This window comes from Nesoenas mayeri (genome assembly GCF_963082525.1).
Source record: "Nesoenas mayeri genome assembly, chromosome: 14".
Lineage (NCBI taxonomy): Eukaryota > Metazoa > Chordata > Aves > Columbiformes > Columbidae > Nesoenas > Nesoenas mayeri.
In genome coordinates this window covers 1,904,704-1,973,891 of record NC_137556.1, presented here as the reverse complement: position 1 = coordinate 1,973,891, position 69,188 = coordinate 1,904,704, and the positions used below count along the sequence as shown (strand labels likewise).

General features: G+C 57.9%; 2 protein-coding genes across 2 annotated transcripts in view; both read left to right on the top strand.

The window, feature by feature from the left end:
• Positions 1-13,737: 13,737 nt before the first annotated feature.
• PPARGC1B (PPARG coactivator 1 beta) lies at positions 13,738-60,831 on the top strand (the record flags this gene model as incomplete). Its single annotated transcript, XM_080353200.1, has 12 exons — positions 13,738-13,821; positions 48,574-48,747; positions 50,482-50,694; positions 52,546-52,662; positions 53,418-54,594; positions 55,176-55,212; positions 55,625-55,689; positions 56,106-56,868; positions 57,358-57,433; positions 58,366-58,487; positions 58,750-58,904; positions 60,728-60,831. The coding sequence occupies 12 exons, from the start codon at positions 13,738-13,740 to the stop codon at positions 60,829-60,831; spliced, it is 3,087 nt and encodes a 1,028-aa protein (XP_080209326.1).
• A 6,591-nt stretch (positions 60,832-67,422) lies between these two features.
• Positions 67,423-69,188, top strand: part of LOC308045793 (E3 ubiquitin/ISG15 ligase TRIM25-like) — a gene marked incomplete at both ends in the record, with an annotated part of 5,546 nt that continues 3,780 nt past the window's right edge. The window contains 2 exons of the mRNA XM_080353302.1: positions 67,423-68,052; positions 68,689-68,784. Of these exons, the coding sequence (XP_080209428.1) occupies positions 67,423-68,052; positions 68,689-68,784 (726 nt within the window). The remainder of the gene's footprint in view (positions 68,053-68,688; positions 68,785-69,188) is intronic.

Sequence of the window (69,188 nt, the reverse complement as noted above, 5' to 3'; positions counted from 1 at the left end):
CAAGCCTGGGTAGGACAGCAATGCTGTTGGCGCTGCTGACTTGGTGATACTTGCCCAGGCAGAGAGAGTTCGGCCTGTGGCTCAGTCCCGCTGTCAGAGAGCATCCCTGTAGCCAGACCCTGCATCCCGGGCTGTGTCCAGGTCCTGCGTGGGGCATGGAGCTGGAGCATCCCCAGGCACTGCGCTGGGGCCAGGCAGGCGGATGGCACACAGCGTGGGACGGGACTGTCCCACCGGGAGCTGCTCTTTCTCCCATGTAATCTTATAGCCTGCAACCCCTGCCAACTGCCAAAGGTGCCAAAGGGCACAGCTCTGGCCCATGCCACCAGCCAGGGGGAGGCTGCATGCCGCTGGGAAGCCAGCCTGGCCCTGACGTGACATGAGTCAGCTGGAGTGGCCGGGCAGCACTCCCCACCATGAACAGCTCAGCCTGCTTGTCAGCCCCACACCTCATGCCCCTGCCCGCCATGCCCTGGGGGTCCCTGGGCTCAGAGCCCCCAAGCTGGCAGTCCTCAGGAGATGCACCTTCTCCCCTGGGGCTCCCTTGGCCACGTGCCACGTGGGGCTTCATCCACCTGGCAGCAAAAGGCAATTCCTGCAGGTTCGTCCTGTCCCCAAGGTCACTCTGCTGGCTGGAGAGCACCCTGGGGCTTTCCAGAGGAATTAAGGAGGGAGCATGGTGGAGAGGGGGTGCAGAGCACCCTCCTGCCTTCCAGCTGGCTCCTGTGACAGCCATTCTCTCTGCCCAGCCTGACAAAGGGGGCGCACACCCATGGCCACAGCTCTCCTCCTGCGGCCCTGTGCCTGCATTCTCGGGGGAGCTGCACCCAGTGGTCATGGCAGCACTTGGGACTGCAAAGGCTTTCCAAACACATCCTTGCAAAGGCATCCCAAATAAAAACCTTGGACAGACCTCAGGCTGCTGGTCACCCCCAGGCTGCAAGGCAGCGCTGCCTTGAGCCCCACAGGGGCTCTGGACTCCAGCTCTGCTCCCCGCAGTGTGGGTGACCAGATGGGCACTGCCATTGTCCCCTGCCACGGCCGGAGCTTACAGTACCTCCAGCATCCACCAGCCATCTGCTCACGTTCCCCTTGTGAGCAAGCATGGCCCAAACAAGCTTTGCCAAGTGACAAGCAACATCAATGGCAGCAAAGACTTGGACCTGACCTTGCAGAGGGGACGGACTGTAGCTCTGCTGCGAAGTGTGGACACACAACTGGCCCTACTCCTGAGCCAGAACGCTGCAGCCACAGCCCCCTCTCCCTGCAGCTCCGGGCCTGGGTATCCCTTGTTATACAAAGAGGGCTAAAGGTGATGTTGGGTCCCAGACAGCCTGGCCTTGTGGTCTGCAAGCACCACGGCTCGGTGTTCTCAGCCGGCTCCTGGCTCAGCTGGCTGCTCTCCGCAGGCACAGCCCCACCAGGGCACGTGCTCTGGTGCTGGGGAGACCCCCAAGGCATCTTTTCATTAGAGCAAAGTCAGTCAGTGCAGGTGTGAGGTGGGGATGGAGAAGCTCAGGTGAGCATGGAAGGGAAGTGTCACCGGCTGCAGGCAGGGAGCGGGCAGAGGAGTCTGCCGTGCCACCGGGGGATAGCACATTCCTCTTCTGCCACAGGCCCCTTCAAAGGGGCCACCAATTCAGCATCCAACCATTTCAAAGCCATCTCCTCGCACCAGTCACTGGAGGCAGAAAGGCTGCCTAATTCCCACCTCACCTCCCTGCTGCCCAGAGCCATCCCATCTGCTAGAGAAAACCAGGTGCTGGGAGCAGCCGGGCGAGTGGCTCTCTAACCCTGCAGCATTCCCGAGCCCTCCTTCGTTAGTATTCCTCCTCTCCCAGCCCGCACCGCCTGTTCCCAACACCCTCGGTGTTAATTGAATTACTTCCCCCAGAACTGCCGCGGCTTCAGGGACTCGAACATCTGCAGGCGCCACGGGCAGCCTGTGCCGCGCTGGCTCAGCCCGTCCCCGCGCTCCCCACGCTCCTCGTGCTCCCTGCGGGATGAGCCAGCGGCGGGGAGGAAAACAGATCTGGCAGTGGCAAGTCCATGTTGGTGTGAAGGTGCAAATGGTACCATTGCAAAGACTCACAGAACGAAGGGAACGGAGTCAGAGCATAAATCAGAAGCCCGCAGTAAGGTCTGCAAGCGTTCAGAAGGTTGTGCAGGGCTGGGAAATGTCCTGCTGCTGCTAAACCTGCCGTTGGGCAGCAGTCCACAGAGCCGCCAATCCAAGGCTGTTGCTGCATCTCTACCTGATGAAGGTGATTTGTGAGTCTAAAATTTGCCTCCTTTGGGCTGCACACAACTATAGCTGCAAGCTGCAGACACGAACCCCCTTTGTGTGCCCAGCCCGCATCCTGGCTGGGATTTACCTAAAAGAGCCCCAGGGAGGAACGGCTGGGTGGGGATGTGGGGGGAGAGGGAGGAAGGCTGCCTGGTGTTTGTTTTTACTAATGAAGCCCCGTAATCAAATCATTTCAATTTTAATTGTAAAGCTAGCAGGCAGATTTCTGTCTCCAGATGGGACGTGATAGGAATAGTTGAAGGCTGGGCATGTTCTGCCGCGCACCTTAATACCTGGAGTAAGACTGACGGGAGCAGCCCCAGGGAGGCTCCTACCCTGCCCTGGGACAGCCGGGTCCCCGTGGGGTACAAGGACCATATGAGCCCCCTGGCACCATCACAAAAAGAAAAGAAGGAATGAAGACAGGTCAGCCCTAAAGCTTCTCCTTCTTTGACTCAGGAAAGCTAAACCTGGGGAAGATGTGCTGCCACTAAACCCGGGTCTGAGGTGAGGCAGGAGCTGTTTCCACTGCTTTCATCTCCTGGCTCTGTCAGGATGCATGAAATCTATTTGTGGCTTCCACTTACCATCTCATTTTTTGGGTGCTTGGACTTCGGGAAAAAAGAAAAGACACTGGATAATTTTCTATTTATTTGGAAGAGCTGAGATGTTAGCCCTCCAGCTGCAGAGAGCTCTGCTCCTGTGTCTGAGGGGCTTGATGAACTCGGGAGCAAATGATGGGGGAAAGGAGAAAACTCACTCTAGCCAAAGAGCACGTGCATTCTGCCCAGCTTCTTGTTTAGGCTGGGGGGGGAGCTGGGTGCAGTGAAATTGGGATTGCCCTCCTAATCTAAACCAGCTAATTCAGGTTAAACACGTCTGTATGCTTCTTGTGATGGAGAAATGCAGCCAGGAGGGGCTGGATTGTGCTGGGACTGATCAAAACCCCAGGCTGGGGGACAGGCAGTCAGGTCCCTGCTTGCAGCTGCAGGTGCCAGGGGAACGAAAAGCACTCCTCTCCTCCTCATCCCAGAGGTTTATTTCTCCCAGAGCAGGACAAGGTCGGAGGGCCAGGGTGGTGGTGCAGTGTGATCCGGATAGGTCACGCCAAGTGCAAAATACCTATTGCTCCTGTTAGTGTTATTGCCATAGCCATAATGGGGCAGAGCCCAGCTCTTATCAGGGACGGCTGCTTCTGCTTTCACTTCCCAGAGCTGCTGCCCGCCCCGTGCCCGTGCTCCTGCTCCAGTGCCGACAGCATTTCTGGAATCCCATGGAAGGGATCCAGGCTGGGGGACGCCGGGCACTGAGCAGCCACCAGCATCCCTGCAGCTGGGCCTTTCTGCTCTTATCTGCTCTCCCTTTCTATGCTTGAGTGGTCAGAGACAAGAGCATCAAATCAGAAATAAAGTTGTTAACTCGCTAAGCAAATAACAGAGGAAAATCTTCACTTTATTTTTTGGAAATCAGAGCCCTGGCTCCTCAGGGCTTCAGGCAGCATCTTCCCTTCTCCAGCCCTCCTGTGGCCAGGTCTGTTCCAGCCCCATGCACATCCTAAGGGCGAGGAGAGCAGGGAGATGGGCATTCACCCCGAGGGGCTCAGCTTGGCCCACAGCAGCCATGGCACTTGCCATCAATATGGCTCATATTGATAAGACCCCCGAGCCGGGCTGGGGGAGCCCCGTGCCTGGTGCACTCCCTGGCTGATGGTCTTCAGCTACACAGCGCTGTGCCTTGGGTGTGCTGGGCACATCCAGCGGGGATGACTCGTCCCTCTCCTGCTGTCGTGACACCCATCTCTGCCACCAGTGTGTCACTCTGCCCAGGGCCAAGAGCATCCCTGGCACCTCCTGCCTCCCACGCAGTGGCAGCACACGCATCCCCATCCCAGCCGATCTGTGTCGATCCATGCTCTCCTTCCTCTTTTTTCTTTTTTTTTCCACCGGTTACAAACGGGAATTCAATTGAGGCCACTAAACTCATTCGCGCTCGCAGCCGTAATGGGATTCCAGGCAGCGTTTCACCACCAGCTCTTTGCAGCAGCTGCCTGTCTCCGGCTGGAAAACCACAGCATGCTGCTGCCTGCTCCCTGCCTGCTCCTGCCTGCTCCCTGCCTGCTCCCTGCCTGCTCCTGCCGGGCCCTTGTGCCGGTAGCCACCGCAGGAAAACAGGGCTGGGTTAACCCAACCAGACCAAAACACATGCGAGCTTCTTCCTCATGTGAACGTGTGAGGGTCTGAAAGGCACCGCTTGACTCCTGCTTGAGGTCCCGTGGCTATGCCTGGCCCAAAGCCCCATTGTTCTGGGTTTCCATGATGTCCTGGTGGGCTCAAACACCCAAGTGAGGAGCAGCCCCAAACTACTGTCCCCCCAGGGCTGGCTGCTTATTTTTAGCAGGCGGGAGGAGGGATGCTGGTTGCAGGTGAAATTGCTGGATGACCCAGTCCCCTAGCACTCGGGGAAAAAGCTCCCAGAAGTGCCTATGGGCAGCAAAGGAGGGCGGGTGTGAGCGTGCTGGGAGGGAACAGCTGCTGGGAATTTAAATGATGGCCCGTGAATGCTGGTTTTGTTTGGTCCCAGCCACGCTGCACTCTGCTCCGGCCAGGCAGCATTCAAACACAGCCGCTCACAGGACTTGCGCCTGCAAATAAAGCCAGTCTGGAAAACCCCGGGAGAAACGGAGCTTGAGAGGACAACTGGCACGGCACCCTGCCCAGCCCTGCCAAAAACCAGCAGAGCCCCGGGGCAGGGGTGCAGGAGCCTCTGGTGAAACGCTATTCCCATCTGCCAGATGGAGAGCGCTGGACGGAGCAGCGATGCTCAGGAAGCGAGCGAGGCGTGTTTTGTGCCCGCTGCCTGTTCACCCCGCAACGTGACACCAACATGGGGATGGGGAGCAGAGGCAAACTTCTCCAGGAACAACCTTGGGGTGAAGCTCTTGGCTTGGCCATCAGCCTGGGATGTGAAACGCTGCCCCCGAGCAAATGGAGAAGCTGCTGGTCACCATGGTTTATAGTCTTGGCCACACAACGAATCGATGCACACTGCCAGATTCTTATGAGGAGCAGTGGAGGGATCTGGGGCTGTTCAGCCTGGAGAAAAGGAAACTGAGGGGAGACCTTATCGCTGTCTGCAACTGCCTGAAAGGAGGTTGGAGCATGGAGGGTGTTGGTCTCTTTTCCCAAGTAGCAAGTGATAAGACGAGGAAATGGCCTCAAGTTGCACCAGGGAGGGTTTAGATTGGATATCAGGAAAAAATTATTCATGGAAAGGGTTGCCAGGCATTGGAACAGGCTGCCCAGGGCAGTGCTGGAGTCACCATCCCTGGAGGGGTTTAAAAGGCGTTTAGACGAGGTTTTTAGGGACAGGGTTTAGTGCTACTCAGGTTATGCTTTGACTTGATGATCCTGAGGGTCTCTTTCAACTGAAATGATTCTCTGCTTCGCACCCTGAAAGTCTAGTTCTGTATGGATGAACAGCATTTCTTATTACTGTTGCTAATGTGGTATCAGCACTTTGCAACACAGATATTTTAATACACACTGTTCTTTTAATGAAGGGGCTTAACAAACCAATTTACTTCATGACATTAGTATATGTCATATTTGCTCATTCGTTCATGCAATACATGAAATTAAAGTTCCTAAACATTTAGAAAATAACAAGTACATGGAAGAAGCGTGCCTGTGTATTATTTTTTTTTAATAAAAGAATAAAACAGCAGGCTCTGCTTTTCCTGGCAGAGTCTGTCTGTGGGCACACGGTGCCCAGTGTTTCCTCCTCTGCCCGTGGGACAACATGGTCTGGACGGGGGGCACAGCCGGGCCCGTCTCTGCTCCTGGGGGTGCTGACAGTTGTGACAACCCCTGCATTTTTATCATCCCGACAATGTCACTGTTTAGATCAGCTTTTATTAAAAAGAAATAATGCCTTTAAAATGAAGCTGACACCGGGTGCAACAAACTGTGACAAAGGCCAGGATGGTTAATGTGATTTTTCCAGAAAAAAGCTGTAGCGGTTCTCCCATGTCAAGGGCTCTGTTGAGGAGTGTGGGAAGGACAAAGGTGCCCTCTCAGCCACTTCATAGCTCTGTATCCATCCCTCTGTCGGCCACTGTCCCTCACAGCTGCCTCCAGCACAACACCTGCCTGAGCCCGGCTGGGTGATGAACAGGGCTCGTCATCAGGGTAGTTAAATGGGACATGGGCTGTAGCCAGAGTGGTGTATGCGGTCCCTGGGGATTCGGTAATGTCGTACATCCATTGCCTCACCGCGCTGCGCAGCCACAGTGGCCCATGCCAGGCACATCTGTATCACATGTGGAGGCTGTGCAGGGTCAGGCTCACCCCCTGGGCAGATTCAGCCTGCTCGGGCTCCCGGGAGGGTGCACCCCATCCACCCCAGCACAGACGCCCTTTGCTGCACAGAACACTGGTGCAACAATACAGCTGCCTCCGCTTATGGCCATAGGGACTGCGCTGCGGCTGCTGCCCTGCTGTGACAACCCCCATTGCAAAACCCCTGTACCAAACAAGGCTGGAGGGCTCGCTTGGAGCTTGTCCAAGAAGCGCTCAAGGCCGAAGCTTTCCCCCGCTTCCTGCTCACAGCCACCAGAGGGAAAAACAATGAGCAAAGTCTCAGGCAAACATTTGGGGAATGAAAAAATCTCACTCTCTGAGTGTGGTATGGTTTAACAGTTTGATGGGGGATGCCACACACTCATTGTACAGATCAGGAAACAGAGACACTGCCCTGCAGAGCTTGCAGTTATCTGCTCCACCAGGGAAGGGAGAAGGCACTGCCGCACATTGCTTTGTTCCTTTTATTCTGGTCCTTTTCCTACCTTTCTAGGACGGCAAATTTTCCAAACTCTGTTTTATCCCATCCCTGCAGCTTCCTTTCTAGTGTTACCAGCATCGCTAATAATAATAGCTCTGAATTCTCCTCACCTGGAGCTTGTTCAGTGGCAATGGGCGCTGTGCAGCCTCGTCGCATCTTTCTGTGTCTCCATTCAGTTTGCAGCTGTGCATGTGCCCTTAAATACATAAAATGTGTGGGCAATCACACAACACTCCCTCTTCCCCCAGTTGTGCAATTCGGCATGCAATATCCCACCCCCTGGCTCTTTGCTCATGGGAACATCACGCTGGTCCCTGCGGCAGGCGGAGTAGCCAGGTGGCTGTATTCCTTACCTCTCCGAGGAGCCGGGAGCATGGAGAGAGCTGGAAATAGCCCTGGCTGACACAGATACCTGTGCAAAACAGCAGGGGCCTGCACTTGCCTTGGTAATTGCACACTGCATGGCGATGAGTCACCCGCAGCCCCGCTCCGGCAGGCAGCACGCGGCCTCCCTGCCTTCTGCTGCGCCGTGCCGGCAGCCTTCGCCACGCTCAACTTGGTACCGTGTGCCTGGGAAAGTGCCGCACCCCCACCCTGGGAAGGGGGGCCCAAAGCACAGGGAGTGAGCAGCAAAGATAGCAGGGAAGGGATGGGAATCAGAGCATCTTGCAGCTCTTTAAGCTCTCGAGATGCTTTCAAGTGCCAGGAAGACTGTGCGAGCCGTGATTTTGCTGTATTCTTTCTGTTGCTCGCCATCTCTGCATGGGGAGCTCCTGTGCGCAGAATAACTGCTTGCAGTAAGCAGGCACTGATGCACCGCCTGGTCTGGGGGGGGACAGCCCCTGGCTGATATCGCCTGCCTGAGACCACCCTGGGACCAGCCCTCTGCACTTCCCAGAGCCTCTGAGATGGGCCCCCCTTATCTCGGCCACTGGTACAACTGTAACCGAAGCAGCCAGAGCAGGAAGCCATGTGCTTGTTCACCACAAGCTCCTCGGCCATGGCAAGAAGCCTCCACTAGCACAGCTCTCCATCCTCACCCTCCTCCCCATGGCAGGGGGCTTGAGAGACGTCTCTCTGCAGCAATTGCACTGTCAGGAGGAGATTAATAAATAATTGGCCAGCAAACTTCCACCAGGGAGCTTTGTTTCTTCTCCTCCGGTGGTACCGCCTATTCAGAGAGTGAAAACCAGGGGAGAGCGGCTATCTCCGGGGCAGGGGGGCTAGAGGAGGTGACATTTCCCCCACCAGGCTGGCAGCTCCCTGAACTCCTCTGCAGCTGACTTCACATATCAAAGGGATGCAGGAAGGAGGAGGAGAAATGGGTGAAATCAATGAGAACCTATTTGGCGGGATAAAAGAGTGTGGTTTTATTTATAGTGCTGGCTGGAGCTGAAGTATCTCCTGCCCAGGAATATGGTGCCGAGGTGCTGAGGAAGAGCAGATCAGGACAGGGAGATGCATTAGTGCCTGCTGCCCCAGCACTCTGGCCCACAGCCCCACTGAGCCCATGGCCCCATCTCCACTGCTCCCCAAAGGGCTGTGCACAGCTCTGCGTGCTGGGCTGGCAAAGGGAGCAGGAGGAGATGCCTGCAGAGGGGTTTCTGCTCTAATACCAGCGCAGGAGTTAACTGTGAGCAAGGCAACTCATGTTTGTTCTCCCCCAGGCCCAGCCAACAGCTCTTTGCCCGTTCACCGCAGCAGCTGCGGGGTCTTTGCAGAGCGCTCGTTCCTCTCGCATGGACGCTGGTTGCCGTGTTGTGCTCAGAGGAGAGCTGGTGAGGAGGGCAGGGGTGCTGCGGGATGGGAGCCTGGGGACAGACCAGGTCAGCCTGGCTGGCGATCACCCTGGGCTGGGAGCCACGAGGTGGGGAGATGCCCACGGACACCCCTGCCAGCAATGGCCACTTGAAGAACAGCAAGTTCTCGCTCGTCAGTGCTGGGGACCCGAAGTGGCTCCTTTTTCTGCTCATCTCCTTGGCCAGCTCTGCTGGTGCTGGGAGATCGGGACCTGCTCGGGTTATCATGACACATCTCCAGGAGGAGGCAATTAAACAGAAACAGGAAGAGAAAACAGGGATGCCAGGACCAGACTCTGAGCAGATCCCAGGGAGAGGGAGCAGGAGTCCCTGCGTGAGGCCAGTGTCACCAAAGGAGGACGAGGTCAGTCTGGGTCTTGGTCAGCCTTCCCCCTGCCCCTCACTCCTCCTGGGAGCAGAGCAGAGGAGCGGCTGGCAGCAGGATGATGGGGATGGAGGAGACACCTGAGTTCCTGGTGCTGTGCCACTGGGCAGGGGACGGAGGCCACGAACTGCCACCGGGAGTTTCTTCCCCCACATCAAGTGAGGTGTGGGGTGAGCTGAGCAGCAGGGGCAGAAGGGGCTGGCTGACCCCACTGCAGCGGAGCAGCCTGGGGAGGAGGACAGGCTGCTTCAGCTGCTGAGTGTGATGCTTCCACAGACAAATGAGTCACTGAAAACGCCATAAGGAGTCAATGGGCATCATGGTCTCCTGGCTCAGCCCACACAGCTGGTGGGCAGCATGAGCCATCGCGCAGGAGCCTCCTCTACCCTCCGCTGCACAGCCCGGCCTCTGCTGCTTGCGCTGGGAAAGTCCTGTTTGTTTTAATAGCTCATCCACAACCTCCTCCACTTCTTTACCACATTTCTCTCTTCATAGGTTTCCTCTGCGATAACTGCACGGGTTTAGCTCCACAGCAGGCGCAAGGCTGCAGTTTTGGAGAGAATCAGGCTGCAGAAACAGGCAGGATGGGGCCTTATCCAACATCACCCTGCTCGTGTGCATCCCCCCAGCCTGTGGCAGAGAGCACATCACACTGAGAGTGAGCAGACGGTTGCCACCCAAGCTCATGGGGACCAAGGGCCATATCAGGGGTGCATTTCCAGAGGTTCACGCCTTGCTGACCATTAAACATCGTGGATCCCTCATGCCATGAACCAAGGAGGAAAAGGTGGGAGCTCCCAGGTGAACACGGCTGATTGGGAGTGGACAGAGAAAGCGTGGAGGAAAAGCAATGCTGGGTCCCTGCACATGGTGACTTCAGGTGAAGGACAAGGCTGAGCTGGGTGCTGAGCTCGTGGAAGGGAGCCAAGCAGAGAAACTCAGTGAAACCCAGGGACATGGCACTGCTAATCACTGCTGCCCTGCGGGGAGCGGGGCCTCACAAATGGAGATTGCTTTAGAGGAGGGCACCAGGAGAGCCTCGGAGGCACCTTCCCCTTTGGCTGCCCTCAACTTACCCAAGCGCCAGCTCAGAGCCCCCTTCCCCTGGGTCCCCAGCCGGAGTGGCTGCCACACAAATTCCCTCTGGGACCACATTTAATTTTGGTGCCCAGGAGAGAGTGCCACAGCACGGGGGGCTGCTGAGGACCCACCAGAAGCTGGGGATGTCGCAACGCGGAGGAGCCTCATTTGCCGCTGTTTCTCGCCGCCCGCGCTTCCCGGTCCTTACAACATTTTCCCATCCACAAATAGGGGCAGCTGCAACATGAAACCTAAGGCGGGAGTTTGCAGAGCGCGGGGTGTCTCCTGCCCAGCTGCCGCTCATTGGCTCTAGCCCCTGTCCCACATATGTCCTTTGGTAGGCTAAGGGTACCTTCAAACCCTGTCGCCTTCTGACTGCTGGCCTAATGACATTACTTGTTCCCTGCTGTTTGGAAAGGGCATTTGCAGATTTTCCTGTTACATTTTACCTTGGTAATAGTATCTGGGTTTAGCACCGCGTTGCTGTGGCCAGCTGCAGTGCCGCAGGGTGCTCTGGCTCAGCTGGGGCCACAGACCAGGGGTGGGCCTGGGGGGCTCGTTTCTGCCCAGCTGCAGCTCATACCTCTTTGAGTACATAAATACAAGGTACGCTGTACCAGCTCTCCTGCTTGCAAAACTCAAGTTCTGGCTGAAGAGGAAAACTGTGAGCACTTCAAGAAACTGCATGGTCGCTCTGTGCGCAGACAGAAAAGGGTTCACACACACGAGGAATATAACATCCTGTTCACACTGCTGCACTGGAGTACTATGGATCAAATGCCCTCTTTACTCGCTGTGGATATTTCTGAGGCTGCCATGTGAGAAGGTGGAGACAATACCAGGTGAAACATCTTGTCCTCCTTCGCCTCTCTCCTGGTGCTTTTGAAGCCCTTTCTAGGAGTGTTATTTGAAACAACCCCCCCCCCAGCAGCTCCAGGGCGCAGGGAAGTGGTGTGAACTCTGTTCTGTAGGTGCAAAAACCAAAAGGCATAGAAAAATGCTTGCACTATGCAGAAGTCCAGAGCAGTCAGCAGCAAAAGTTGAAGCATGTTAACAGTGACTTGTAGCCACGTGAGCAACTGTACTTCATCCTCTGGGATCCCACTGAAAGCCCGAAGTAGCGACAAGTCCAGCACTCTGAGATGCGCCCGTTCTGCTCCATCTCTGCTGCCGTCTGACTCCCTCTCAGCACAAGGGCAGCCTGACCCCGATGTCCCATCCAGTTTTGCCTGCTTGGCTGAAAGAAGCCCTAACCTGTCTCTGTCCAGAGGAGAAATGGAGCAGCACAGGCTGGGCTCTGCTTTCCTCATTCTCCTCGCTGCTGCCAAGATCCTGGCCGAGCCCACCATGTGGATCACTGCACCCCATGGCCCGCGAGCTGTGCCGCTCGAGGACTGTAAAGGGCTTGTCTTCTTGGGTTAGAAAGCAAGGAGAAAGGAACTCTGCGTGCACACACCAGATGGGAAAAGGTGTTTCTGAAACATGTGGCTATGCACAGCCTGATTTTAGAATGTTTCACAAGTACTTCCCATGAATGGTTACTTCCTATCTGAGCACAACTGGTTTAAAGGAAATCACGAGATACTCAAACAAGAACCTCGCCTTTCGTGCAACAAATTCCTCCCAAAGGACTGCTTTGATAGTGAAGCCCTCCAGTCCTCCTGCTTCCTCTGACAGGGCAAACATCCCCCCTGTTCTCAGCGCACCTCCTGTCTCCATAGATATCAGAGCATGCATCTTCTGCAAAGTGGAGACTAGGGGGAGAATGCATTCCAGATCACTGGCCAGCAGGATCAACTGGGCGTTCAAGTCTTGGTCTGCAGGAAATTGCACGTGCCCCAGAGCAAGGAAGTTTCCTTGGCCGGGGCCGTGCCGGGCCTGCCGGGAGCCGCATCCCCGCAGCGCCTTTCTGGGCCCAGAGCTCCCACCCACGGGAACAGAAGTTTCATCGCTGGCAGATCAGCTTGAAAAGCACCTTGGGTAACTGTTTCAGCACTTCATAAACGTAATTAGTAATAAAGTGCTGCAGCAATGAGGAAGAGTTGGCAGCAGCTTTGTCCCAGCCCAGCTCTCACCAGCCATATGATATTACACACGCTGGGTGCTGACATGTTTTGATGCAAGGCTTGGGATCATCAGGGAAAATCCAGTGTTGCTACATTGCATGGTGTTCATAGCATGTACTGAACCAAAGCGGGGCTGGAGGGTATCGAAGAGTGGCTAGAAACAGCTCTCCCTTTGAAACAATAGCAAGGCAAGAACACAGATAGGCAACAAGCCTTTCCTACCAGAGGAAAGAGCACCTTCTGTTCACCCATTGGAGCCCAACACCTACATCGCTCCATGTTGCTTTGCTTCATCAGCCATTTACACTGATGAACCTGAGGGCATTTGAGAATCTGGAGCCATTAAGCTGCAGGTGTTACCACTTGGTTGGTTGTGTATCAGCTAATTCAGGCTGCAGTGCCAAACCATGCTCTTTTCCATGTAATTGCTACAGGTAAGTAAATAGAACATTCATGAGATTTTTGGTCCTGTCATTAATTATTTCTGAAATGGCTTTTAGCATACACCTCAAAACCTGAGACAGAAAAATGATGTGCATGACATCAAGATGCTCGTAGCAACAGTGGGATGAGCACTGAGATGAAAACGAGAGAAACCTGCAGGTCTTTTCCTTCTTGTTGCTCTTTGCTCTCAGTCACCTGGCCCCACTCCAGTGCAGACCCACCGAGCCTGGAAGGGACCACACTGCGCTCAGGGTTTGTGTATCTCAGGATGGGGTGATCTGGGGACTGTTGAGCAGTGCCCGCTGGTGCTGGGTACCCCCACTTGTAAGGGCTGGGCTCTTAAGGTGTACACAGCAGTGCTTAAAGTGGGTGCATGTCCTGCAGGAAGGTGCTTGTGCCCCATGTGTGGCTGCAAGCCCCATGGTGCACTCTGCAAGCATGGAAGTGTCCTCGGTTAAGCCTGGATGTGACCCTCTGCTCAACACGAGCACTCAGGGTTTATGTATCTCAACACGGGGTGATCTGGGGACTGTTGAGCAGTGCACTGTGATGCCGGCAGCACCCCGGGATGCCCCCACTTCTAAGGGCGGGCACTTCTAAGCTGCGCACAGCAGCGCTTCAAGTGGGTGCGTGTCCCGCGCGTGGCCGCAAGCCCCACGGGGCACTCCCCCCGCGGCCGCCCCCTCCCGCCCCCGTCCCTCCTCCGCCGCCCTCCCCGGCTCCGCAGCCGGCGGGCGGGGGCTGCGGGCGGCTCCGCCCCGCCGGCCGCCCGGCTCCCCGCCGCCGCCGCGCCTGCTGCATGCTCGGTGCCGCCTCAGCCCCAGCCGGAGGTGGAAGATGGCGGAGCCGGGGCCGGATTGCAGCTCTCTGCTCGATGAGGATCTTTCCTCCTTCGTCTTCAGTTACCTCGCTGACAGCCAGGTAGGGCAGGCGGTGCAGGGGCTCTGCTGTCCGGCTCCGCAGCGCGGTGCAACTTGCCGGGGGGAAGGCGGCAGACTCCCCGCTTCCCGGGCACATGGAGGGGAAAAGCCGGTTCCCGCATCCCCCCTCTGGGGGAAGTGCGGGGGCCGGCTCTTACCCCAGGTGCCCGGAGGATCTGCGGGGGTCCCGTTTGCTCCACGGATGCGCAGAGAGGGAAATAAGGGGAGGGGGGAGGCGCAGAACGCGGCCGCCCCCGCAGCTCTCTCCGTGCCCGTGGCCTCGGGGCGGCCCTGGCGCGGCAGCAGCCCCGCAGCCCCGCCGGCGCTTTCAGCACCATTCGCACGTGGACTCCCGCGTCCCCCCCCGCGCGGGGAATTTGGGAGGGAGGGGGACAAGTTGATGGGTCGATCGGTTTTGGCACCCCCCCACACACACCCCTTTGCAACAGTCCCCCCGCTGCAGAGGTGGGGAGGGGGACGCCGCGGTGCGGGGGGGCGCTCCGCAGGGGGCTGCGCGGTGGGGGCTGATAAGAGCCGGGCTGTGGGATGAGTCATGCCGAGCGTCAGTTACACGCATACGGGCTGGGATCTTGGGGGATGGCGGTTTGGGAACGGGGCGGGTGACAGGGAGAGGGGTCTCGGTGCTGCGAGTCAGTGGCTCCAAAACGTGGATGGGCTCGCTTTTGGACTGAGCTGGATATTAAAATCAGATTAAGGCTCCTTGGCAGCTCCCGCACGATCACGAGAGCGAGCCGTGCTGGCTATAGGGCTTGCATGCTTTTCCATTTTGGGGGGTGGAAGACTGGCGCTATACAATAAGCCGGGCAGTAGCAAGAGCCGTGACTGATCTGGAGCACAACCGCGCATTTTGCAGTTGGATTGATGAGACTGGTGCAAGTGGAAGAGTTTTCTGTAGTTATATATCATCCCTCCAGCCCTTCACTTTCATAACAACAGATTACAAAATAGCTTTGATTGTGAAGCTAGCACATTCATCCCAACCCTTGCTCTCTCACCTGATTGCAAACAGCGGGACCGTGTGTGTGAGGAATGGGACGGGGACTAATCCTGCTGTTTGGGTTCAAAACAAATAAGATCTCAAGGCTTGGTAAATCAGATTTGCTCCTGGTACATGTGCCAGACAGAACCAGGCAGGTCTTGCCACCAGCTGGATTGATGTGGTCCGGCGCCTCTCCTCGCATGCACCAGCTCCAGAGCCGCCCGCTTGGCACGGGACCCGGGCAGCTCGCTGGGGACAGAGCTGGGGGGAGGTGGCATCTTTGGTTGTTAACGAAGAGCTGCTGACAGGTTGATTACAGCAGAAGGGTCAGGAAGGGTGAGAAGTAGGCCGAGAAGATTTTGTAAGCGGTTTGTGTTTTCTGATTTGGATGGATTTATTAATGCTGAGGGAACCGTCGGCTAGAGAAGAGGCAGCTGGTTGTATGGGATGGCATCCCTGGGAAGTGGCAGAAAGGCTGCGGCTCTCACCAGACCTGCTGCTCCTTGGTCAGGTGAAAGTTCCTGGCTCCTCTTCCTGCAATAACCTGCCCGTTCTCCACATGCTTAACATGAAATGAAGAGCTCATGTGATTGCAGCACATATCGCAAGGCTTGTTTCGGTTTGCTTTTTCTGTCAGCATTTGACATGCCAATTTAGGAATCTTGTTTCAAAAAGGGACTACTTAGGGGAAAAGAAAAATCCTGAGAATTGTCATCCTTCTGTGGTGCAAAACCACCATGTTGTGAATATCCCCTGCAAAATTTGGGACTGCAAAATGGCCTATGATTAAATGAGACCATTTTTATGGCATCTCTTAAAGTATGGTTTGCTGTGCCTGAGCTGTCTTTCTGTCTCATTCTCCCCTATGTGCACTATACTGGAGGGAGCAGTATAGGTATGGGCACACAGTGCTAGTTTGACGTCCGCAGGGCGCATAACGTGAAGAGCAGCAAAGGGATCTTTGCAGCCCGCTGCGGGTTCCCTCGGCAGTGCTGTGCAGCCTGTGTCTGCTCTCCCGCCCCGCGCCTGCTTCTGATAATTGCATTTCCTCTCTGTCCCGCGCGCACAGTGGGGTTAAAGGCTGAGGAAAAAAAGAAAAGAAAAAGGAGAAAAAAATAAAGGAAAAAAAATCCCCCCCTCCCCAGCTATGATTTGCATGGATTTGCTTAAGAAAAGCCTGAAGTTGTAAGCATGTGTTGTGCTTGTACCTTAACCTCTGATGAAAGTGCAGGGAGGGCTCCAGCCGGGGCTGCTGTCACATGCCTGCTCTGTAACTCGGAGCGGGAGGCGGTCCCGGGCTGGCCGCTGACGTCTCTCCCCATTACTACTGTACGAGCCTCTGCTTACAACCGGGTTACTGACTCCTCAATGAAGCCCGAACGCTGCTTCCGCGAAGTCCCCAGCGCTCCAGCACGAGATCAGATTATCCTGTGAGGCTACAATGTCAGGAGGCCACGAGATCATGAATATTAGCTGTTTCCTTCGTGGAAATCTTGAGGAACTCTGACTCCCCTCCTCGCTTCCCCACGCTCCTCCCCAGTCCTTGCTTTTGCAGTAGGTTTTGCAGTTGGGTGCGTGCGGGTGCCAGGGGATTCCTTCCTCTGCAGGGGATGAATCCGCAGAAGGGCTCTCCGAGAGATGCACGGTGAAGGCTTGACGTGGTATTTGTGTCAGATGGGCTCTCGGGGAGATGCACAGTGAAGGTTTGACATGGTATTTGTATCAGACCCTTAATTATATGGGCTTCTGCTGAGGATGCCTGCTAACCTCTATTTAAATATCGAGGCCAGCGATGGTTCACGTGGTACCTGCATTGCTACAGAAAGAAAATCAGGGTTTTTCACTTGATGTCTGCCGTTCTCCTGACAACTCCTTTTCCCTTTTTAAAAACAAAAAAGCGATTTGGCTTTGCTGAGATTCAAAACATGTCATTTCTGGGCCCGCTTAATCTGTTTTGTGCCACTTTTTGTCACTCGGAGCCATAAAGCTGTTTGGAGCTGGTTCGTCTGCTGGTACCAGGTGCTGGAAAGTGCCAGCCCGGCGGCTCTGCCGAGAGCACCGCGGAGCGGCTGGCACCGCTCAGCATCCTCGCAAGAGGCAGAGACAGTTTGATCTTGCAGCTTCCATTTGTTTAAGAACTCCAAATAAAGTGCAGCAGGGGAAAAAAAACCCAAACCAACAAGCTGCTTTTCAGAGAGATGCTTAAAGATCACACAAACTGAAATACAATATTCTCTCTTTAACTTCTCAGCTTCCTGCTAACAGCTTAATCCATTGATGAGCGCGGGAGGCACAGTGAAGCCCCGGGTAGAAAAGCAGCCCATCAGATGGATTGTTACTGCTGGTAGTGACGTAGGGATGCATCCCGAATTTCTGACAGTCCTCACTGAGCAGACTGATATTCTTCTTTTTACGCAGCTTTTCTCGAAGATTTTTGGGTGGTCTGGATGACTGAGGCAGCCCAGAGGCCTGTGCACAGTGTGTCTGCAGCCTGGCTGAATTGCGGCAGCTTGGGTTGAAGGGCCACTGCGTTGCGGGGGCTGGAGACCCCCTCGCTGTCTGCGGGTGGCACTGGGAGGCTGTGGCATGGTGGCATTTAGCAGAGGCCGTGCCGGTACGTTTGCAAGGCGGGTGGTGGCGGTTGCTGAGGATGCCGGCAGCTGCAGCGGTGGCTGCCGGAGATGGCGAGTGTGGCGCGCTGCTGAGCCTGCCGCTCCGAGCCGGGAGAGCAGCTGCAGGGAAAGGAGGGCTAGCCTGAAATCCGCCCCCTCGGGGAGCCCCTCCACACTCCTGCCTGCCGGCACCCCCGGCTTTGGAGCAGATCCCCGGGTGCTCTCCACCCTGGCAGGGCTCCAGCGCTGCCCGTGCCGTGGGCTTTCCTCCCTGCACACCCCTGCTCCAGTCTCGTGCCATAATGGAAAGGCACCTCTCCAACAGGTGAATAATTAAGGTCTCAACCTAGTGCCTCCAGCGAAGGGAGCTTTGTGAAGGAGATAGATCTCTCTCCACATTAACCTTTCCAATGTCAAAAGCCTGTTTGTACTTAGAAACTCCACTTGCTCTGGCATTTCAGTGTTGTCGATTGTCCAACGAACGATGCCCTGGGGATGCTCTTCTTGCCCCAAACCCCTTCTTGGCTTTGAGGAATGGGTCCTGCAGTGCCTGGCACGGGGCTGGGGATGCAGCGGCTGGTTCGTGGCAGGTGGTTTGCTGTGCTGCCAGCGTGCTGAGCCCGCCAGGCTCAGACATTTCCCGTGGTGGGGTTGGGGTGCAGCTCGTGGCAGAGCACGAGAGCCCTGTGTCCGTGTTGCCAGCAGGCAGAGTGCCAGCAAAGGCATGCTTGGCCAGCGTGTGCCAGCACCCACAGGGGACGTCACCCATCCAGCCGGTGCGGAGGCTGCGAGGGGACAGCCCGTGCCTTCGCTGCCCAGTGCCTGCAGGGCAAACGCCACCAAAGCCACCGCTTCTGCCTGCCGATGGCCTTGGGGATGGTGTTCCCGGTGTGAGGGGCACCATCCCTGCAGGGCACGCTCAGCACAAGTGCCATGTGGGGCTCTCTGGCACAGAGGGGGCCCTGGCTCTGCTGGGATAGCGCTGTCCCCAGAGACGAGGCTGCTCTGGGACCGCGCATGTTGTACTCCTTTGCCATCACCAAGGAGCCGGGGCGAGAAGAGCCAGGGACACGAGGTGCCGGCAGGGCCTCGGTCGGCAGACGCCTTTGCTGGAGGAATCGGCTTTGGGCTCCCGTGGCAGAGCCCTGCTCCATGGCAACCCTGCGCGGGCTTAGATTTCTCGTGACTGCTTGGCAGCCTGAAGCGATTTAGCAGCGGGGGAACTTTGTACATGCCGGAGCCACCGCTGCCAGCGCGGCTGTGCCGGGATGACCGTCATGGTCCCGGCCACGTGGCATTCCTCGTCCTTGGCGGGGCATGGGCTGGGGCAGCCCCTGCCCGCACCCCAAGAGCAGGCAGTGGGCTCCCCTGCCCACGTGCTGTGCTGGGGAGGGTAAGTTCTCACCACCTGCCCGCTGCCTGGCCAGCCACCCTCTGTGAGCACCTGGAAGGGGATGTTTTAAGCGGCCTCTGCTTGTAGGAATGAGCCAGAGACTAAAGGTTGAGGTTAATGGGGCGGGTGGTCAGGTGAGGTACTGACCTACTTCCAGGGGCAGCCGCACCATAGGCACAGGGTGATCGTCCAGCCAATGTGTTTCCCTTCCCTTATCACTTGGCTGTTCTGCTTTTCAGCACTTTTCCTGAGCTCTGGCTATTTATTTATTTATTTATTTATTTACTGCTTTTTTTTTCATAATGGGAGCTTCCAAGAAACGCTGAAGGACTTTGCACAGATCTGGCTGCGCTTGGGGTCTGATCAGCCCTCTCCTTACCGTGCTCCGTCTCGCTGCACCTCGCCAGGGTCAAGCTGCTGTGAATTGCTACGTTACATAGGTTCGTTTCATAATTGAGACAGGGAAATAAAAAAGCTGGAGATCTTCTTTGGCCCTGTAAGAGCTGGAAACCTCCCGGGGAGACGTCGCCCATGTGGCAAGTCTGGTATCTGCTGGTTAGGGGTGTGGAGACCGTGGCAGCCCTGGGGGGCTAACCTTTGATCCCACTGGGGATTTAGGGAAAATGCTTTGCTTATCTTGCATCCCTGCCGCCCCCAGGCCAAGCTGGCAGCTGCTGGCTGCCTACCAAGTGCCCCGTACCATCAGCTTTGTTGGGGGAGCACGATGAGGGTCCTGCTGGAGTATCACAGGAGCTTTTTATACCTGCCTGTGCATACCCACCATTCCCATGCACCCTGCTCGCCCAGGCAGCCAAGTGTTTGCCCTCACAGCTGGGAGCAGGAGCTCTGCCCTTGGCGAGGGGGAGCCGGTGTGATGGGGGCCGAGCCAGAGAGCCCCTGGTGCGCCAGGAGGGCTGATGTGACACTTTTCCCCTCCCCTGGGACAGAGCGGCACGTGCTTTATATGGATGTTTTTGTGCTGAGGTGGCAGAGAATAAAACGAGTGCCTGGAGCTCTTGCCGCGGTTGCAGGGCAGCCTATCTTCACGGAGATGCATTTTCTGAATTCCTCCTCTGCACCGCTCCTGCGCCCTGCGGTCGCTGCCTGCAGCGCAGGGAGCACGCCGGCCGAAACAGCCCCGTGTTCCTGTTTCAGTTTGCAGAGAGTTCATCGCCGCTGTCACTTCTGCTTCCCCGGCCTTTGTTTGGGGAGGCTGCAGGACCCCATCTGACCCCAGCGTATGGGGCGGCGGGAGAGGGGTGTGGGAGATGTCATCCTTTCCCCCCGCCAAACGCTGCCTTCCCCACCTAGTCCCCGAGGAGCCCTCATTTCCTAATTTTCATGTGCATCAAGAGCAAGGAAATCCTGTGGTGGGGGGAGATGAAGGGGAGCGGGCAGAGCATCCTGGCGCAGGCGGGGGCTGCTGGGGCTGAGCTGAGCCGGGGCAGCGTGCTGGGCTGCGCCTCGTGCGCGGAAGGAAGCCCAGCTGCCTCTAATCCTGTTTCTTCTCCTCCCTCCTGCCTGCATGAGGGGGAACTGCAGATTTTGCTGCATGCAAGTGACAGCTGGGGACCTGGTTGTTCTGCCGCCAGGGACCCGCAGCCCGAGCAGCCCCAGCTGTCCCCAGCCACAGCAGCATTCTCGCTGAGCCCTTTCTTGCTTTCTTTTCAGCCAGAGTGCCTGGGTAGGAGTTACATTATTATTTTTTTTAAATGAAGAAAGTACAAATGTAGCTGTGGGGTGTTTTGGGAAATGTCCCAGCAGGACACCACCATGACCCTTCGCACGCACACGGGACCGATGGGGCTGAGCTCCAGTCAGCCCCGCAGCAGCCGAGCTGGCTTAGTGGCTGGTTGCCACCGGGGTAAATGGTCGTGCGTGTGCTGGGCTAACGGCAAGGAACTGGAGGTGCAAAACATCGCACTCCCCTTGAGGTCTGGAGCAGGGACAGGCTCTGGCGTGTCCATGCCCAGCCTGGGTGGGCACTGCGTGCCCGCAGCGGCGGGCACAGCCGCGGTCCCTCGGCTCCTCGCGCATTTTGCTGGCAGGACAGCGGTGCTGCGGAGGGCAGGGCAGGACACCGGGGCTGCGCCGCGGTTCGTGCCAGGCGAGCACGTCGTGCCCTTTCCCGGCACACAGAGGTTGCTCACCTGGCGCCCCGCACGGCGGGACCGAACTTTGCTCCAGCTCAAGTCCCTCTCTCCTGATTTCCCCGGGACTTGCGAATGTTTGCACCTTCCATAGCCCTTGGCTTCAAGCTAATTAAACTTTGCATTGCTGTCGGCTCCCTTTAAAGCGCGGCTGCTTAGCTGCTTTCCTTTCCCCCTGCCCCGGGGCCTGTGTGAGGTGTGTGTGGCTCAGCGCCACCTTCCAGCATCGTAATGACAGGAGGATTTTTACACCTCTTGAACAGTAGAAACCCCAGAGCTTTGCATAGCTGGAGATTTAAACCAAGCAGCATCGTGTCTCCTTACGAGCCAGCTTGCACATGACCTAGCTGTGCTAATACTGAAAAGAAAAAATTGCAGATGTTTTTCTTAAAAAGGAAGTTTCTGCCTCTGTGTGGGCCCCACCAGGAGACTGACACATGTGGGGTTTGGGTGCTGAAACCCATTTCCCAGGTAACAGAGCTCAGACCTATGAGAACTGTGTGGTTTTCCCAGGCTGAAAGGTTGGATGGTATTTGAGCTTTTTTTTTTTTCCTTACTTTATATTTTCTTGTTGCCATGTCCTTTTAGGAGGGAGTAAGTATGTCTATTTATATATATTTTGAAAATGAAAGCACGTGGTACATGTCCCCAGAAAGCCCCACAGTGCATGTTGTCACCCAGCTCTGATGGGGAAGCTGCTTTGCTGGTGACCAGCGACCAGCATCCCCAGCACCCTGCACCGAGCTGGGAGCAGGGGCAGCCCCTGCCCCGCAGCCCCTGCCCCACAGCTCTGGGGTTGTTTGGGACGTGCTCATGCACTTCTATCTCTGCTCCTTCTGGCACCAGAGGCTTTGGGACGTGGAAGTGGATGCAGAAGGAAGGAGGAAGGAAAGCGGCAGCTGAGCAGGGAGGGGTGTCACGGGGGACTGTCAGGATGGGGAGGGCTGGAGCTGCTCGGTTTATTTACTTCAGTTGACTCCTGGCTGTGCTATGGGTTGTGCTGCCTGGCCTGCCTGCAGGGATGGATTCTCCATTGCTGTGTTAGTGCATCAGAAGCTCCTGATGCCCTTCTTCCCGTTGGTGTCCGAGGGCTTGCCTGCTGCCCGGAGGAGCTGGAAACCCACCACACATGTGGCCAAGTCGAAAATAAAGGCAGATTATTAAAGGAGACTGTCCTTGTCTCTGCTGCTCGCTTATGGCAGCGCAAGGACCTGGAAACACAGCTTTCAAGTTTCTCTCTGTATTTATGTAACCCAAACTAACTATTTTTTGGAAAGAGCCACTCTGTCGCATTTAGATGTCTAAATATAGCAGCTGCTCTGGAGGGAGGATTAGCCTGCGAGTGCCCTGGTGGGTATGGGACCTTTGTGGATGGATGTTAGGGGGAATTTAAACCTCTTTCGGTCAAGCTGGGAGGGTTATTCCCCTGCCGTTACAGGGTGGGCTTGCAGCTACCCTGGGGCTGTGGGGAGCTCGTGGCAGTGACTGGTGGGGCAACAGGAACCTGCTGAGATGTGAACTGCAGGGTTTTTTTCTAAATGTCTCTGTGCCTTTTGAGGCCAGAGCCCATCTATGCCCAAACACGCTGTCCGGTAACGTGCCATCGCCTCCCCTTGGAGGAAGGAGCTGTGCTGAAGCTCAGGAGCAGAGCTGAGCTACAGAGTGAAACCTCAGGGTCCTGCCCTGCCAAAGGGTCTCGTGGGGATGTGGCACCTTGGGGATCATTCAGGGCTGCTGGAGCAGAGCCAGTGGTGCGACACGGACTGGGAAAGGCAAGGGAGGGCGAAGGTCCTGCTGCTTAAGAGGTGTACAAGGCACTGCAGGCGTCAAAGGCCTTTGAGCTCTTTTAGTGAAAGATATGGGAATGACGCTTTGAAATGCCGAGCTGAGGGATGCCCCGCTAGTGCCATTTCCCCCTGCCAGGGACATGCACTCTCCTCCCTCGCGGGCACTGGGACCCACGCACGTGGCTGAGATGTCGGCAGCAGCAGGATCCGGGCATCGTGCGCATCCCATGGACCCGCTTCTGCATACGCACAAGACCCCTCATTGCGTTTGGAGTGAGCACGAGAGCTGGGTTTGCTGAGCGGTCTGAGCACCTCGCTAGCTTGCCCACATGGCATGGTGAGGTTCCCTTGCGCCGCCTGGGATCAGCAAGGCTTGCATGTTGCACCAGATTTTGGTGGAAACCAAGTATCTCAGAGGTGCACACGGTGGCCTTTGCTTTTGTTTCTTGATGTGTCTGACTGCCCTGTAATGAGGATGCTGTGGGTCCCTTCCGAGGAAGCGGGGAGCTGCTGTTTGTGTCTGCGTGTGCCAGTGTCCCAGGGACTCGGGGTGAGGAGCACACGGTGTGCTGCTCGAGTCTCTGCAGCACTGCTGTGTGCCCCCTCTGCTCCTCCCCGCTTTGCAGCACTGACAGCGAGAGCCTGACTGCCCAGCGCTGCTGCAGGGGCTCCCTCATCTGTCTGCTGATTCGGGCCCTGATGGAGACATGTGGGAGGATTCCTGCTGTTTGATGTGGGAAAGCAGAGGGTGTCTCAGCTATTCGAGCCTTCATCCCTGTGTTTTTCTTGTTGCTTCCCCTGCACACCATGGCTGGGGGATGCAGGCATGTGTGACCACCTCCCTGTCTCTCTGCTGCCCATCCCTGTCCCTCGCCGTGCCCTCTGCCCAGCTCAGAGCTCTGCAGCCTCCTGCCAGTGCTCAGGTGCTGTGCAGGGTCCTCTGCCACCTCTGCCATCCCACCAGGGCAGGAGCACCCATGGGGAAGTGTCAGTGAAGGACCCTGCTGTTTTGGTGATGCCCTCCTGCGGTCTGTGTTATTTGGCCGTAGCAAGGTGGAGGTGAAATAGAGAAGGTAAAAGCTGCGCATTGAAATGGGAGGAGGCGGTGCTGGAGATCTGGAGATGCGGTCAGAGGGCTTGCAGCATCCCCAGGATCCCCGAGCCGCTCCAGCAGATGGCTGCAGCCCTCCTGCCCTGCTCTAAGGAATACAAATGTGCAGTAGATACGGTTACCCAGCCCCGAGAGCAGTGTTAGCTTTCAGCTAGATCGATATCCCTGCCTGCCTGCCTCTCAGGAAGCACTCAGCTGGCAACCAAAGCCCAGCCGGGAGGAGACACCCGCCAAGGCTCTGCTGCCTGCTCCAAACCTGCCTGTCTGTCTGTCCATCTGCCTTGGCACAGAGGCAGAGCCAGCACCAACCGCAGCGCCGTTGCTGTGCTGTCGGGCTCCGTCATGCGTAAAATGTAATAAATAGGGCCGTAAGCCTTTTACGAAGTCTATTTCCACTCTTGGATCCAGGATTTAATGCATGGCTGCTTAGAGAGGCTGAGGATTTCAGGGGTCAGCAAGGCTAATTGCACTGCTGGAATAAAAGTGTGCACGGCAGGATCCGGCGGGAGGGGGTGCCGGGGGTCCCAGCCGCGCTGCCGCAGCCCCGTGCTCCGCGCCAGCAGCCTAGAAAGCAGCGGCCACACGCGGTGGCCTGACAGGGGACATGGTCCCCCAGGAGCGCTCCTCGGCTGGGCGCCGGTGCCTTTTGGGGCTGGGGGGATTGTATCAGTGGGGGTCATAAGCTGCAGGTGTTTGGTTCCCCGCTGCTCTGCACTGTCCCTGGGCATCTGACTGAGCGTGTCTGGCTGGAGCGCTGGATCTTAGGTTACCTGGGAGCCAGGGAAAGCCTCTGTTGGGGCTGAGGGCTGGTGAGGATAAGGGCTGTTGTGGTGCAGGCTAGTACTGCTGGGCTTGGCTGGCCCCGGTGCCAGCTCATCCCCAGCCTGCAGTGTCTCCTTGGGCTGCAGAGAGGAGCTGAGCACCGCGAGCCGGGGTGTGAATGGATGTGTGTGCTCCGAGGTGGTGCCGCTGGGGAGGCAGCCCCACCAGCAGTGGGAAAGCAGCACCAGGGCGAGAGCTGGGGACACAAATGGGGCTGGGTGCTCTGGTGCTGGGTGCTCTGGTGCTGGGTGTGCACCCAGCCAGCGCGGGGCTGAGGCTGAGACCTGGACTGCGCTTTGTGAAGGTGTCAGAGTGGGACCGATGGGATGGGCAGGCTCCACTTCACAGGGACAACTGGCAGCCAGCACATGCCCCGTAACACAAGGAGGACCCAGATGCCCTGAAGCTCCCCGGGCTTCACCCTGTGCCAGCCGGCTGCGCAGGGCTGTGCCGCCGGCCGCGGCAGACGGAGGATGCCAGCTCTGCTCAGTTACTTTCCTGGCTGATCCCGTCATCTCCATCTCGCGCCGAGTGCTGAAGTCGTCATGGAAACCAGTGCGGTGGCAGCCTCGCCAGCAGCTCCCACATGGGATGCTTGGTCTGCGAGCCCGGCCGGCACTGGTGTGCCACGGTGGTGGCAGGTGGCTGGCACTGCTGTGCCACAGTGGTGCCGGGTGGCCGACACTGGTGTGCTATGGTGGTGGTGGGTGGCCAGCACTGGTGTGCCATGGTGGTGGTGGGTGCCGACACTGCTGTGCCGCGGTGGTGGCGGGTGGCCGGCGCTGCTGTGCCACGGTGGTGGCGGGTGGCCGGCGCTGCTGTGCCGTGGTGGTGGTGGGTGGCCGGCTCAGTTGGCCGCTTGCTGCTGGTCTCATTCCTCGAGGGCATTGTCCTGCTGCTGGGCTCCAGCGAGGCGAACGCGCGGGCGCTTCCCTGGCGTTGTAGCAGGGCCCAATCCGTTAGTGTCCGCCAATCCCAGAGAGAGCCTTGCAGAAAGCAAAAACGAAAAAGAAAAAGCGCTATAGTATTGCTGTTAATAGTACCTGCTCACAAAGTTGTCTTCAGCAGCGCCGTTCCCACCTTCATCCATAATGGCCGTTGCATGGGCCTGAATCTTCTCCTTGCTGCCCAAGTGGCTTTGAGGCAACCTCAACCTCCCGGGGTGCTGCACTGCTCGCCAATGCTTCATTTGGTGGTGGAAAGAGAAGATCTGCAAACCTTTCTCTGCAGTGGGAAATGGAGTGGGATTCTTTTTCCAGGGTTATTTTTTCTCTGGTGACCATAGCTCTGAACTCTGCTCGCCTTCTGCCTCTCCTCCCACGTCGCTCCCCTCCAGCGGGGCTGTGTCATGCCAGAGGATTTCTCCCTGGAGCATCGCTGCTGGAAGTCCACGCTGGTGCTAGGGTTTTGCTTGATCAGTAGAGGAGGCAGTGCCTGAACTTGACTACCAGGGATGGAGTATTTTCCACTTGTATTTTAGTGGGTGTTTTCTTAGGTTTCAAGCCATGGTCCTCCCTTCCCAGCATTTTCCATCTTCAGAGTTCATGCAGACTCCTGGGAGGGTGCGGGGCTTTGAAAGAGCTTTGAGGATTCGTGGGTTCAGCCCACTGCTTTGAGGCAGCACCTCCTACCCCTGCCAGGGAAAGGCCTATTTCTCCTCTTCTTGAACTCGGCAGTCACAGAGTTCCTCAGGTTCCTGGGCTAATCTGTTCCTGCCTTTAATGAGCTGCCTCATTAAAGTGTTTTTCCCTAATAACCAACCCTCCGGGCTGGGTGAGAAGTTGGTGATGTTGGACTGTAGACAACTGGAGACTTGCAGGCTGCAAAGGGCTTTTCCAGCTGCTCGCGGGGGTGCAGGATGAACACCAGCCCTCTCGTCCTGCATGGTGCTGGTGCAACTGCGGAGGGGGCAGCCACCCAAAACACCCCAAACCATGCATCACCTGGGCTTCAGCACCGCATTTACCACACCCCAAAACTGCGGCAGTGCGGCTGAGGGGGGCGGGTTGCACTGGGGAACACATCTGCCCTTGGGGTGCAGCTCACAGGGGAGACTGGGACTGAACTGCCCAGTTGCACGTTCTTCCTGCACAATGTCCTTACCCAGCGATGTGCTGCCCTGGGGCTGCTCAGTGTCACCCTGCGAGCCAAAGCCGTGCATGCTGCTGAGCGGGCACGCCTGTGCGCCTTGGGCCCAGGAGCTGCCCGCCCAGCCTTAATGACAGGTTCTGAGCTTGTTGCCTGGGTGCACGGGAGCTGGGGCAGCTGGTTTCAATGAAAAGAAATTGAAATCTCCCTCCTGGGGGCCTGCTCTGTATGGAGGAGTACACACACAGCTTGCAGCCATCGCCTCCTGGTAGCATCCCTTCTGTGGACATCAGTCCCACCTGGTCCCCCCGCAGCCTCCATGGCAGCCGCCCTGGCTGAGCAGGGCATGGAGCTGGGGACTCTCAGGGAGACAGCTGAAGAGAATTCAGCAGTGAATCTGGCGACATGGCAGCATTTCATGTCTACCACAGCCCGAGCTGAGCCAGCCTCCATCTCCAGGCTGTGGTTTTTAGGGTGGCAATGATGCAAGGCAGGAAGGTGCCTGGTACTGGTGCTGCTGAGGCTGCTCCATTTATATATAGCTGACCCACTTGCTGAGCGGGGGCTGCCGGCCCCTCCTGGTGCTGTGCCTTGGGGGTGCGTGCACCGGGGCTGCGAGGGGCTACACCAGCCTGGGACCATGGGGCTGGGGGTGCCGGGGCTGCAGTTGTCTGCAGCCATCGGGAAGTCACCTGCAGCCTGGTCTATAGAAGGGCTGCGGGAGTTCTCCCCTCACAGGCAGCAGGACTGCAGCCTGCGACCCTGGGAGCGCAACCTGTCTGCTTCACCAGCGCGCTGCGCACCAGGACATCAGCTTTCCCAGGGAACGAAGGAAGGACGGAAGGGCTGCAGGTGCCCCAGCAGGGGCAGGAGCAGGCAGCATTGCTGTCGGAGGGGCCAGCCTGTGGCTCGCCCAGCCGTGCCTGAGCTGCGGCAGGATTCCAGGACAGTGCTCAGGCCCCCATCTGAAGAGGCAGCTCAGCATCCCGTGGGCTTATCCTGCCTCCCAGCCATCCCCTCTCCTCCAGCCAGTGCTGGGGGTTTGGGTGCCGGAGCAGCCGCGTTGCTGCTCGCCTCGGGTCTGTGCACGGGGCATGCACGTGCATGCACCGCTCAGACAGGAGCTGCGGCACACGGCGCTCGTGCCGCTCCACGGCAGGACGCCAGCGCTGGCACAGGGAGGCAGGTGCCATGAGACATGGGGACATGGCAGAGGGTAGCCCAGGAGCCTGGCAGGGTGGCCATGGAGAGACCATGGGACTCAACCCCATTAACCCTGCAGCAAGGTCAGGGCACCTGGCCAGGGTGCTTTCCTGAAAAGAGCTGCTATCCACACGTGGTTGCCTCTGATGGACTAGAGGGGACATGGTGTTCTTATCCGATGGCCTCCTGAGGTCCCTTTGGCTGAGTGTTTCCAGAGCTGTTGTGGTTGGCACACCTGGAGAAAGGCAAGTCCCCAAGGTAGGTCACAGCAGAACACTTGCTGCGGAAAGGGACATTAATTATAGGTGTTTTGCTGCGCTCCAAGCAACTGCAAAGGCTGATGTTTCTCCTGTTGGCCGATAAACTAATTGTAATGACAAAGCCTCAACAAAAGCGACGCAGTTAAATGCTTTCTTAATTAATAATTCTCAATAATTACTTGACGTCAATGAGCAGTAAACATTTTGGAGAAAGGAAGTTGCCATTAAGTGGCTGATACCTTCGCTCCTCCAGTCGCTGCGCGTGGTTCCTGCAGCTCTGATGAATCCCACAGAAAAGTGCAGGGAAAGCCCAGCCCAATGTTTTTAAAGGAAAACAGTAAGCAGGAAAAACGTGATTATCCACGTGTGTGTCCACAGGGAGGAGGGAAGCTGAGCAAACACTCCCTGCCGAGCAGCTGGCGAGGGATGGCGGTGCCGACGGGCAGGCGCCCAGAGGGGAGGCACCCATGGGTGCCCCTTTCCTGCCCCTCCGGTGCTGCTGAGCCACGCTGGGGTGCTGCAGCCCTGGTGCTGAGGGGAGACCTTATCACTGTCTGCAACTACCTGAAAGGAGGTTGTAGCATGGAGAGGGTTGGTCTCTTTTCCCAAGTAGCAAGTGACAGGACAACAGGAAATGGCCTCACATTGTGCCAGGAGAGGTTTAGATTGGATATCAGGAAAAAATTCTTTGCGGAAAGGGCTGTGGGGCATTGGAACAGGCTGCCCAGGGCAGTGCTGGAGTCACCATCCCTGGAGGGGTTTAAAAGGTGTTTAGACGAGGTTCTTAGGGACACGGTTTAGTGCCAGAGTGAGGTTATGGTTGGACTCGATGATCCTGAGGGTCTTATCCAACTGAAATGATTCTGTGATTCTATGTGGGGTGCTGGGGACAGCATGAAGGGCAGGGCACCTTCTTGGGGAGCCCATGGTCAAGGGGTCTCTGAGGGTCTGTTTAGCATCCTGCATCCATGGAGGGTCACCTCCCTCCTGCAGGCACCCCCTGTGTGCCTCCTCCTCCTCCTCATTCTCCTCCTTCTCCTCCCCATGGCCGGAGAGCAGCATCTCCTGGTCCCAGGCCTGACAGCATCACCAGCTGCATGTGACCGGGTGGGAGTTGGGGGGACCCCGGTCCATCTGCTGTTAAGTGGAGCCTCTGCAAACCTGGCATTTGTCCTCACCGCGGTGCTCCAGGCTGCAGCACAGCGCCGGGAGGGTTAATGTTGTCATCCTCCTCCTCCTCCTCCTCTCAGCTCCACAGCCATCTTAAAACTGATGGAGCCGGAGCTGTGCAGTCCCCGTTCCCATTCCTTTTACAGTATGGGCCGGCGGGCTGGCCAGGGAGCCCAGCCGGCTCCTCATCCGTCCGACTCCTTTCCTTCTTTGGATGTCCACTGTGCCGGCTGCCCGGGCACTGCCACCCTCCCACGGGACCTGTGCCCCGGCGAGGGGCGATGGCCGGGGCGAGGGGCTGCCCGGGGCTGGGGGTGGCAGCCGTGGGGTGCAGTTTTTGCAGATGTTTCTCTGGGACGATGCTGGGTGTCTGCCAGGATGGATGCCAGACGGCTCCCAGGCACGGTTAGCACTTAGCGAGCCCTTTATAGCTGCAAATCCCTTGGCAGGCGTTAGCAAAATCCTCCTGCGGGGAAAGGTGGGAGCGGGTCACTGTCATTAGCTGGAGGGTGAGGAGGGGAAACTGAGGCACGGCTAGGGGACTTGAGCAGTTTAGGAAGAAGGAGCCTATTGAAGAACATCCCAGCAGGGAAGGGGACAGGGCTTCTTCCAGCTGGACAGCAGCAGAGTCTCACCTGGCACATGTCACCATCCAAAATAAGCTGTGGTCCTAGGGGGTCAAAAGTAGTGATGCCACAGGAGGCCCCACCAGCCTGGAGACCTGCAGGCAGGGAGGGCAGAGCTGCAGGCAGGGAGGGCAGAGCTGCAGGCAGACGGGCTCTACTCCTTTCTGAGCTCTTCCCCCATCTGCCACCACTCACATCTGGACTTGAGAGTCCCGGGAGTGTTTGCTGGCGGCCGTGGGAGAGTTGCTGGAGTATGCGCTGCTGGTGTGCTGATGGACAGACAGACGCAGCCACGTCCATCAGTCGGGACGGCAGCAGCGCGTGCTCCTGGCTCTGCATTCCCAGTGCTCTGTGGCCTGTTACCCAAATACCAGCTACTGCACAAGGGTTTATGCCCCTCGCAAGCCTGGGGAAAGCAGAGGAAAGGCCTCTGGGGCGGAGGGGGGAGGCAGAAGCAGAGCGTCCATGTGTCCCCTCTGCTGCTTCAGCAGATGTCAGCACAGGGAGGAGGAGATCTTCCAGAGGTCACCTTTGGGTTTTTTGGGGGTTGCTGTAAGTCTTCGTGCATAGGATGGTCCCTGAGCAGAGAACAAAGTGCAAAGGGGGTTGTAGCCCCCAAAGGCACCGGGAGCTCTCTCGTGCTCCCACCTTGTGAGCCCAGACGTTCCTCAAAAGAAGGACTGCTGCTGTCTGTAAGGTCTGGCTGAGGGACTGGCCGGCTCACCTCGAGCATGGAGATGTGGTGAGGACTGGACTGCTTCAGTCTTCACCAAGCTCCAAAGACATGAAACTCGGTTAGAAGATGTTGAGATTTGAGAGGCAAGGGTCAAAATATGTCCCCCATCTCTGGTCCCAAGTGAGGACTGAATGGGAATTTCAAGACTGGGCACATCCCATTGTATCCAGGGTTGGGCTGGGGGATGTTCTTAGGCGTGGAGCTCCCATGGGCTTGCAGAGCCCCAGCTCCTCCCCGCTATGCTGCTGCAGGTCCCCATGGGCCACTGGCAGCAGGAATCCCCTGCAGCCCCCATAGCAGTGGTGACACTCCATGGGGGCCTGGGATCCGTTGGTTGGATGGTGACATTTTCAGCTGCCCTGCACAAGCCCTGTGCCTTGTGCTACCCGGTCCCACATGGGGACAGCAGCCCGGGGTGTGACTGTGCACCTGTGCCTGGGAAGCTGTGGCTGTTTCTGCAGCCACCCAGCTCAGCTTCCAGCCGCAAGGAGCAGGGGGAGTCACCTCTGGAGTGCCCTGGGGATGCTCAGGGTGCCTGTGTCGCACCTTCCCTGTGCCAGCGATGGGAGGGTGTGCATGGGCAGGTGTGCAGTGAGGGGGTGTGCAATGGGTGGGTGTGTAGTGGGAGGGTGTGTGATGGATGGGTGTGCAGTGGGAGGGTGTGTGATGGATGGGTGTGCAGTGGGAGAGTGTGCGATATGTGGGTGTGCAGTGGGAGGGTGTGCGATGGGTGGGTGTGTGATTGGAAGGTGTGCAGCAGAAGTGCCGCCCAACTCCAGCAGCTCCCCAGTGCCCACGTCACTGGTGGCACAGGCACAGCAGCCACCACGCTGCCTTTGCCACCACCACATGATCCGATTCGCGCAGAGGAGTTCGCGCTGCCAGCCCTCAGCAGACCCCCCCACTCCGCGACACCCTTGGGTGGTCTGAGTGCTGGGTGCGTGGGGTGCAGGGCTGGCACTCCCGTGAGTGCCATCCCACTCTTCAGCAAGGTTGATTAATGGATTAACCCCTTCCCTCCCGCTGCTTCCCAGCGTCTTGCTTGTCCTGTGCGGTGGCTGTGGGGGAAAGGCCAGGCAGACTGGGGAGCTGTGGGGCTGTTTGCTTTGGCCAATGCTGCGGTCATGGGGCAGGAGCTGTGGCCACGGCTGGTGGTGCTGGCAGCAGGGTGACCTGGCCACCCGGGGAGCAGGTGTCCCAGCGTGAACCCGCTGTCTGGGAGCGCCGGCAGCAGGAGGCAGGATGCCTGGAGTTCCCGTCCTGCTTGGCCCCGTCTCAATGGGACTCGATGCCAAGAGCGGAGGGGATGGGGGGGACGGCTGCTGTGAGCAGCCAGCAGCGCCTTGGCCCAACCTGGCTTCCCAGCTGCGTGGGGGTAGGGGCTGGCTTGCAGCACATCCCCGTTTTTTACCCATTGTTCCTAGATGTGGTGATGGAGGCAGCAAACACACAGCCTGAGGCTTCCTCTTTCATGGGGCCCCTGCTCCGGTGTCACCAGACAGCGGCAGGAAAGGTCCCAGGAGCTTGCTCTGCCCTCCAGCCCTGCACCTCCTGGGACGGCTCTGATGGGGCTGTAGGCTGGAGTCAGTGCTGGGGATTTAGCAGAAGCACCTTTGGGGTCCCACTGAGTTCCACCCCTCAAATGCTCCCCTGTTGGAGCTCAGGAGAAGGGGCCACACAGGCTGGGAGGCTGCCCGGGCAGCGCGGGGTCGGCTGCCAGCGGAATGGTGCCGTGGGGTGGCAGCTCACGGACACGAGCGAGCGTGGGCAGCAGCCAGCGGCGTTTTACAGCGTCCCGGGCTGCACCCCTCTTGCTCCCACCCGTGCCTTGGCCCCGTGGCAGCTGCCTTCACACCACATCCCAGCGCTGAGCATGGGGGATTTCGTGCCCTCCCAGGCATGTGAGATACAATCTCCATCCTCTCCTGCCTGCCCTGGTCACCAACCCATTCCCCCCCAGCACTGTATTTCCCATTGGTGAACCAATCAATTTTGGGACGTGTCTCCTTCCCTCTAGGATGTGCAACAGAGGGACAAATCCTGGTGTGACCCAAGTGTTTGGCAAAAACGATCTCTCTCCTGTAGCCCCAGGGAGACAGTAAGTGCAGGCGGGTCGAGCGCTGGCATCCATGGCTGGTTTGGGTGAGGAGCCATGCCCGCATTCCGTCGGCAGGGAGGCCACCGGGAGGCTGCGCATCCTCCTCCGGGCGGCCTGGGTACCAGCGCTGCTCTCGCCAGGAGCAGGGGGAATCCCTTCCCACCAGGCAGGACCTGCTCATGCCAGCACATCTCTAAACCCCTCCGGGATGCAGGGTGGGGGATCTGGACCCCACAGCGTTTCACCAGCAAACCAACCCCATTTCTCAAGAGATGCCTGGGGAGAAGGCTCATGCTTTATTTTATACTTTGCATCCTGTTTAAGCCAATGTGAGCTTCTGCACTGGATGTGTAGAGGCAGTCCCTAGCTGCAGGCGAGCGGGAGCATCAGTGCAGCCCCCCGGCCTCTCTTGCACCAAATGCAGCAGCTGGCAGGGTAATAAATGAGGACTCTATATTTAGATGCAGCATCTGGGAAAGCATCACGACGTTGCCAGTGGGTTTTACTATGCAGCACAGGCAGGTTTCCCTGCTCCTCCAGCTTGATGCCACCTTTGCAGAAAAGCTGGTCAAGGACATTCAGCACCAGCTGGAAAAACACCCCAAACAGAAAAACTGACACCTGCAACAAGATCTTGGCACCCGCTGCAGGATGGGTAGAGCAGAGCATCCCAGGGAGCCTTGGAAGGAGCTGGCTTGGGGCCCGTGTAGTTTGGCAAAGGCCTTATTTTGTTGCACAGAAGTTGTAGTAAAGAAACATGTTGCGGGGATGGAGCCATCTCTTGTGCCACCCCAGCCCGTTGCCAGCTCCTCTCCCAGTACTGCTGCTGGTGCAGCTGGGCTGGTGTCACTCTCCTCCATGCGTTGGGCTGGCTGATTCCTCTTCCTTTTCCAACGAGTGGTATAAAAGCTGGATCACAGTCCCACCCGGGCTCCCTGGGTCGGACGCCGTCCATGGCAGGCACCTCGCAGCCCTGGTGCAGTGGGCGGCCGGCTGCATCCCATCATCCTGTGTTTCAGGACAGCAGCAGCGATCGCACGCAGAGCTGCTAATCCATACGGTGCCTAAAGCTCCAGCAGCTGCCCGGCTGTGCCACTGGAGCTGCTGGGAGCAGCCAGGGGCGTTCGGGAACATTTCCCTGCTGACTCAATCAGCAACGTGAGACGTTCTCTGTGATCCATGTTGAAATTTAAGGAGAGGCCGAAGTATTGTGCAAAGGGGGAAGAGCCGAGCTGCAGGTTTCCTGCTGTCCCAGGGTGTGAGGTTGGTACCGGCTTGGGAAGGATGAGATTTGCATGAAGATGCCAGGTCTTTGGATCTGCTTTTTCCCCCATTTTGCAATATATTGGAGGCTGGAAGAGATGCACTCTGTGTGCTAGCTCCTCTCCCCTCCTAGCTTGGGGGCAGTTTCTCCAGGCAAAGCCAAACACTGAGCCATTGCCTTGAGGCATGAGTGTGGCTGAGCCAGCCGGTGACTGCCATGGCCAGCTCTGCCAGAGGGCTCCTTCGTGGCTCACAGCGCCTTGGCTGCTTTTTCCTGCACCCTTCCAAATTTTGATCACAGCAGATCACAGGGAACAGTTCAGTTGGGTTCCTGCATCCCACCAGGGATGCAGGCAGGGTGGGGAATGCCAGCATGGCCACAGTGCTGGGCAAAACTCACCAGCAATGGGGCAAGCAGCCCCTTCCCCACCTCTGCTGCACCCGGGGCTTGCACAGCTGAGCGCAATGGGTGTCGTGTGGGTGTGAGCTGCGCAGGGACAACCTTTCCCCTGGTTGCCCGTGGTGCATGCTGTGCATCAGCAGTACCGGGACACTTGAGGACACATCAAGGACTGTGAAACCCGCTGACAGGGCTGGTTCACAGCTGCACTGGAGGATAACAGCGTGCCATGCTGGGGGATGGTGAGACCCCACGCCTGCTCCCCCCTCCCAGGGCACCCCGGGCAGGGAGAGCCCCTTGTTCACAGCAGGCACGGCGTGTTCAGCGTGGGGATGGAGGCGCCTGCGGGAGCCTGGGCAGCTGCCTGCAGGAGACTGGCAGCTGTTTTGGGAGGAGGAGGAGGAGGAAGGCACCTGACTGCCAGGCAGCAGTCCAACTAGTTGAAAAAGCTCCCATTGTGGTTTACATAACCAAGCACGGCCCGGCTGGGTCTGGGGACGCGCGGCTCCACCCGGTCGCCCACACTTGGAAACCGCACTGGCAGAGGAGCGCCGGGTGGAGAGGCCAAGGGGTTTGCTTGCTGTGGCACGGGGCAGCTGTGCTGCCGGGGCTCCGGGCTGCACGGGAGGCTCGGTTCCCCCCAGCAGCGGTGGGAGCATGTGAAGCCAGCGGCACCCACGGGCTCAGCCTGCAGCCCCGGGCACAGTCCCTGCGGGGCTCCCCACTGGTGCCAAGCCCAGCGTGGCCGCGGGCTGCGCTGCCCTCGCTGCTGGACCCATCAAGCTCCCCTCCAAGGTGACACTGGCTGCTGTGCCCAAGGACACCTGGCCACAGTCCCACGTGGCAACCCCTGACATGGGGAGCGGAGGCAGCCAAGTGGGACGGATGGGCTCCGCGGAGCAGTGAGGTGGATGGGATAAAAGCACAGCACAGGGGCAGCAGGGCTGGTGAGCTGCTGCCAGGTGCTGGGGCCATTCAAAGTGTGTGAAGGTGGAACACCAAGCAGGCGCCTTAATGCCTGCAAGACCTGCATGGGGATTTCGGCAGCGTGGGAGGTGGCGCTGCCGGGGCAGAGGTGGCTGCGTGCACACCGGAGGGGACCCTCGGCTCTGGTGCTCCCCACCCGGAGGCGGTTGCTGGGTCACACCAGTTCCTGGGCTGTTGGATCCAGATTTCAGGTCTGAATTTCAGGCCAGCCTGCCCCAGGGTCTCTGGCTTTAGGTTGATCCCTGGATTAGCTGGGGTCAAAAATAGTGGGGGGCACAAGGCTTGGGAGCAGGCAAGCTCAGGGCAGGTCTGTGAGGGAGCTGGTGCAGGACATGCAGTGGGTAGAACGGTCTGATTTAAGCGTAGCAAGTCATGTTTGTGGGCTTCACCCTCACTGGTTTAGGGGAAGAGGGGTCCCAGCCCCCAGTGGGGAGCAGCCAGACCCCCCTGGGCAGGCAGCTCCCACACACCCCACCGGAGCATGTGGGGCTGGGGTTTTGGGGAGGGGAAAGGTGTGGTCCCTCACGGGGGAGAATTTGGAATAGCGCGAAGCTTTGTGCATGTGGATGGTTGCCCAGGTTTGCATGTGCTCCTGAAGGAGCTTTTTGCCCTCAGAGGGATTTTTCTATCTGGGGATCTTGGAGCAGTTTCTTTCCAGAGTGAGTCAATTGTTTGCAGGGGAGGGAGGGTGGAGCGCCCAGTCCCTGTGCGGACAAAAGCTTGGAGGAGCAGCCGGGTTGGCAGCACCGGCTCCCAGAAATGCTCCCTGCAGAGCCAGGAAGCAGGGACAGAGCCCCAGCCCCGGGTCCCCAGGGGCAGGCGGCGTGGTTGGGACACCCACTGCATCCCAGGACACCGGCAGCGCTCCGGCGCTGACCCAGGCACAGCAAAGCCTTGTGCTGGTGGTTGTAGTGCTGGGAAATCCCCAGGCCAAACTGGTTGTGCTGGTGAAAGTGCAGTGGGCGCCGGCATGGCAGCCTCCGCCATCCACCTTGTGAGCTGTGTACGCAGCCCATGCTCACAGGACCTGCTGTAGCCTGCTCTCATTTCACCTTCCTGTACCTCAGTTTCCCCACTGTAATAATTGGAGTAGTGTCAGCACTGGTGATGCCCACCTGGAAAACGCCCAGCTGTTCAACATCCCCCTTCCCCACCGTGGTTCTACATGGTTTGAGTCACTGAAGGGGCGATGCGGCCATGCCAGCTCTCTGCAGTTTTGGGGTGCTGGGGCTGGCACAGCCCTGCCTGGGAGAGCCCAGGATGCAGCAGCAGCTGCTGTGTGCCCAGGCTCCCCTGCTCCCCCCGCCGGCTGCCCTGGGGAGCACGGGCACGGTCGTGCCGGACCAGCGCCAAGTGGTGACCACATCTCCTCCGTCCAGGACACCGCCAGGCGCTGTGCAGAAAATGGGCAGTGATTTAATCAGGGAGATGCAGTGTCTGGCTGATGAGCCCAGCTGGAAGGGGAAGAAGAGGGAGCCCCTGGTTCAGGAGGACAGGTTGGGGGACCCCTCTCCATGTTCTCACAGGGGACCTTGGTGATGGGGAGCAGTGGGGTGGCACGGCCACACCATGGGGTGCCAGGGCCTTGTGCGGGGCAGCAGGCAGGAGCTGACAGGCAGCGCTGCCCGTTCCGTGCAGCGGGGAGCAGCGAGGGGTGGCCGGCAGCACCTGCATGGCAGGGAGGGCTGGGCAGGGCTGGCGCTTCCACCCCCGCTGCGGTACGGGCCTGGGCACGCATGGACCCGCCTGGCAGGGGGTACAGACACATCTGAGCTTTTTTGCCCTTTGCACAGTGGTTTTCATCCTCGGAGACCTTGCGCCTCCAGCTGAGAACTTTGTTTTTCACATGGGAGCCGGGCCGAGCAGGGGCTCCCCAAGGCCCCCGGCAGGAGGGCCAGCGCAGCCGCTGTCTGGCAGGGGGAAGGGTCCATTGAGCGTGGGTCGGGTTTGGTGACGGTGCCCTGACCCCCAGCAGGGCACGGTGCAGCACTGGAGTGTGCCTGTGGCAGCAGAGCATCCAGGCTGGACCTGCTGGAGGTCAGGCTAATGCGAGAAGATCCTCCTCGCGCCTTCTTAACCCCAGCTTGAACCCTCCCCGTCTCCCGCCTTGTCCTGATTAGCGCTAAGATGGTGCTCTGCTGTCGGCGGCGCAGGCAGCACCCAGCGGTGCGGGGCACCATGCTGTGTTCCCTGACCAGGGAGGCAGCGGGAGCCTAAATGCCTCTCTGAATTTCGGTATGAAACCTGCAGGCAGGCAGGAGAGATGCTTTCCTCCATCGCCTGCCTGGCTGCCTGAACAGTCCCTGCTCTGCCAATGGTGAGGTCTGGAAAGGTGCCTGTGGCTGGGGTGGTGACGAGCATCCTGGAGATGACGGCCACAGAGCTGGCAGAGGGATGACACTGTGCTGTGGTGTCCGGCAATCGCCAGGTTTTCTCCACCTGCTGCTCAGCTGTGTGTGTAAAGGGGCAGGATTCAGGCTGGCCTGAACCTCAGCTCTCATTTCACGGCTGTGGATCTGCTGAGACGAAGCGCCAGAACGTGCTGGGAATCGCAGCCACACTGCCGAGCGCAGCAAAGCCAGGGCTGTGTGCCGAGACGCTGCCTCCCGCTAGCTGCCACCCAGAAGGCCCTGTGTTTGGTGTCCCGAGCCAGGGGAGCTGGATATTTTAGTACTGACAGTTCACCCTGAGTTGGCCTCCCTTCCCCTCTCATTTCACAGCCTCAAAACAGCAACCCCAGAGCTGACGGCACCACGGGGCGAGAGGCTGCGGTGCAACTGAGAGCCTGCCCTGCCAGCAGGCTCGCTCCCTGCGACCTCCCCATGCACCCTTAAAGCCTCCCAGCTTCCCCGCGTTGCCTGTGCCAGCCCCCGGGAGCCGGTCAGGAGCTCCTGGACCGCAGGCTGCAGCCGTGGCTCCTGGCAAAGCCCAGGGGAGCTTTCCGAGCACAGTGGCGAGGATGGTGCTGAGGCTGTGGCTGCGGGCAGGGAGCGCAGCTGCGACGGGGCTCACCAGGGCAGCGCTGGAGCCAGAACCCAATGTGGTGGTGTCCACCTCATTCTCTCAGCTCCGTCAGCCCATGGGCTGGTGACCAAACCTCCCAAGGGGCCGGTAGCCAAAGCAGGGCAGGGGCTGCTCCTCCTCTGGTCCCCGCAGCCACCCTGACCCCAGGGAAGCAGCCTTGCTGGCGTCGCTCTGCCCACGGCTGTCACATGGCTGCCAGGACACCAGAACAGGAAGGTCTGAAAATAATCGCCTGCTCATATCTTCCTTTCAAAAGGAAGGAGTTGCCATTGTGGGGAGTTGCCATTGTGGGGAATTTTTGTGACCAGTGGAGCTGGCTAACAGTCAGCTCCTTGGTGAGTCAGGCGCTTGCCTCCCTGTGCTGCCAGCCCGGCTGGGGCTTGGGGGCACTCCAGCTCCTGGGGCTCCCCGGACTGTTTTGGGGGGCCACAGCATTTCCTGCCACGTCCAGCTGCGGGTCTGCCAGGGGAACAGCCTGTCCTGCTGCACACCCTCTGCGGTGCCCCTGGAGGCTGCAGGGCTTGTGCCACCTCTTGCTCCGTCCTCCTTGCCCCGGGCGGGCTGTGCTGCCTGGCTGGAGAGCTGGGACCCTGGCAGGTTACTCCTCACCTGCCCGGCCCTGGCACACGTCTTCCCCGTCATGCTGAAACCTCCATGTGGCTGTTGCCGTCAGGGTTCAGCGGCCAGAGCCGCTCTGCTCCCAGCTGACATTTCAGTTCCCGCTGCACTTTTGTACCCAGCTCAGCACACGCCGGTTGCTGCCTGCTCGTCCTGCCATTGGTTTTGGGGCAGATACAAAGGAATTTCTTAGAAAACACCACCAGGGTTCAGGACGGTGCCTGTCCCCTGCCTGGCTGATGCCATCGAGCGGTTCCAGCCCAGCTGCCTGCAGCAGCACCCATGGGTGCCTGGGGCACCAGCACCTGCGTGTTTGGGGGTGCTGCTCTCTGCTGTGCGGGTGGTGGGCAGCGTTTGTCAGGCTGGCTGCTGGCAGGGCTGGCATGGGGCACTGCTGTTTGGCTGCAGGGACGCAGGATGAAGCCAACACCCTTCTCTTGCGATGGGAGTCACTGTTGTCAGCATGCCGTGTGTGCCTGAGCGTGCTGGCACTGCCCGGACAGCCCCCTGGCCAGCAGACCGTGTCCTGGGGACATGGCAGCAGTGGCAGCCGGCATGGCACAGCGCTTGGCAGCAGCAACAGCCGTCAGGTGCTGTTTCCATTAGCCAGCGTTGAGAGAGGAACGTCCCTCTTCGGGAACGGCGTGTTCCCCACTGCGTCTACCTGCTGCCCCCTCTCCTTGCACAGGGCAAAACAACCACCAGTTCTCCTTTTGTGCCTTTGCCGGGTGCTGCAGGGAGGTGCTTTGTGCTCCGTGCGGGGCGCTGGGGCTGCGGGGTCTCCCTGGCTCTGCCGTGGCGCCAGCGGGTCCTGCAGCCCTGGGCTGGCTGGTCCCGGAGCTCAGCCAGAGATAAAGTAGACTCTGTAATTTGGAGCCCAAATAAACGGCTGACAAGTATAGTAGGAACATGCAGCTCCGTAACCTGTGATATACTTTGCTGCTGCCCTTCTTTCTAATCCCGACACACCTTTGTTTAAAGTATTCCAGCAGAGTGTTGTTTATTCAGGGCATTATTACCAGTATCTCAGGCTCCTTTCTTCTATCCTGTGACTCAAGGATAGTTTAGTGCAATTTCTTCCATCTTTCCTCAGTATCAAAGATATCCTGGCAAGTTCATGTTTATTGTTTGCAGTTAATGTTTAATATTTCCTATTACTGGCATCTCACGGTTGACCTTAATTACACCCTTCCAATGTAAGACAAAAGTCGGCGAGCAAGACCATGTTCAGGCTCGGGCTGTGGCTCAGAGCCTGGCACTGAGCACCCTGGTCCTGCCGGTGCCGCAGGGCCGGGTACCGGGTGCTGCCCGCGCCCCCCGTGCCCGCTCCGCACTTCACGGCTGTGCCGGGGGCGGCTGCTCCGCGTGTGGGTGCGGGTGTCCGGCGCGGGCCCGGCACTGCCACCGCGGCTCCCACGTGCCGCGGCGATGCAGACACGCAGCAGTTGTCTCTGAGCAGCTCGAGTGGAAGAAAGGATCAGCCTGCTATTTGTTTTGTCCGGGCTTTAAATGCTAGGGCTCGTTTTTCCTCTTGCTGGCTGGGCTGAATTGTTAAAACAGATGAATGGAAAGTAAAACAGGTTAAATAGAGCGCAGAGGGCGATACACCTTGCTCGTAGCAGGGCAGCGGGGTGTTGCACACCCCTGTGCAGACCCCACTCCCCCAGAACTGGGGAGCTGGATGAGGGAGCAGCAGCACATCCCTGCCCCTGCTCTCCTTGTGCCTCGCTCTGCCGTGTCACATCGCCACGTGTGCAGGCAGGGTCCCCTCCGCCTTCGCTGCCTCCCGAGGAGGGACCGCTCGCCCTCCGCTTTGGGGCTCTTGGGCTGTAAATATCAGGGGGTGGCAAGGGACGGCCGGGCCAAGGCACAACCCGACACCGCCTCTCTCTCATTCACAGTGACATTTTGTCAAATGCCAGTGGGGAGAGGGGTTGCTTATCTGCTGGCACACACTCTAGTGACCTTCACAGCTCTGGCCAGGTGCCTCCTTGCTGTATTTACACTTATTTATAGCTCTCTCCTCCATCCCCACCTCTGCCCTCCGCCCTGGCACTGGCAGGGGGCTGCCCACCCCACACAGGTCCTTTGGGGCTGGGAGGGCTGGGAAACAGCAGTGTGACCTTGGGGATGACAAGGGGCTGGCAGCACCCAGCTTCACCCCCCCGGGGTGCTGGTGGCCTGACCATGGGGACAGCAAGGTGCTTCTGGGGGGTGGCTGGGGCTGGGCTTGGCCCTGACGTGAGTCACGGTGTCTGCGTGCCCCCCCACCCCTCGGGAAGGTGTGGGGGGTCTGTGGGCACCCATCCCTGCCTGCCCAAGGCGGGGTCCCAGCTGCCTGGAGCAGGCAGCGGGGGGAGCAGCCGTGCCCACCGCCGCACCAGCGCTCCCGCTGCGCCTGCCCGGGCAGAGCTCATCCCCGTGAACCACCCGCGCGGTGCCCGTCTCCGTGCATGGCTGTAATCCCCGTTTCAAGCAGTCTGTAATTACGGATTTCCCTGATAAGCCCGGGCAGCTCCCTCCAAAACCCCTGCCCAAGGATTTTCTTTCCTTTTTAGAGACAAGCTTGGGGTGAGGGCGAGGAGGGGGAAACTCCGCGGGCGCCGGGAGCCGGCGCTGCCCGTGCCGCAGAGCGAGCGCTGGCAGGAGCCGGCGCTTCGTGTTCTCGGCATTTCTCACCTTCTGCTGGTTTGGGTCCCAGCCTAAATGCTACCGGCTAATTTAGGGCTCTGTCTCCAGCGTGTGTGGATGTATATTTATCCCTTAATGCTTTGGGTAGGCACTCGGCTGTGGGGACGGAGGAGGCTCCGTGCGGGGCTGAGTCACCACTTGAGCTCCTGGGCGAGATGGGCTGCGAGCTCCTGGGCGAGATGGGCTGCCTTCTTCTGGCTCGTTCTTTCGGCCCCTCCAAGCAGCTGCTGCTTTCCTTCCTTTTTTCCCTACAGCAAAGTGGCATGTGAGTGACAAGGCAATTGCAAAGCATCCTGGGGCCCTGTACACGAGCAGCAATGCAAATCCATCCTCCCAGGCTTAAACAGGATTAAGTTCCCGCGAAGGCGCCGTGCCCGTCCAGCGGCGCTTTCGTGCCGGCAGCCTTCAGAAGCTGAAACTTTTGCAGCCTCGCTAAGCATGAGCACAATGCTTGTGCCATCACCTGGTGCGCTTGGAGCCTCGCGGCAAAACACTTGGCCACAGCTTCAAGGGACTGGAACCAGGGCTGTTGCAGATAAGGAAAATTTCTACCTGTGCTGTTGTCAGGGGTATGTCAGAGGAGAGGACCTGTAGGTCTCTTTGTCGCAGTCACTGCTTTATCTCCAGCCCCTCTGAGCCAGTTAAGCACTGCAGGCAACAGCCGGCTGAGCCGCCTTGCTTGCCCTGGTTGAGGTTGCTATTGCTGCGGTTCCTCCGAGATGGTGTCTGGAGGTGGCATTGCCCCTTTGCTGCTTTCCCAGGCATGCCACAGGGAAGGCAAAACCCCAAAGGATTAGCATTTGCCCGAAGGCTGCTGAACTGGGGATGACAGGTGCCTGTTTTGGGGCTGGCAGGCAGGATCCCTCTGGCTGTGTGCCCGTGGGGCTGAGCTCCCCCGGGAGCCAACAGCCTGGCCCAGCCCCACCGACTGGGGTTCAAACTGAGGAGTCCAAGTTGACACTGAAAAAGAGGAAAACATTTCCCGTCACGTTAATCCAGTATTTGAGTTAGAGTTGGGCTTGGAGAGGAACCTCGTGTTGCTGCAGAGATCAGATTTCACATGCTTCCACACCAGAGTTAATACCACTCCAAAGCAGGAGAAAGACCTGAAAATGACACTTCTCCAGGGGAAGTGTCCCACTGGCTGTCCCCATGATGTCAGGAGCCAGCACGGAGCTGTGCTCAGTGGAGCATCCTTGGATGTGGCATGTCCTCCCCCAGCTGCAGGTCCAGCCCAGGACATGTGCCCGAGCTGCTGGGGACACCAGAGGCGGTTGCCTGCATCAGCCACCCTTGTGATGGGGCAGGGAGATGGAGCTAACCCCCACACCAGGTCCTCATCCCACTCCGCTTTGCCACTGCTCCAGGTATGGCAAAGATCGGTGGCTCTGCAAAGGGCCAGGGAGCTGGAGCAGCAGGTGCCCAGGTGGGTGCAGTCGCCAGGGTCCCCGGGAGCTCTTCCATTCACAGCCCCCACACACAGAGGGGTGCTGGCCAAAGGGCCGCCAGCAGCTCTCAGAATGATTTGCTCCCATGGGGCTTCCAGGAGAAGGCATCGCACAGGCTGGGGGGAGCTGCCCCTCATCACCCGCAGCGCTGAGCAAGAGGCCCGGCTGGTACTTGTAGAAAAGCTGACGTGCGGCCGAGGTTCCCCGGGACAGGAGAGTTGGCGAGGTGACCTCTGGATGTCCCTGACTGCTGGTTTGGAGACCATCCCCGGTGCTTTCTCCCCATCGCCAGCTCTGCCATGGTGCGCATGGGCAGTGGGGCTGGCAGCAGCGGCGCGGAGCCCTCCTGCTCTCCAGGCTGCTCCGGCATGCGCGGCACGGCTGTGCCAGAGCCGCCAGCCTCGGCAGGGGCACGACACGAGCACAAACCCTCGGCGTGACGGTCCCTGCCGGCCTCCTGGGGCAACCCCTGCTCCCGTGGTCCAAGTTATAAACCCCTTGCAGCAGGGAAGGGCTGTCTGAGCTCAGCGGTACATTAATAAAAACGGTAATGCCTTTCTGTCCTGCCAACGAGCAAAGCCTCTGCAGAAATGAAGCTCCTTGCAACATGCACGCGAGTATCAGCTGCCTCTTCGTCCTGTAATTGTGATTGCATTTCTGCTAGAGGGGAGGTCAGAGTTGGTTCCTGGTTTAAGCAAGCTGAGGAGGATGTCTCTGAATGGAGGCCGTTCCCCCAGGTGCCCTCCACCTTGTAGCTTTGGCTTTCAGGTGCGGGTGCCTGTGTGGTGCTGCTGCCGGGTGCTCCTGCTGCCAGAGGGGATGGCTCCTGCTCCCCCGAAGGATGGATTTGTGTGGTACAGGGGCATCCACCAGGCTGCCTGGGCATCCCTCTTCCCTGCAGCAGGGATTCATCAGATGTGTTGCAAAGAGCTGACGGCAGCTTTCTGGTCATGGCCACACTGCAGTGCGCACAGGCCAGGTGTCTGGGCTGGAGGATGCCTCCAAATTTTTGAGCATGTCTCCATGGGTGTTTGCTGGCTGCACACCAAGAACCCATGGCTGATCTTCCTACAAACTCCCGAGTAAAATTAGAACAAAAGTTCAGTCCTCTCCCAAGGCAGCAGGAAATGCAAAGGGTGGGAAAAGGGAAAGTCTGAGCAGATGAGGTCCAGTGCCCACAGGCAGCCTGTCCATCGGCACTGCCACCCCATGCCCGGGGGGGAATGGGTCCCACATACCCCTCCAGCCAGCCCAGAGGGGCTCAGCTCGCAGCGCTCGGTGCCGGGATAGCAGTGCTTGAAGTGATGGATTCCCTCCAGAGATTCAAGTCCCCAGTGACTGGACTTGGTTAAGTGACCATTTCTTGCAGAGGGGGCTGGATGGAGCCACAGCTTCGTGCTGGGATGCGCTGCCGGGTGCCCATGTGGGTGTCCAAATGGAGCAAAGGCTCTCCCCACTTTTTCTGAGGAGGAGGGGGACGGATGCAGGCAGAGCTGAGTTTTCAGGCACTCCTGACCTGTGTTAGCCAGGAAGCACTGGCTGCCTCGGGACGGCTGCGGGCAGCGCGGCGGTGCTGGGCGCTCCTGCCGCCGCGGTGCCCAGAGGGGGCAGCTCAGCAGCGTTAGGTTGCAGGAGTTTATTTTTACCCAGCCCCGTTGCCAATGGGGACATGTCACATCTGTGGAGTTGATCAAAAGGCGTCCCAAGCGCTGGTGTCAGCTGCTCCTTGTGATCTCAGCACCAGGATCTTTTCCCTTGTGGCATATCAAAAGGAGCAGGAGAACTTGACTGCTTTGCTATTTTTAATTGAACGCACACAGAGAGACACACACATATATATGTATGCATGGCTTTTCTAAAAATAAAAGCCTTTGCCTGTGTTCCCATGGGAAGATGTGGGGAGAAGGGGGAGCCAAAGTTGTTGCAAGACGTTTTCTGGAGCAGGCCTGAGAGCGATGTCAGGAAAGCAGGGATAAGCCACAGCAGGTAAGGGACACATCTGAAAGGCCAAAGGACATCTGATCCCAAAGCAGCCCAGGATGCCCCTTAGCAGAGAGGACAGAAGAGCTGGGGGAAAGGTAACATCTGTGTCCCGTGGAGCCGACAAGGATGAGGACGGGGACCCTTGAACTGTTACATGCACCTGGGGAGCAAAGGTTTTTGTGGGGCAGGCTTGAAGATCCCCAGCCTTGGGGGCCCCATGAGGAGTATCCGGATCCCAGAACCACTCCAGGATTGTACAGATGTTTTTTTGTGCCCGATATACTTGGTGGCACCATGCTCGTGGATGGCTGCCTGGTACACCTCCCTCCTGGAGGGAGGATGCTGGGCAGAGCATCCCCTGCTCCCTGGTGCCCATGGGGTTTGCTGGCACCGGCAGGTTTGGGGCAGCGTCAGCAGCTCCCCGCAGCCCCTAGTCGTGCTGTGAGCGTGGGGACAGCCGGGCCGGGGCTCCGCTCCTGGGACACAGTTCTGGTTTGCTGTTGGGCTGTGAAGCTGCTCTCTGCTGCCCTTGCGCCATCCTCCAAACCTCTCGCCCTTTCCTCGCCAGCCCTGGGAGGGAATGGGGCAAAAAGTAGGTGAGAAATGCTAAACGGGAGCGGGAGGGTGTGTGCACACAGGAGCGTTCTGGTGCACAGGCTGCTCGGCCTGTGGGAACACAATCAATAACCCCACTTTATTCTGATTAAAAAAAAAAAAAAAAGAAGAGAGAAGAGAGAAATACTGTCTTTTCCATTCCTGCAACTAAGTTTGAAATCTCTCTTCCTTCTTAGAATCATAGAGTTGTGTCAGTTGGAAAAGACCCTCAGGATCATCGAGTCCAACCATAACCTCACTCTGGCACTAACCCATGTCCCTAAGAACCTCGTCTAAACACTTTTTCAACCCCTCCAGGGATGGTGACTCCAGCACTGCCCTGGGCAGCCTGTTCCAATGCCCCACAACCCTTTCCGTGAAGAATTTTTTCCTAATATCCAATCTAAACCTCCCCTGGTGCAACTTGAGGCTCTTTCCTCTTGTCCCCTCACTTGCTACCTGGGAGAAGAGACCTTGTTGAGCATTGGAAAAATCCCTTCCAGGGCACATCAGGAGGGGAGGCCCCCACGTTCCCCTGCCCCTGTGCAGCCTCTCGCATGCTCAGATGTTTGCCTGCTCCAAAATGCATTTGCTTTGTAAATAAACTTGCTTCCCTCATCGCCAGAAAACTCCCCTCGGGCAGCCAATACCGGGAAGAGTCGCATCAGACCTTTCCCCTCCACTTTAACCTGGACATCGGTGGCAAAAACAAGTGTGGTGTGAGGGCTCAGTGCAGGCAGCGAATGGTGGTGCAGGCAGCGGTGGTGCAGGCAGTGGCGGTTGCAGGCAATGGTGGTGCAGGCAGCGGTGGTGCAGGCAGTGGTGGTGCAGGCAGCAGTGGTGCCGGCAGTGGTGGTGCAGGCAGTGGCGGTTGCAGGCAATGGCGGTGCAGGCAGCGGTGGTGCAGGCAGTGGTGGTGCAGGTAATGGTGGTGCAGACAGCGAATGGCGGTGCAGGCAGTGGTGGTGCAGGCGATGGTGGTGCAGGCAGTGGTGATGCAGGCAGCGAATGGCGGTGCAGGCAGTGGTGGTGGCAGGCAATAGTGGTGCAGGCAGCGGTGGTGCCGGCAGCAGTGGTGCAGGCAGCGAATGGCGGTGCAGGCAGCAGTGGTGCAGGCAGCGGTGGTGCAGGCAGCAGTGGTGCGGGCAGTAGTGGTGCAGGCAGTGGTGATGCAGGCAGTGGTGATGCAGGCAGTAGTGGTGCAGGCAGTGGTGATGCAGGCAGCGGTGGTGCAGGCAGCGGTGGTGCAGGCAGCGGTGGTGCAGGCAGCGGTGATGCAGGCAGTAGTGGTGCAGGCAGTGGTGATGCAGGCAGTGGTGATGCAGGCAGCGGTGGTGCAGGCAGCGGTGGTGCCGGCAGGGCCGTGTCCATGCCAGCCCTCTCTCCCTGTGGTGTGGGATGCAGCTGTGGGGCTTTGTGGCCGGGCAGTGACTGGGAGCCAGGCAGCAATGGGGCAGGTCCTGGCTGCTGTCTGGGGCTAAATGGAGATTTTTTAGCACGGTTCCTAGAGCTCACGTCGTGCGGTGTGCACCTGGACATCAGTTATTTTTCATGCTGTTTTTATCATCCTGCATGTACAGTGCAGGGACCAGCGTCTCTATTGCCTTGGTTGCCTTGGGACATGCAGGACGTGCAGCTGCACCAGAGGGACCGTCCTTGAGCAGCTCAGTGCCGAGTGGCAGGGATGGGGACAGGGTGCGGAGCAGCCATGTGAACCGGGCATGAGGCCACCCACCCGAGCCTGGCGTGGCGCACTGCTATCTCATGTGTGCCCCAGTCTCTCTTATCACTGATCTCCAGGGCAGCTGGATAACCCTGGATGTCACCCTTAGGGCACCAAAGGCTGGAATGGCCCCATTTTCCCCTAAGAGCACCAGCAGCTGCTTTGCCAAGGTCCAGGCAGCTGTGCTGTGCCTTGAGTTCCTGCTCGCCAGAGGAGACGAGGCTCTTTCCACGCAGATGCTGCTATTTCAACACCTGCCAGGGTGCAAGAGCGAGGGTTGGGTGGGCAGCTGCAGAACGGCTGTCAGTGACCAGCAGTGCCGGTGCCAGGCTGTGCAAACCGCCTTGCAAGGTGCACAGTGAAGAGGGGCCCCTGTGTAGCTGCTCCTCCATGAACCACTTGCCGAAGCTTATTCAAAAGAAGGTCTGAGTAGTGGGCTGGAGTGGAGACAACAGGCAACGAACAGCACACGGGGAGAGCAGCCGCCTCTGCAGGGGATGCGGCTCCCTGGTGCTGCCCGCCCCTCTGGCATTGTTGGGAAATGGCTCAAAGATAACGGACATGGATCCATGGAACAGTTGTATGAGCAGAGCTTGTTTTGATAGGGATAAGTTAGTAGCTTGACATGACTCAGGAGCTTGGCATAACTAGGCCTCAACAGAAGTTGCTGATCACAAAAGAAATAGCAAGGGCACTGTGACCTTGACAAGTTTCATAACTTTGAAGAAGTGAGAGCTGAAGGAATGCAGAACTTGCATAGCTGGCTAACCGCAAGTAGGAAGACCATGCAAATGTGCCCGTTAGAGCTTAAGCCAATTAGTGAGTGACAAGTAGGCATAATTATCGTAGACTGTGTAAGTATGCGCTGTTTGAACTAATAAAGCGAACATTGAGTCGTCATGGATTGTTCCTCCATCGCTCGCATGGCGTGGCAGTGGGCTCACCCCCTTTCTCCTCTCTCCCCAGTACGAGGTGTCTGGCGAGGAGCACCTCTACTCTGATTTCCCCGAGATCGATTTGTCCCAGCTGGATGCCAGCGACTTGGACTCAGCCGGCTACTTCAACGAGCTGCAGTGGTGCGGGGAGCACTCGGAGACCGACTCCAGCCAGTACAGCACCGACGACTCCGAGCTCTTCCAGGTACCCCCGTCCTCCCGGCACGGCGACCCACGGGTGCAGGCGGGGCGAGGAAGGAGGGCACACACACTACTATTAATAGCTCCTCCCCAGCTGATAAACGTTCCATTAATTTGCGTGCAGCTCTAAATGGAGCACAAAGAGTAAAGCTAATGAGGAGGTGGACAAGCAGAGGAGGCTGCTGAGCCAACCCTATTGTCATGTATTATCAGAAGGGAATTACAGCTGGTGCATGTCCCGTTTGATTCTCGGGCTGGCAGAGTGTGCCAGGGTGGCAGCGTGGGGGTCTCAGGGCTGTGGCGTGGGGCAGATACATTCATTTCCCAGGAGCAGAAAGCAGCCCCTTCTCCCAGCTCTCCAGCTCTGGCATCCTCCCTGTGTGTGGGGCTGAGTCCCTCTGGCAGGGGGCAGCTGGTTTCTCTCCTCTCCTTTGCGCTGGGATGTCCCTGTCGCTCTGATGGCACCCGGGACCATGCGGTGCAAAGCAGTGCCAGGGCAGAGGGTGCTCCCGCGCACAGGCAGCGCTGGTCCTTGTCCCTCAGCACAGAAGAGCTGAGCACCCTGCAGAGCTGTGGCCCCAGGGCCGGGCTGGGAGCACAGCACAGGCGGGTTGCAGTTGGGGGGCTGCTGGTTCTGCCTGGGGACAGGGCGCACAACAGGCTGGGCAGCCCGCTCGCCTTTCCCAAAGCTCATGCTGCACCCTGGATGTGCCCTGTCCAGAGGGGCTTGGGTCTCTGTGCCCTCCCAAGCAGCCCCCAGGCCCTTATCTGCTCAGACAAGAAGGCTGCAACTCACTGGTGCCTGTTAGTTACAACTGTGGGTTACTTTTGGGGAGGGAAGAGGATTTGTATTTAAACAAGGGGGGAAAAAAAAAAGCCCCAATATTTTCTAACCTGGCCATAATAACAACCCTTTGGCTTTTATGCTGTGCTGATGCTATGCTTGAAAATGGTCCAGTCCAGCTGAGGGACCTTCATCACGAGATGCATATTTTCCACTGAACTTCCTGGGGAAAAGATAAACAGAACAGAAATGCAAAAGACAGGCCCATTAGGAGCAGCGGAGTATGATGAAATGTATCCCACTGAACTTGTATGCACAGCGGTCTCGTGCCAATAACAGGAGGAAAAAGAAACGGAGCCAAAAATGGAGCATCCTGCTGCCTTTCCCTGGAGCCTGCTCTAGTAACTGCGAGCAAGGTTAGGGCGTGGAGCAAAAGATGCTTAATTTTCAGACAAGATGAGGGGAGCACAGGAGGCTGTGTGCAGTCCCCAGTCCTCCTTGTGAGCCTGAATTTACCCCTGTGCTGATTTTATAGCTGTTGGCAGGCTGCTTCTTGTTGGGCATGGTTTACATTAAGAATCAGAGGACCAAAAAGAAGGAACTTCTGGCTTGCTCCGGCCATTTCTGGGCTTCTTCATTTGGGCAAGGAGCATTTTAATCACACATCCTTTACCTGCTGCCTCGTGGCATGGTGGAGGTGACTATGGGGAGAGAGATGTTCTGATTTATTATTTTCCTGCTGGGGGTGCAGCAGGAGAGACTGATGCTCCTTTTCCAGTTGGGTCTCATCCTGATCCCATCCTGGTGTTCCGCCAGGGTGGGCAATCTCCCAGGTCCCCTGCGAGGTCACCGAGAAGTGTGGGTGCTGCTGTGGCACTGCCAGCCCCTGCCCAACATCGCCTGGTCCCTCTGTCCAGCCTAACTCCCCCTCTCTTCTCTGCCCGCTCCTTTCAGATAATAGACAGCGAGAACGAAGCGCTGCTGGCAGCCCTCACCGAGACATTGGATGATATACAGGGAGATGACACGGGCCTGGCTGCCTTCCGAACTATGGAAGAGGGGGACACGCTCAACCATGCCTACACCTCGCCTGCCCCCTCCCCCAAACCCACCGCCCCGGTCACGGGGGGGCCGCCCCCGGCCCCCGAGTTTGATGAGCTGTCTCTAGTAAGAACCCACTTCCTACTGTTTAAGGTGGATTTGGATGAGCCCCTGATAAGCCGGCTGCATGGGTATGATAGGAAGCAAAGGTCTGAATTTTTTCATTCTAGGCTTAAAACTCTATTTAACCGTCAATACCAAAGCATATACTTGTATTGTATACGTATACATGTTCTGCATCATTGCTGTCACCTCCATCACCATCCTCACGGGATCAAGCTGTGTGTAAACAAATATATATATATATATATATATATATATATATGAAGGGGGTGGGGGTGGATGTCAAAGGGGTGGTGGCTGCTTTGGCAAGACCCACACCTGCTTTTAATCAGGTCTCCCTGATTTTTAATCAGGGTCTCCCCAGCACATCCCAGCCCTGTGCCCATGGGCCATGGTGGCTGCTCCTGCCGGCTCTGCCTCGGGACTGAGCTCCCCGCTGCTCTCGCAGGAGGGACAGAGGGGACTTGGCCAGAGTGTCAGACAGCCCATGCCCTCAGCTTTCAGCGGGAGGGTTTCACCCCCTCCATGCTTTCCACCACAACCCCCTCAGGGGCTGTGTGGCCTCCAGTCCCTACAGATTTGGTGACTGGAGCATCCCTCTTGGTTCCCTGCACTGTCAGGGCTCCAACCCCTGGCCCCCAGACTGCAAACCACCGCCATCCCGGCAGTCTCCTGGGACAGGGACACCCAGCCAGCTCCCTCCGGGGGCTCATGGGCTTCCCCAGGGACCCCCAGCCTGGCCCCCGGGTCTCCCCAAAAGCCGGGGCTGTGGTGGGGAGGAGTGACATCCAGTGGTGAGAACATGCATTTCCACCGCCCGCGCCCCGCGCAGGGCGTATATATCACACACAATCTGTATGTGTATATATAGGATGTATACGTTGCACGGGTAGGGGGGAAAGGGTGCTGGTTGCTTCCACCAACAGGAGCTGCACGCCTACAGCTGTGGGCACCCCGGTTGATGTTTCCCGGCAGCCCCTGACCTGGGCCCCCCCTATTTCTATCAGCCCCTGAGACTCCCCGTGCCCTCCCCGGGGCTCTGTGCCTGTTGGCCAGCCCGGGACCCCCAGATCTGTCTCCCCGTGCAGTTCCCTGGTGCCTACGCAGTCGTCTTGCTGTCGAGCTGTGTTGCCTTCGGTTGTTAGCGCGACATGGGTGGAATCTGAAATGCTGTTGCTGGGTGTGGGTTTGCTTTATTTTTCACCCAACCAAAACCAGTTTTGAGTAGAAGAAAAGTGTTACGCTGACATTGCCATCAGGAGCGGTGGCACTGTGAGTGACCCAGGGAGAACCCCACTCCCACCGCAGGTGGGCTCGGCAGAGCGTGTTGGGGAAGATCCCCAACAGGTCCCACAGGGGCTTGCATCTGCAAAACACCTTGCAAGCTCATTAATGAATGGAGGACCTCTCTGGATGCTTTGGCTAAACGAGCCTTGCACGGGGACTGAGTGAGCAGTCCAAAGCTCTTACTCATGCCCGTGTGAAGTCTCTGTCATTTGAGGTCAGAATTGATGGTGTGAGAAATTGGGATGCCACAACAGCTCCTGTGTGTCTGACCGGAGCGGGGGTGCCCCTGGGAAGTCAATTCCCTCGTGTCCCCACCACCCCGACCTGCTAGGGGGCCCTTGGGGACAGGGGTGAATGGTGTGGAGGTGGCCCTGACCCCATTGGGGCTGCACACAGCCTCCGTAGCCATGGGGAGGTGGGAAACGCCTCCCTGCCTTTTTATTTTTCCTCCCCCACTTTTGGGTCGGCTGCTCCGTAGTGGGTGTGCTGAGGGGCTGTGGACCTGCTGGCACTTTCTCTTGCCCTTGCTGCGATGCCGACTCCTTTTCTTGCCGCTTCTCTTTGCAGCTGAAGAAGTTGCTCCTCTCTCCATCGCATGTGCCCCCGAGCTGCGAGGCTCAGCGGGACGGGAGCGCCCGGCGCCCGGGGACCCCTAAGTCCCGACTCTCACGGCCCTGCACAAAGGTACTTCCTCGGCAGGCAGAGCTCGAGCCCACACTGTGCCCACCTCTCAGGAGCCGTCCTAGAGAACATCACCGCAGGACAGTGTCAGGGAGCGTGGGCGGCCGCCGAGCTGGGCCAGGGGCTGGGGACAAGCAGGGACCATCACCGCTGGCACAGCAGCCCAGCATTCCCACCCCTGTCTGCACAGTGGGTGCAGTCCGGGGTCAGCAAAACCTGCAGGCTGAAAAACATCTCGATCTCATTTGGACCCAGTGCGGTCAGGCCTGTCCCCGCTTCTCCGAGCGCTGGTTTGTGAAAGCCCCGTGTGCTCCCCGGCCGCCCCCTCCCCGCTGACTCACAGCCCGAGCCGGGAGCCGGCGGGCAGAGCCGCGCGCTGCCCTGCGGAGCCGACCCCGGCACTTAAGCTAATCTGAAATCCAGCAGAAGTTGCCATCAAAGATATTTCTACTTGGCTAATGGTAATTGTACGGTGCATTAGGCCCAGCAAATTAGATTGCGTGGGAAGAGCAGCAAATTCCTCCTGGGGAAAAGGAGCATCATTGTGTGCCGGCTGCTGGAGGGGCAGTAGTGGGGCGGCCAGCCCTGGGGTGTGGGGCTGACCCCCCGGCAGGGCGGGATGCTGGTGGCACGGGACTAGGGGGTTCGAGGCTGCAGGGTGGCTCTGCCAGCCCAGGGGGTTCCCCCCCATGCTGGTACCTGCAGCAGATCATGGCTGCGGAGCTCAGGTCTGACTTTCTCCTCTCTCGTCTCCTAAGGTGGAGGGTCCCCGGGACAGGAGGGCGAGTGTCCTGCAGACTCAGAGCCGCAGCTGCACCGAGCTGCACCGGCACCTCACCTCTGCCGTCCCCTGTGCGCAGACCAAAGCCCCCCAAGACCCCAAGGAGTGCCCCAGCAGCCACCTCCACCCACCCCCGGGTGACTGCACCTATCACGAGGATGACAGCGACTCCAGTGAGGACTCGCTGAGCCTCGGCGACTCGGTGACCCCCCCCTCGTCGGCAGAGGATGGCTCCGGCAGCCAGTTCTCCTGCGAGGGGGAGATGCACTCGGTGGTGGAGCTCATCCGCTACATGCACACCTACTGCCTGCCGCCGCGGAAGCTGCCCGCCCGCGACGCTGCCAACGCCAAACCCCAGCCCTGCAGCAGCCCCTTCAAGAGAGCCAAGCCGGACTGCCCCACACAGCCGGGCCCCCCCAGCGGCACCCAGAGCCGGCTGGGCTGTGCCTGGCAAGCGGGTGGGGGCTGCAAGAAACCTGGAGCATCCTTCTCCATCCTGAAGGAGCTGCTGGCGCGGGACCTGCTGTGCGACGTGAGCAAGCCATACCGCCTGGGCAAGCCTGTGTATGCTGCCCTGGCGCGGCCACCTGGCTCCTGCTCCCCAGTGCCACCAGCCCAGGATGGGGAGGACGCCAGCGGGACCTGCACATCCAGAGCAAAAGCGGTGCTGGAGAAGGGGGAGCTGCGCCAGAGCCCTGGGGCTGAGGTGGAAGCACCACGGGAGCTGGGCGGTCTTGAGGACAATGCTGGGAAGCATGTGGGCTCCCCGGGCACAGCCATGGCAAAGATGGCCCGCAAGCAGGAGAACACCATTTATGCTGTCCGCCGGTCCAAGAGACTCAACCCTGAGCTTGGTCACTGGCTCCCCTTCCTTGATGAGCCACCTCCTGAATCCTCCAGCTCCCGGGAGGCGGGGGACAGCCATGGCCCCCGGGACACCCTGTCCTGCCGGGAGCCCACTCCGTGCCCAGCGCTGGAGGGCTTCTCCGCTGAAGACCCTGCAGCTGAAGTGGAGGTGGGGGGCATGGAGGAGGGGGACGGCAGGAGCTCGGCACCACCAGTGGAGCCCCAGCCCCTCGCCCTGGGGTCCCCGGGCGATGGCGAGGTGGGCGATGGGGCTGAGAGCAGGCGCTGTGCCCTCCTGGAGCAAGCAGGTGAGGGGGGCCGGGGGCTGTCACTCTGCTTGCCCTCTCGGTGTGCCCATACTGTCCGTGCTGTCCCTGCCGTGGGTGAGCGCTGCTGGCCAGGTGCCTGGCACCCGGCTGGCAAAGCTGTGAGCAGCCCCAAGCACAGCCGAGCCCTGACTCGTGTTGGCTGGCTGTGGGGTCCCATGCATGGGGAGTCGGGGCTCTGCTCTGGTTTTGGGGTGCTATTTCAATCCCTGGGGGCCGTCTGCCTCAGTTTCTCCATCCTTATAACAAGATGAAGGAGTCAGTGTAGTACAAACCCAGCAGGGACGGGGCTGTCCCATCCTGCTGGTTTCCTCTTCCCCATGGGCTCACCCTGTGCCAGGGCACCGGGGTTCGGCTGCACCGCTGCCCGAAAATCACAGCTGTCCACAAGCACTTTGTGAGCACAAATGGCTCAACCCAGGCAGCACTAGTCCTCCCGCAGGCAGGCAAAGCCCGCAGCCCCCGGCCCCGCACCAGGGTGGGCAGAGGGGCCCCCGCGAGCACCGCGGGCGCTGGAGAGAGCAGAGCTCCCTGGTAACCCTGCTTCTCTCCCTGCCTTTCAGAAACACCCAGGTGTCTCACGCTGTCCTTGGCACAAACGTAAGTGCGCACGGGGCTGGATGAACCACGCTGGGGCTGGGAGGGCGCCCCGGTGTGTCTGGCTGGGCAGGCGTCTGCAGTGAGCACGCAGAGCTGCTGTTGCGGAGCAGCGCGAGCCGGGCGCGGGGCTGCGGGAGCTGAGCCCTCGCTCGGTGCCAGGGGCTCGGTGAGCCCTGCGCCAAGGGGAAGGCACCTCTGCGCACCAGGGCGACGCGCCCCAGAGCTCTGGCTGGGATGAGGAGGGGACGCTGCTCGCCCCGCTGCCCCTCGTGCCCGGCCGCGGGGTTGCTCTCTCAGGCACTGGCCATGGTGGGAGGGCTCCCTTGTAGCCAGTGTTTTCTCAGCTCGCTTTTGGTTTTATGGGACTGTGGTTCACCTAAATGCTTTCTCCTTATTTTCTGCTCTTCTCCAGTGACCCAGCCTTTGGGAAGAGAAGCTTTGAGCCAATGCTGACCGTGGAGCTGTGCGGGACGGCAGGTAGGACAGGCTTTTAATTTTTTAATTTTGCAAAAATCCTCCCTGGGAAGGGGAAAATTTCCCCTAAATTCAGCCTGGAGTTGCTGTGGGTATGTTCATCTCCCAGACTGGGAGCCCTGCTTTGCACTGAAAATGCAGGTGGCTTCCCGCACACTGCCGCTGCATCCAAGGGCTGCAAACAGCTTGGGGAGCACATGCTTGGGAGGGGAGGGCTGGTCAGAGGGCCCCTGCGTGAGCCAAGAGGGACAGGAGAGTCCTCTGGTCCATTCTGGGACTGGGCATCCTTCTTTTTCCCCAAGTGCCACTGGATGGGTGAGGCTGCGGGTGCCAAGCAGCCTTCTTTGCAACGCTGGGGTGGGACAGAGCAGGACGGTGTGGGCAGAGCTGACTCCTGCCCTTTGTTTGGGGGGGTTCAGGTCTCACACCGCCCACTACTCCTCCATACAAGCCCACCGAGGAGGACCTGTACAAGCCAGACATCCCCCAGGAGCCGGGGAAGGAGGATGGGACGGCCCCTGGCCCCGGGGGCACAGGCGATGTCGCAGCCTCCCAGAAAGCCCCCAAGAAGCACCCCGAGAGGACAGAGCTCTTCGCCCACCTGAGCCGAGCCGCCGGGCGCCCCGCGCTCCCCGAGCAGCAGGGCGTGCTCAAGCGGCCCTTCTCCCGCTCCTTCGGGGACCACGACTACTGCCAGGTGCTGAAGCCCGAGGTTGCCCTGCAGAGGAAGGTGCTCAAGTCGTGGGAGCCCCCGGGCCAGGTGGAGACAGAGCACAAGAGGAGGGTCCCGGCCGCCCACTACCAGGGGCTGGAGCTCGGCAGCAAGGAGACGGGCGGCCAGATGCTGTGGAAGGATGGCATCAAGCAGCTGAGAGACCAGGAGATCAGAGCCAGCTTAACGAAGCACTTTGGCTTTCTGGACAGTGCTCTCGATGATGAGGACACGGTCTTCTGCAAGACCCCAGAGTACGACACCGTCTTTGAAGATAGCTGCAGTGAGAGCGGTTCCCCTGAGGAGGAGGAGGAGGATGAGGAGGAAGAGGAGGAGCACGGCGACACCAAGCTGTGCCTGCGGAGAAACCCCCTTTCCAGAACCAGTTTGCATTACTGTTCCTGGAGCAGGTCCAGCTCGGGGTCTTCGTGCTGCCGGTCCCGATCACCTGCAAGCAGACGGACCTTCAGGTACAGGGGGGCGACCGGGGGGCACTTGGGAACATTCCTGCCCCCTACGGTTTTGCCCCGGTGTGTGGCAGCCCAGGCTGTCTCTGCTCTTCTGGCCCAAGTAATAAAGAGGCTGATTAATGGAAGAAAAAGCATTGGAGTGTTTGGTACTACATCAGCAGCTGCTGCAAACATCAGCCGTGGCCAGAGAAAGCAGCACTGGGGTGAAGCAGCCAGGGGTTTCCATGGCCCTGGGAGCAATGGGGCATGGGCAGGGGCCGTGCCTGGGAAGGGGTGAGTGTTGGCTGGGACTCCCTTTTTGCATCTCTCAGAAGGGACTTTCCAGTGTCCTTTCCAGTGTTCCCAGACCCCCATGTCGCTGCCGCCGGTGCTCCGGAGTGCCTGCTGGCTGCTGCAGACGCCACGAGCCTCAGCGTCTCTTTGACGTTTGAAGCTTTGTCCCCGGATCGCCCCCACCCCACAGCTGATGTCCTCTCCCTCGCTTCCCAGGTGTGAGAACGGCGAGCAGTGTCAGGGCAGGAGCGGGCAGCGGGGCCAGCTGGAGAAGAGACGAGAAAAGGCCATCGTAAGTGAGCAGGGACCCTGTGCTGGGACAGAGCGACCCCCAGCCCTCAGTTCATCTTCCACTCTGGAAAACCAGCAGTGGAGCCTGTTAGCCCTGGCTTTAGCATCCCTTGGTGCAAGGCTGGTGTGAAACAAGGACACGGGGGCGGAGAGTGGAGAAGGGGGAGAGAAAAACCTAAGATGAAGCGGAAGCCACCAGCAATTGGTGATACACGCAGTTCTTGGCACAGAAACGCCCGGAGCATCCTGTGCCGGTGCTCCCACGCATGTGGCACTGACAGTTAGGGCGATCTGGGTACTCCCTGAAGCTGCTTAGCCCCGAGGGATGCAGCATCCTGCACCGGGAGCCCTGCGTGTGCCCACGGGCGGAAGGTGGGGGGCGGTGGGCAGGTGGGGAGATAGCTGTTGGTCCTCTCTGTTGTTGCACACACACACATATGCTTACACACGCCTCTGGCATCTTTTTTCTGCAGTGCAATTGAATTTTGCCCTCAGCGATTCATGGGAATATTTCCTGGCATCTTTGCCAGGATAAGCTGGAAAAGCTGCAGGGATGCAGGAGAAATTCAAATGAGAAGGTGGCGGGGGTGGCTGCTTCAGCCTGGCTGTAGCCCTGTCCTAAGGGACATGGATGTGGCTGTCCTGCAGCAGTGGTGTCCTGGCGTGACACCCATGAGCTGGTTGGAGCAGAGGCAGCCAGACCCTGGTGATTCTGGGCTGTGCCTGCAGTGGCATCATCCTGCTGAAGCCTGGTTTCTGGCGCTGGCTCCTTGGGGTTCCTTGGCAGCCCCACATTTCCAGCCCCGCATGTCCAACCCCGCATTTCCAGCCCTGCATTTCCAACCCCGCATTTCCAGCCATGCATTTCCAGCGCCCACCAGCAGCACACAGGTCTGGGTTCCCAGAGCCTGAACCCTTTGCTTGCTTTGCCAGGGGGAAGGCCGGGTGGTGTATATCAGAAACCTCTCCAGCAGCATGAGCTCCAGTGAACTGAAGAAACGCTTCGAAGTGTTTGGTGAAATTGTGGAGTGTCAGGTCCTGTCCAGGACTAACAGGTGAGTACAGAGCGAGCTGTGGTCTGGGGGTCCAGCGGCTACAGGTAACCCCTCTGCCATGGCGGTGCTTTGGGCAAGGAGATGCTGTGTGTCCCCAAGTCTGAGGACACAGGGAGGGACAGCGGGATGGAGGGACAGCGGGATGGAGGGACAGCGGGATGGAGGGACAGCGGGATGGAGGGACGGATGCAGTGCTGGGCAGAGCCACATCAGAGGGGCTGCAGGGCCCATCGCATCTTGAATTCTTTCTCTGGTTGCTCAGGGGAGATAAATACGGCTTCATCACCTACCGGTATTCAGAGCATGCCGCCTTATCTCTGAAGAACGGCACCTCGCTAAGGAAGAGGAACGAGCCTTCTTTCCAGCTCAGTTCTGGTGGCCTCGGGCACTTCTTCTGGACCAGATACACTGACTTGGGTAAGAAAGCAGGAGCTGCTTTTTCTGAGGTGTGGTGCATATCAGCACAGAGCCATCACGGCACGCTGCGCTTCTGAACCCTTGTCATGGAAGGATCCTAAACCTCTTTAGAGCCTGCAGGGCAAGACCACCAGCTCTCCTGTAGCTCATGTTGCTCCTTTTATCTCAGTTGGATGGCTGGGAAAAGCGGGGGGAGGTTTAGATTGGATATTAGGAAAAAATTCTTCCCTGAGAGGGCTGTGGGGCATTGGAACAGGCTGCCCAGGGCAGTGCTGGAGTCACCATCCCTGCAGGGGTTTAAAAGGTGTTTAGACGAGGTTCTTAGGGCCATGGTTTAATGCCAGAGTGAGGTTATGGTTGGACTCAATGATCCTGTGGGTCTCTTCCAGCTGAAATGATTCTATGTTTCTATGGTATGAGGACTCCCCGTGTGTTGGCTGCAGAATGTAGCATCACACCCCAGGGATGCTGAATCTCAGCTCACCACAGCCCATCCTCTCTCTGCTGCATGTCTACACAGCGCTGGACAATTTCCAGCAGAAAAGTCCCTTCTCGGTTGTTACAGAAAGCAGCCAGCAACACCTCATTAGCCCAAGAGGTGATCTGGGTGGTTTGCTTCTCTGCAGGACAGATTCACCACACTGCACAAGCACTTCTGAGCCAAAATGGCAGCACTGAAATGTGCTGCGGTCACGTTCACCCTTCCTGTGCTGTATGGGCTTCTGCAGGACCTCCTGCCGCACTCAGCTGAGGGACAGGAGCGAAACCCCGTGCTAGTCCTGCAAGAGAAATGAGACACAGGCTTCGCTCACCCTCGCTGCTGTGATCTTCAGACGTTCCAAGAGCATTTATTTCCATACCCTCTGTGAGGGGTGAAGTGGCTCTGCTACCTCACTTCACACATAAGAGACTGAGGCCCAGAAAACAAAGCCCTAAGTCTTGGCTTATCTCTAGATGCCCAGTCTGACACAGGTACTGCCCGATCTTTTAGCACCTTACAATATCTCGTCTGCTCAGAGCAGTAATCTCTCTGACTTTGGTCGTGGGCACAAGTAGCTGTTGTTGATCTAAATAAATCCCAGATCCTCTCATTTTGGGCATGGAGAAGATAGGAAAGAGGTAGCACCCTGTGGTGAAGATGTTGGCCTGTGGCTGTGCAGAGCTGCGGGGAGGGGGGCCAGAGCTGCCCCCCTGCACAGGGAACCCCCTCAGGGCCCCTCACCGTCAGATTCCCGCAAGGCCAGTGGTCACCCCCTTATTGCCCAGCCCGGCTCGTTCCTCAGATCCTGCTCGCCCTGGTACAGGACGGGATGGGGAGCCCACAGACACAGGTGAAATGCAGCTATGCCGTTTGTGGCTCATTCACAAATACACACCCAAAAGGGTTGAGCTGCTCTTAAGTTAGGCGGCCTTATTCCTGCCATTTGCTGAATTGCCCAGGCTTTGCGGGGGCACCGTTTGTTGGGGTTCTGATGGAGGGCTGGGGAGCGTTGCAGACAGCCCCCCCTCCCCGACACAGCCCCCATGGGACGGCCATGTGTCAGCGCCCCCGAATTCAGCTGCATCAGATTTTTGCACATGTGGGAACGGGGGTCTGTGGTGTGGGACCTGTGTGAGCCCTACGGCTCCTTTGCAGTGTGGGAGAGACAGCACCGTCCCCGCTCCCTTTCGCCATCACCACCTTGTCCAGGCCGGCTTTGCCGTGACGGGATGCAGCATGCCCGTCGCAGGGGAGCGAGCAGAGACCTGTCCGTGCCTCAGTTTCCCTCCCTGCTTCTTCCCCGCTCCCTGACCCGGCTGCCTTGTGTCCCTGCCGTTCCCAGATTGCAGTGCAGAGGAGTCCTCCCCAGCTCCGGTGAAAAGCAAGTATGAGACCATGGATTTCGACAGCTTGCTGCAGGAGGCCCAGCTAAGCCTGCATCGGTAACAGCCTTAACCTTGGAGGAATACCTCAATACCTCAGTCAAGGCACTTCCAATATGTTTACGTTTTCAAAGAAATTATTCAGTCTACGGAAAGCGAGAGAGAGCGAGAGAGCGCGAGAGCACGCACGCACGAGAGAGAGACTGCTGTCCCTTCCGATCGATGTTTACATTGAACAAAGCTGCTTCTGTCTGTGAGTCCCCATGGTCTTGATGTCTCACTGCCACACGTTAGTCCCCCCGCTTCTGACTGGTTGTTTTAGGGTGAGCCTAGAAGCCCCTGGCCCCCTCTCCGCCCTCCCTGCCCGCCCCCCGTGCTCCCGCCATGGAGTTGCAGCTGTGTTCACCATAACATTTTTTTGTCCTTAGTGTGTGACGATGAAATTGTTAATTGTGAATAGAATCAGGATTATAAACTAATTTTTAATAGAAGAGAAAAAAAAAAAGTATATACTTAAAAAAATGTATTTATGGCTCAGATGTACTGTAATTCAGATTTATTGTACCGCTTCCTTGATTTTGAACTATGCACTGTAATGAGGCACTTGCCACTGAGCAAATGGGGGGTCAGAGCAGAGTCATGGAGCCGGCATCCGCCCGTCAGCCGCGGAGGCACCTGCCTCCCCCGCCGCAAACCGAGGTGCTCAGCGGTTGCATCGGGGTCATCCCCTTTGCTGTCAAAGCCATTCTTCTTGCTCATGTGGCCCGAGCCCCCCGTCCCCCAGCCCAGATGCTGGTTGCTGATGGAGCCAGCGGGCGGTGGGGCACGCCAGCCCCATGCGGTGCTCCCCGTGGGGCCAGGCAGAGTCGCAGGCACGAAGGAGGGAGGTGGTGGAAGGACGCACTGCCCGGGGGGCTGCGGGACCTGCCAGCCATCGCTGCTCCAGCCCTATGTCACCTTTGGAGCCAGGAGAGAGGGACTGAGCTCCTGCCGGCACAGCCTGGGGGCTGATGCCTCTGGGTCTGTTGGAGGGAGGTGGCTCCTCCATGGCTCCTCGGGTGTCTGGGAGCCCAGCTGGGCTGAGCAGCTTGCTCCCTGCGTGCTTCACAAAGCAAGCGGGGCGAGGAGACCCATCTGTGATCCGCGCCTGGCAGCCAACCCCAAATCCAGAGAGGCGGGAGAGGGCACAGCAGCTGCACCAAATGCCCCCTCACCAAATCCCCTACCCATGCTCTGCCTGGTACCTGATAAGCCATAGATTTCCCCAGCACCCGTTGACGCCCCGGAGCTGTCCCCTGTGGCACACTCACCCGCTCTGCCCAGGGCCCTTGGGGCTGCTCACCGGTGCTGCATTTAAGGCATGCTCGAGCAGCACCCCTGAGATTTGCTTGCAAACTTGCTCTCCACCTCCAGGTGAGGTGGGAGGGGGAGAGCCCCCCGCCCGCTGGAGCAAGCCCCGCTGCCAACCGGCCAGCAGCACCGCTTTCCCAAGGGAGCGGGAATCTCGCTTCTCCTCAAGCCATCGTCTCCATGTATATGTTTTCAGACCCAGAGACCACTAGGGATTCAGCCATCCTATGTAGATAGAATATTATAGCCTTAACTCTGCCAATAGATAGATTAGAGTCTCCTGGGGTCTCCTCTCCACATGACTTAAGGGTTTTATTCTCATTCCCCTGACAGGGGTACTATTTCATCTTGCAGGGAGTATGACCAAAGCCTCCAAAATTGCACGAGATGTGATGCCAAGAGCCTGAGCCCTGACGAGGTGGCCCTTGGCTCCATGTGTGCAGCTGGTCCCCGGTGGGTGCAGGAATTGCCAGCGGTGCCGATACCAGCACAGTTACTTGGTGATTTTTCCCGCTTTCGGGGAAGCCGTGATTCCGATGACAACCAGCCCGGCAGCACGAGGGCCGACAGGTCGCTGGGGAGTTTGAGCCGCGGGTCCCCAACCTGCCGCCGGTGACAGTCGCTGTCAGGGAACAGTCCTTGTGCCGTTGCAGTCTCAGCAGCAAGGCCCAGCATCTCTCCTGCCACAAAGTCCCCCCACATCTCATCCCACCTTAGCAAACACGAGTTGCTCTGGCCAAGACTGAGCATCTGCTATTGGCAATTGCCTCATTGTAGCTTTGCCTTTTTCTGTCCTAGTATTTCCTCACAACGATGATGTTTACATGTGATTGCTATAGAGCTTATGTAGAATGTATATAGTGACACATTTAGGGTGGGTAGTACTGTCCTGTGGTGTGCTGATGTTTTTCAGAAAACGATCAATCCAAAAAAGAACAAAAAAAAAAAAAAGAAAAAAAGCAAAGTAAGTGTAATTCTTCCATCTCCCGCTCAGCCGGGGGCACCGAGCCCCGCTGGGGATGCATCCGGCATGGTGGAGGGGAAGGGTTAGCGCAGAGCTGGGGACCCTCTCCTGGGGGATCACTCAGTCACCTCCCAAGCGTTGCTTTCGGTGTACCCAGATATAAAACTGCACGTTGTTTTCCTGTGCCCCAGGTCAGCCCGCAGCCCCTGCCCAGCTTCTGGGTATCGCAGGGAGGCCGGTGCTGGGGAAGGGGAGGGCTCGTCCTGCACGGAGCCCACCAGCACTGCACCCGGAGAGTAGGAAGAGATGCAATAAGTGGTCTTAGTGGTGCCTGAAGCCTATAAGTGGGGTTGGGGTGGGTTGTTTTTTTTTTGGTTTGGGGATTTTGTGTTTGTTGTGGGGTTTTTTTTGCCCCCCATTAAGTTGGGATGGTTTGTTTTCCCTAACTCCCCCGAGAAACTCCTCCACGACTTCTGCACTGTGCGCAGGGGTGTACAACGCACAGAGGTCCAGCGGGGCAGCCCAGAGCTCTGCTGGCTTTAGAATCCCTCACACAGGGTTCGTGGTGAAGAATAAGTTTCCACTTGATTTTTTTTTTGTATTTTAAATCTAAAAGTGTCTTTAGCTCACAGTGCTCAAATCTGCAGGGGGGCGGGGAGGAGAGGGCTCGGGCACAAGGGGCAGGTGAGAGGCCTGTGACTGTGTCGGATGCTAACGGGGAACCGGGGCGGGAGCAAAGCAACGCACAGCCCATGGCACCGCAGTGGGTGCAGCTTGGAGCTGGGCACCCCAAAAAGGGAACCGTTGCACCCCAGCCCCTGTGGCAGCCCCAGGAACCCGCACCCGCGAGCGCCAGGGCGGTAGGAACGCTACTGCAAAGAGAAGCTGGGAGCAAAAGGGTATACTGTGGTAGGCAATAAGTAAGGAGGAGATTTATTTTTTTAAAGAAATATATAACTATAGAGTCCCCCTGGTAGTTTCCCGCGGGTACTGTGGGGAAGCGCTGAATGTGAAGAGTTTTGTGATAAAATGCCCCTTCGGGTTTTTTTGCACAGATTTGCCCCAGAAAAGCCGGTTGTTCAGGGTCGGGTCCCAGGTTTCTGGCTGGAATCCAGCAGGTCCCTGGGAAGGAGCGAATGTTTCTGAGTGTCTGGGCCGAATGCAGAGGACAATCCCAAGCTTTAGGTTCGATGATGCCCCAAAGAAAAGGTTCATCCGATTCCTCCTCGGCGCTGCTGGCTGGGCTGCGCATCCTCTTTAATGCAGCGGCAGCTCAGTCGCCACGCTAACAGTTTTGAGTGTCTGATTTCAGCACTGGTCCATGCAAATGTGCAACTCGCAATCGAAGACCAGCACTGTTTCTTTTCATTTTGGTTTGTTTCTTTTCCTTTCTTTTTGGGGGTATGCTGAATACTGATACACCGTTCTTCGCAGCTGAGCCCTCACACCCTTTCCTGTTCTAAGCGTCGCAGGCCACCCCCGACAATCTCAAGCAATACAGAGCCAAAGGCAGCCTTCGGGTTTCATTCAATGCAGCCTTCGGGTTTCATTCCTCTTCCCTCGCCCACCCTGGGGCCGGGGGTGTTGGCGGCAGCTGGGCCACAGCGCCCGCTTTAATCCTGCCTTGGGGAGGGAGAGTGCGTATGCACGTGAGAAAGAGAGCGGAAGATTAAATTGATGCATTTCTTGAGAAAGGTGTAAGAATTTCACCTAAGAAGGGGCACATCTGCTTTGTTATTTATAACAAATAAAAAAGCTGAATTCTTTTTTTCTTTTTTTTTAAGTAAAAGGACACTGCTAGTAATTCTTAGGGGCCAATTCTGCCTCCCGTCCTCACGCCGAGTGAGTACTACTTAACTCTGCAATTTTCTACTTGCAGAGCAAGTACAAGTAGCAGAATTGATCCCTCTGTGATTAAGAATCAAGTTTTTAGTCTGTTTGTTCGTTTTGGGTTTTTTTAATTGGTAGCGGTTTTTTATATTTCACTTAATTTTTTTCCCCAGTTCCGTTCCGTTGTGTCCTTATTTATGTAATATACTTTAACCTTAAAAGACGGCACGGGTTCTCATGCCTTTCCTTTATTATTATTGTTATTATTTTTAAAGAAGAGATTTATTTCTAGTGTGATTTAACTGTCTACCTTCTAAAACGAGAGAACGTTTTCTTGTATTTTTACATTGTCAGATTATATAGTTTCATAGATAATTTAACCAAATCACTCAATGTATTATCTATATCTATCCGGTGGGTATAAAAGTTCTATTTTAAATTGTGTAAATACTTCAGAACTGGCTTCTTTTTCCAGACTCCTCTACTGCGGAGTTACTTGTTTACATCAAAAAGACTGTAGAATCTCTACGCTCATGTACTGTAAATAGTGAAGTGATCTGCCTATAAATAAACAATAACATATATACTATAAAGTGGAAAGAAAAACAACATGTCTGCGCCGCTAATGCTGTAATTTATTAGTGCAAACCTGCTCTGGGAGGTGTTTTCCTCTGCTGCATCTGCCTGGCTGGCAGCGCGATGCCGGGAGGCAGCAGAGCCCCCAACTCGCTCACACCAACGCTGCCGGGATGCGGCTTCTGCAGGGGAATATCCCTGTGTATCGGGATTTTGAGTTTAGTTTAAGCCGTGCAGGAAAAGCCTGGGTCTGTAGCATGGACTTTGGGAGCGGTGCTGCAAGACCCATTATAGACGGAACCCCCTGGGTCTGGGCGGGAGGTTAAAAATGAAGCGGGGCAAACACCTCAGATTTGCTTGAGTGGGAGTAAAAGAGCAAAGGGCTGCATTGCAAGCAAAAATGTGGAAAAGACTTCAGACGGTGATGCAGCGACTGTATGGCTCAGAGGGCACCGGGACAGTCCGCGGGTACCAGGAGAGCCGGCACACGCGGCTGGGTGGCTGGACCGCTGCTCCCCAGTGCAGCGTTATCCCTGTGCCAAGCACTCTGTGCCTTGTGGGTGGGGAAAATATGTCAATAATGGGCTTCTGTGAGTTCTGTTGCTGACCTTGGCCAGCTGGCACCTGGCAGTGTGGGAGCAGGCACAGCAGGGGCTGCAGGGGCAGCGTCTGTGTCCGCCCAGCTCAGACCACGGCTGCTCACTGGGGTTCCCACAGCCAAAGGGCCACAGAAAAGGGAGGCAGGGGGGTGGCAGGACAGTGTCTGCAAATGCCATGCCAGGCTCTTGCTCCTGACCAGCACGTTAACACCACTTGTCTGGATTTATTTCACTGCCTGGTGAGCCGTCCTGGGCTGCCTTGTAGAGTTTCAGCTCCCACCCGCACCCTGGGCCGTGGCATCCAACACTAAATCCCACCCTGGGCCTCCCTGCTCCCCAATGTGGACCTCAGCTTCTAGGCCGTGCAAGGTCTGTCCAGGGGGCTGTGCTTTGGGTAACATATGCATCTGACCACTCTCAGCATTTATCAGTCTCAGCTCATTGTCCAGGTCCATCCAGGTGTCATTTAGGGAGGGACAGGATTTATCTCTTTGCTCCCCACCAGGCACCTCACCTTCCCAGGTTTTGCAGCTCCCCCCTTAATGCACCTGCAGCTCCTGCCCCCTGTGCTTGCTGTGCCTCTTTAAATGCCAGCGGGGAAGCTTTCTCCAGGTGCTGCTGCTTTTGGGTCCTGCAGCCTCTCTTCCCTCTCTCTCCCCCTCAGTCCTTGGCTGGCTGTGTTCTAATTTTTCACATGCCACCTCTGCCCCCAAATACCTTTGCAAACTCAGACTCCTTGTGATTCTCAGCAGCTTCCTGCAGGTAAGAAGGAGGTGTCCTCTCCCCACCAGCTTTTCTAGTATTAACCTTGCTCTCCAAAGTCCCTACCATCCTGCTCAGAGGGAGCATTTCGAGCTCCTGATGTCTGCAGGTTCTTGCAGCCTGTGAATCACACAGGTGAGGTGCTGGTCGGGAGGCAGCCGGCTTTGCTCTTTTCCTCCTGCTTTCTTTGCATTCAAATTATGGAGGAAAGCAAAAACCAGGGCAGTGCAGGAGCAGGGAAAGGGACCGGTGGACGCAGGGACAGGCTTGAAGGATGGCCAGATGTTCTCTGGAGAAGCACCCACAAGAGGACCGGGATGAAGCCCACGTTACGCAGGGCGCAGACAGAACGCAGCAGCTCCGCGCCCCCGTTCCAGCCCGGCTGGGCTGTTCGCCCCTCGCAGCCGAACTGCCGCTGTCGCCGCGGGTCTGTGCGGCCGGGGCGGGCGGAGGGGAGGGCTGAGCGGCCCTGGCAGGGGGAGGAGGCAGCAGCTCCTGCCCGCGGAGCCGCGGCTTGGCTTTCGGTTTCTGTTCCCCGCGGCGCGGCCACGTCCGCAGCCCGGCCCCGGGCGCCATGACCCGCCCGACCGCTCTGGCCGGGCTGGCGGAGGAGGTGACCTGTGCCATCTGCCTGGACATTCACAGCACCCCCGTGTCCCTGAGCTGCGGCCACAGCTTCTGCAAGCAGCGCGTGCAGCAGTCCCGCCAGCTTCGCCCGCAGGTCCCGTTCCGCTTCCCGCTGTGCCACTCCCAGGCAGAGCCCGCCGCCGAGCTGCAGCCCAACGTCCAGCTCCGCAGCATCGTGGAGAAGTTCCTGGATGCTCCCACGCAGGAGAAGAAGGAAGACGGTGAAATGCAAAGTGAAGATGAGGACGAAAGTTCGGGCCCGGAAGATGGGGTGATTCTTTGCGATTCGTGCCTCCAAGAGCCCCAGCCAGCCCTGAAGACCTGCTTGACCTGCGAGGCTTCCCTGTGCCAAGCCCACCTGAGCAAGCACAGAACAAAGAGCCACCTGAAAGACCATGTCCTGGTAGAGCCCTGTGACGCCCAGGTTTTGGCAGAGAGAAGATGCCGCCAGCACAGCAAACTGCTGGAGTGCTACTGCAAGACGGACTCGGTCTGCATCTGCGTGATGTGCTGTGTCACCAGCTCCCACAAGAACCACGAGATCATCCCTTTGGAGGAGGCATTTGGCCAAGTGCAGGTAAGAGGTTGCCAGGACAGGGGTCTGGGCACGGATGGCACTAGGAGAACCACGGGGGTCTGTGACACAGAGAGCTGCCTGCAGCACAGGGGTGAAACATCTCCCAAGCTTCAGACCTGCAGACTCAGGATGGGGCTAAATCTTCCTCTTGGGACCTTGGGCTTTTATTACTAGTTTTGCCGCGGATTCCCTCTGGGCTTGCCCCTTTTGATGTGAAACAAGATGTTCTAAACACTTTCTTCCCATCCTGAGGAACCAGACTGGGGGGACTGAGTGCTTGTGGCTAGGCCTTTAGTCCTCAGTCCACTCTTAAGCTGGAGTGTCCGCCTGAGCTGCATTTCTGCAAAGCCAAGGAATGACAGAGTAACAGAGAGGAAGCTGTCAGCACTGAAAGTAGCTGTATGTGTGGCTATTGCCCAAGGAGTTTTCAGTTTCAAAATGTCTTTCCTGTGCTCGCAGTTGTGGTATTTGTTCAGGGATCAATCAATCTTTCAGTAAACCTTTGTGTGTTGATTTGTCCTGAGAGCCTGTGGTGAACAAAATTTTGCAGGTCTAGTTTAACCCATTTCCATGAAGTTGCTGATCTGATGCGCATGTCAGTCCTATCCTGATACCTCCCTTCGGTTCTTTTGATAGAAAGCTTTTCCTGAAACCCTGAAAGCACTGCAAAAGCATGAAGCTGAGCTGAATCAAAGAATCACAAACCTGCTGAAGCAAGAGGACGAAGTAGAGGTTTGTTCCAAAGTCCCATATCACGTTGGGGATGGTTGCGTGCTGTTAGCTGATGAGATAAGGTTTTCTTTTGCCCCTCCCCAGATTATGGATTCCAAAGCTATTTTAGTTCCTGGGTGGTTTCTCAGATACTTTGTGGTTTCTTCTTTGAGGGTGGATGATGAACAACTTTCTTATCAGGGAAGTACAGTTTTCATTTCCAAAGGAACTTTGAGCTTGAAAGTTGAGTCCATGTGTCCTGATTGGTGCGTGGGGGGTTTTGTTGTGTTTTCCCCCCTCCCCAACCTTACTCAATTTGCAGACTCTAAAATACTTACGGAAAAGGCATAGACCATGTTATAGTGATTTTATTTCTTTTGACAACAAGAAATGCCTTCAGATTAGCTTGTGGTTCTAGGAGGCTG